This window comes from Mya arenaria, chromosome 5, assembly GCF_026914265.1.
Source record: "Mya arenaria isolate MELC-2E11 chromosome 5, ASM2691426v1".
In the NCBI taxonomy this organism is placed as follows: Eukaryota; Metazoa; Mollusca; class Bivalvia; order Myida; family Myidae; genus Mya; species Mya arenaria.
The window spans coordinates 50,302,265-50,374,353 of NC_069126.1; the positions used below are offsets into that span (position 1 = coordinate 50,302,265).

A 72,089-nucleotide genomic window follows, 5' to 3' on the forward strand; every position below is an offset into this window, starting at 1 on the left:
TTTTATCATTAAGTTATGATTTACAGATATTGTTGGTCAATGTGGTGCTCTCATGCTTCTAAGCCCGGTCGTTCGCTGTGCAGACGGTATTTGGGGATATTTTCCGTCTGATGACTGTATACAGCGACAATCATTCACCAGACGAACGTGGAAGAAAAACGTCCAAGAGATACAGCTACGAGAAGGCTTTTACGAAGAGAAAACAGAATCAGTATATTTGTATACATTAACAATATTCAACTTTGACGAAAGAGATGAGGGATCATATTGTTTAGAGTGTAATTCAGTTGAGACAACATAATCTGTGCAGCTTCATTTTTTAGGTTTCTTTATTTGACTTATTTATACTATGTCAACTTATTATTCACATTATCTTATGTTCAAATTCATATGCGATTCGTTACATCTGTTTCGAATAAAACACAAGTCAAATAGGTGTTTGAAGAATTTAGTACAATCTTGATTAAAACTACACCAGCTGCAATGTAAAATACTTTTCCATCGGTATATGAAAGCATTATGTTAAGATGTGATTTAAATGAGGTTTTTTTCAAAGAGACCGAGTTACCCAGTACTCGGTCCAAAGTCCAATGACTTTAATACAACAGAATGTATTTATGTTTACACAGGCTCCGACATGTATTGCATAACTGATAGTGGAACAAAACTCGTACAGGTCGTCCTTTCACTTGGCCAGGATTCAATTGTTCTTTCTGAAAGCGAAGGGAACGAAGGGTTGTACAGATTCCATAACGTTCATCAACGAATGACTGGACTTTCAAGACGGAATGTGACTTGTCAGGTTTCTAATGCAACCCTTGAAACACCTTGCACGGAAACGAAACGAAATGCACGGAATTCTTTGTAACGTGGGTAAGCAAATAGGGGATATATCTTAGTGACAAAATTTAATTCGTTTTTTTATAGTGGTTGTAATTTTTATATCCTGTATAAAGTGTACATCACTGTATTTAAATTCTAGATAAAGGTAGCTCGCCAATGCTTACAGGTCCTGAATTCCATGATGGAGAAGGTTCGACAATAATATGTACAATACGCAATGCTATCCTAGCTCCGGCAATATAAATACAAATTGGCACAATCTTGCTAACAGACGTTCAGCAAAATGATTCCTTTAATGGATCTTTATGTACGTTTACAAGTTCAGCAAAAGTGACAAAGGCTAACATAACATGGAATGGAAAAGAAATGTGCTGCACCGGGAAGAGCAAATACGAGTTTGGTCTTACAAATGTCTCAGTATGCAAAAACATCAGTATTAAATGTAAGTTTAATATATGTTAATTCGAGTTTGAGTTTATGGAACTTAATAATGCGAGCATCTTTATGGTCTTTAATATCAAAAGTTCAATTCGGAACGATGGAATAATTTATATAACGTTCTTACAAATGCACCTAACTTTAAATGCATTAACATTAATCATTATAATATACACCAACTTTCAAATTGAAAAGAATAATGCAACAGGTAAACAATGTGCATACGTTCAAATGGAGTATAACCACACGTTAACTCTAATAAATTAACGATGTGCTCTAAAGCAATTTACTTCCAATGATATATTTAACATCCTTAAAGGTTTAAAAACTGATCATATCATAAGTATCTGATCTCGAATTCTTATGACGATCAATCTGTTTAAAATCAGATAATCCTCTTTTAAAATATGTTAATGTTATACGTAATCTATTATGCACTAGAACTATTATTTTAACACATTGTGCTGCCATTGTCCGTGTTTATGGCTAATATTAATAAGAAATGGGTTTCAAAAATTTATAAACTGTATATTATAGCATAAAATACATTCATCAACTGCAAATCATGTTAAAGAAAATGCCTCACATTTCATTATTTCAGTTCCCCCTCTAACATTTGGATGTCCATCAACAAAATACATGAATACAACAACACTCATTCTATCAGTGTCTTAAACGTTTCATGTGAAACGAATGAATTAAATTCGCCTTGCACAATTGAATGGTCTAGCGACAAAGATGCTATGATAAACGTTCATAGCAACACCTGGACGAATGGTGACAGTGGGAGATACCGTTCAGTTTCAAAGTTTAAATAATGCTTAATTTCGCTGAAAAGCGTCGGTAACACTTTATACTTTTATAGGCGCCTCATTTAAAGCATGGATCTTCAAAGTTGCATTCAAGAAATGATTTTGCTTTTGCTCTATAGTATTCTAAAGCTGCACTCTTACAGAGTGAATGTCTGGTAAATAGTGATATAGGTCTTCTAACAAAAGACTCGAATGTAGTTCTTCATGTTTTGTCAGAAAATTAATGTTTTATGGTAATATTTGAATGTAGTTTTTCATTTTAGAATTTTAATGTTTTATAGTAAAAAGCGTAATTAACGCTTAAAAAATTGGCGTTCTTTCTTACAATTGAGATTTGTTCTTTTGTAAGTTACCTTTATAGAAGTTACTGAATTGAAGGAAAACATGCAAACATGAGCGTATTCTGAGGCAAAAACCCAAACATGTTATATCTGTGTAAAACTGTGAGAGTGCAGCTCTAAAGCCAAACTGATATTACGAATAGCAGCAATTATCCCGGAAAAACAATAGCGTTATGTTCACTATCCCTATATTGAGCTGATGTGAAATACATACAAACCCATATATAGCATTATACCTATAACATTTCATGCATTTCTAATGATACTAAATAGTATTTCAGCTACTGTAAGTATCATTTACTGAGCAAATATACACAGCTGGAACAAAATCTCAACTCTTGCAAAGATAAAGACGGCAGGTTGTCATTATTTAGGCCATTGTTTCTAGGTTGTAGCGATATCATGTTTAAACTGTTAACAGCGCAATGTAACATCTGCACTGAGCCCAGATCTAGGCGGTGGGATAGGAGATAGTGCGGGTGTGTCTCACTCTGTCGATACAAGTCAACGCTTCAATGTATGACCGTCACGGATACTGGTGTTGCCATCCAACACCTCCCTGCAAATATATAAAAACTGATTATATAGGTTTATTTTAACCTAGCTACAACTGCACATCCATTTTAAATCTATTAATTAATGCACAATGCGCACATGGACTTATAGCATCTGCATTTTAATAAATGTTTTGAAAATATTTATTGATATTCAACCTTTCAGCAAAAGCTAGGGTATGTGGTCTGTCCATTTTTCAAATAATTTACTTGTTTCCACTAGTAGACTCGAATCAAACTTGCGATCGATCTCTTTTGTTACTTATTCCCTATTTTTTCTGCAATTATGATATCAAACATTGAAATATATATGTGAATGTGATACAGGTAAATGGAAGAATAATAATATTAATACAAATGAGTGGTATTAAATATAGATATTAATATCTTACGTGAACAAAACTAGCTTCATCATTATGTCTAATGTTTCTTTAACATAAACTAATAGCATTTTATTAAAAACAGTCGATGCTATCAATTACCTAATAAATCAAAAATACAACAGGTGCAAATTTGGATAAGTGACATAAAATGCACCATATTGTAATGGATAGATGATATAACTGTTACATAATGTACTTCATAAGGACATAAAACACTACGCATTTTAAATGTAGGTCAAAATCATTTGAATATGAAAATGCAAATATGATCAATATCGACAGCGCTGTTTTGATAAAATCTTCGTTATATCATAAGTCATATCATTAATAAAATTACAAAACACCTCATACGTATATTGCATCTCTTTTCCCATATCAAAAGTCAAGTCAACCATACACTGTTCCCACATAAGCGCATCTAGTGCAAAACAAGCTACATATGAAATGAGTCTTATGTAAGACAATTAAGCCTATTAAGCCCATCTTGCGTTTTTCGAACCTTATGTGTTAATAATCTACTACCAAACAATCCGCTAAACGTTTGTTTCCAGGTCAATACAGTATTTAGAAAGAAAAAAAAAACGTGTTTCTATAAGTCCACTGAATTCCTCAAACTCCATTAGTACACAATTTCAAAGTGTGTCTTGTAGACAAAATATGTATCCAGCAGGACTCTGCATTGCATTTACAGACAAGCCATCTCATTGTGAAACAAGCCCCGGACGGGCTCTTAAAAAGTCAAGCCAGAGTTCATTTGACCTCATTATGGCTACCATCAACCCATATCTGCCATACAGTTACCACAGACAGGTTGTTCTGAAGTCCACTATGAGTCCAATATACTTTTATGCCAAACTAACAATAAACGGGCTCTATCAAGCTCTATATATGAAGTGCCCAATTGACAATCGTTTTGTAATACTAGTACTTGACACCATTTAGTGTAATGAAATCAAGTAAATTAAGTGCCTTGAAAATCTATTTTTTTGCTGCAGTGATGTTGATCTAGTGTCAAGCATACCACAGTCAGGTTGTTATTTACCCAACTCAGTTAAAATAATCACAAATGCAGCTACAAGTCCATCATGTGTCAAGCAAACACTAAAGTAGCATAACAATCAGTATTCCTAACCACAAAAGACTTCTACACGAACCCTTCACGGATCTGACGATTCATTTTGTGGATACATTCCGGTATATTTATGGATAAAAACGTCTAAGCGTAATCCAGTCCAGGGGCCGTATTCAATATGTATCTTAGATTGGTTTCATCCTTAGATTGGTCGTTTTGTTCTTAGATTGGTCCTCAATTCTACCAGATTCTAAGATTTGGACTTAGTAAGTTCAAGAATCTGAGATTTCAACTAAGATCGTTTGAAGAAGTTAAGGAAGTGTTTACCTTCCTAACTATTTCATAACATAATAAGATCACGGCATTTTACGGGGATTTTGGTTGAATTTAAAAAAAGTCTGCTCCTGTCGCTCAGCAGTAAGTACCTTTTTTCGTTTTTATGGTTTTCTGTAGCCTACAGTATCTCACCTAAAAACACATGCTAGAGTTGTAAAAACGTGGAATTATTACAGTATTATTCGTCTGATTTGTCATTCTTTGGTGTTGATTGATTCGCTACCAACAGCAAAAATAATGCATATTTATTAGCGAACGCCTTAACTACATCATATAATTTCGCGATATTCCGGAAATGTTTTCATTTCAACCGTTTCACATTTCTTCAATGGGTATTTTTATGTCATGTCGATAACTATTTTTTATGTGGCACTGGATGATTAATAACATGAAAGATATTCGTTTACCACCTTAGACACATGTCAATAAACAATTATGTCAATTTATTTGTTTGACTGTGTGTTATGTTCAAATGACAACTGTCAGTGATAAAATAGTTAAAGCAGTCAGACATGTTTAGAATTCAAAAGGAGAATGTTACCTCGAATTAAAATCATAACATGCCAAAACAAAATCATTATCTGGATGTAATAGAGATTGGATTCCATTTTGAAGGGGGTGATTTAAAGAGGGTTTTGTTTTGTGTTGTTTATATCACAATCCAATTATTGTCATATGTTACCCCCTTCAGTATCTTCTGGTTCTCCAAAGTTTAATCTCAGAACAAAAAGAAACAATGTTCAAAATATTACTGAAATAAAGTCAACTGTAAGTAATGATAGTGAAAATATCAATGATTGGATTCATAAGAATACATCTCTTATAAATTAAAAGGTAACCATTCATGTGAACTGAGATAGCATATATATTTACTATAAAAATAGAATCATAATTCCATGAATTGTCATGTTGCCCCATCAAATTTCATATAAACTTCGTAAAGAAATCTTTAAAATTGTGTAAAGAAAAGATTTCTACGGTAAGTTCATGAATGTTAATACTCGTAAAAAATGTGCAGCTGCAACTAGGTAATATGAGTACTTCTTTACTAAAAAGCTACATTAAGTTTAATGCAAACTATCGGCCAAAATTGATAAATATTCAAAGTATTTGTCATGATGTTATTTTTTAATTTAAATTATGATTAAATAACATGTCAGGCTATTATTTCAGATCATGGATCGTGCCCCGAATCTTGATACTCTACTGGAAATGGATATTATAAACAGATACAGATTTGACAGAGCTGAAATCAATTATTTAACACAGCTGATCGGGGCTAACATTTCACCTAAAGCAGCCAGAAATAACGCCTTAAATGCTGAACAAAAAATCTTGATTACATTACGATATTTAGCAACTGGCTTAATACAGTTAAATGATGTGGACATACATGGCGTCAGTCAGCCAACAGTGTCACGTGTGTTGACTGAAGTTATTAATGCTCTGTCATCACCTGCGTTGATTAGGCAATTTATTAGGTTTCCAGTTACTGTTGAAGAATTCAGACGGAATGCCGTGCAAATGCAGGGGATTGCACGGTTTCCGAAAGTCATTGGGGCCATCGACGGAACCCATATTAACATTGCCTCACCCAATCAACATGAAGAATTTTTTGTCAACAGAAAAGGAAAACATAGTATAAATGTTCAATTTGTTTTTGACGGATGGTACAATATAATTGATGTTGTTGCACGCTGGCCTGGATCCGTGCACGACAGTAGAGTTTTACGAGAAAGCTCGTTAAACAACCTTTTTGAGAATGGCCACATGCCACACGGTTTCCATCTGCTTGGGGACAGCGGCTATCCAGCCAAAAGGTGGCTGCTTACCCCTTTCCTAGCTCCGCAAACCCAGGCCGAACAAGCCTATAACAGGTATGTTTCAAAATTAATTTAACTCTGCATAATCTGAAATGCATAGCCCTACATGTATTGATCTTGCAACATTGTGGTTGATTAAATTTTGAATAAATTAAATTGAGAGCCCAAATTATTTTATTCTGTTGTCTGATCTGCTAGATGTATATAAACATTACATTAGCAGCTTAATTTTTGTTTCATACACACAAAGGCTGTTTCATCAATAATATTTATTGCAAGTGCCACAAAGTCACTCGAGCTTTGGTTGAGAGAGGGATAGGTCAGTTAAAGAGGAGATTTGGCATTCTTCATAGGGAAATAATCCTCCAGCCAGTTGAAGTGTGCAATTTAAGTGTAACCTAATTTATTTGAAATTTAACTTCAAATAAAACTATCACAATAATAATATGTTACAGAATATAGAATACAATTACATTAAATAATTAATTGTAACACTTAGTACTTTACTCATGTACAGCAATACATTATAACAACAACAAGTTTTTTATGAATGTTAATTCAATACGGAATTCAATATTGTTGGTTAAGTTGTGTAGATTTTCAGTATACATTCATAATAAATTTTGTATTAAGATTTAAACGGTCACACAAGTGATACTATACACATTTAAGGAGGAAAGGAATTGAACTTAAAAATCATGAAGCTAATTTCAAAAATCATTAAGCTAATTTCTTAAAATTATTATGTTAGTTATAAATCATCAAATACATATATATATAATATATATATATATATAACTTCTATTTAAAAGGCTAGTCATTGCTAAATATTTTTTTCAGTATATGGTCGCGTGTGTCTTTTTGTTAATTTGGACCCCAAATGAATAGGGTAAATTTGATTCTGTAGGGGAGTGGTATTACATGTAGTTTAAAGTGCTTTCCCCCCCATATAAGTTAAAAATGGATATCCCTTGAGTAAAATGTACATAGACTTATCAAATTTGGAGCCTTACTCTTGAAACATAACTTTAGGTATGGGTAAAACACTGTTGTGCAGAACACAAGTTGCATAATTTCTGAAATGCCATCAATGAACAACAAGGTGGATTACCAAATACTCGGTACCTGCAAGTTAACAGTAGTTTTAATCAAAGACTTTAAAGAGTACCAAAATACATAACTATGTTCTATAATAAAAGTGTACTTAAATGTGCTGATAAATGGCAACAGACATTTATTAAGAATGTAGTTAGAGGTCCTTTACTGTAATCTCTTTCCAAATTTAACCTGTCAATGCCACAAAACTTAACTTAAATATTTTATGTAATTTTAATAAAATTTGGCATCAGCACTCAATGTGCATATTGATCTTTATTTTTATTTTTTTAATTGCTTTGCTAAAATAGCCACTTCTAATTCTAATATTCTTTTTTGCAGCTGCCTGATTGCTTTACACTCCTGACAGCAACATCGATTGCATGATGTAGAGGTTGTGAACACTTTGGAAGTCGTGCTAGCCTCAGGTCTTGAAAGATGAAACGTGGCAGGAACCTCATCTGCCTCCAACACTGGCTGATATGTCCTGGAATTACAAACTCTAATTTTAAAATGTGCTATCATATTTTTGCAAATCTTGTAAAAAGGTCACTATGCTGACTTGTTTAGAATGTGAGAGTCATTTTGAAATATTTTTCCCAACTTGATCATACCCGAGAATGTCTGTGATATATTTTGGAATTGAACATGGTACCAAATTGGGACTTTCCAATTTTTGGGAAAAATAAAAAGTTTGAATGGAAAGTATAATATAAAATAGACCTATTTCTACCTTTTTATGCATTTAATCTAAAATGGCTACCGGGTAGTCTTATCAAGATGTTGTTATCTTTTTTAAGCAATTCATTGCTGTATTCACTGAAATCTTATTAATTATTTTGGAAAATATCATTTTATGGGGATTTTTTGGCAAGAGGAAACATCTCTTAAGGCAGTAAATTGCACCAAAAAATCAATGAATGTGTGCTATGTTTTATTTAAGTCCTTAGATATTTACATGTACATGTCGGTATACATCTGAAACCATTTCTGTGTTCATGTTATTTTATATCAATGTGCATTGTAGTGTTATCTCATCCTGTTATATATAAATGTCTTAGTGATATGAATGACTTAGTGGTATTATCAATGTCTTTGTGATATGTTTGTCTTACTGATATGATTGTCTGAGTGATGTAAGTCATATAATTGTCTTAGTGATATGATATAATTGTCTTAGTGATAAGAATGTGGTAGTGATATGGATGTGTTAGTGATGTGAATCTGACAGTGATATGAATGTCTTATTCATATAAATGTCTTAGTGATATGATTGTCTCAGTCATGTGAATGTGTCAGTTAATGGAGATGTTTGAATATTTTAATGTTTAAATGTATTGGTTACATTCAGATGTTATTGTTATGAATGTTTAAAAGATATGAATAGGTTAGTAATAGCTAAGAATACTTTTTATAACAAAGATGACATCAACAGCATGACGAAAATGTTATACAACAAGTGATTGTGAGAGATACTTACGTGTAATCATTTACAAACTGATATACAGGCTGTAAATTGAGACCAACATCTGATCTGCTTTGGCTGAAAAATAAAGATTAAAATAATTATTATTTATTTGAGAAAATTCACACATCAACTCATTTCTGTATATGGTAGGATGTGGAACTTAAGCCTTATAAAATATCATTTTCCACCATCTAATCAATACACATATGTTCACATATTGACCCATTTGGTTATTTATTTCAATGGTAATATAGCAAGATGAAGTTCATTGGCATTATGCATTATTGTTGAAGATCTCAAATTTGGTTTGTAAGATATTCCATCTATTGATACCTTTCCTGAATACATGTTGAATTAAATTCTTCTGATCCACCGATTCCATCCATGGCAGAGCCATCCCTGCCAATAACATCAATGACAGCATTTGTAAATTCTGACAAGGAGGCTGTATTTTGGCCATTTCCTGAAGAAAATAATGTTTTGCTTCCATTAACTTTTGATAAATTATTTGTGACTTTTGTACAGTATTGTCATTTTCATTTTAAACAAAATATTTATGTACATAATAAGTATGTGAAAGTGTCAAAACTCACTTTTTAAATTTATTAATATGTCTAAAAAAGGGAATCAGTATGTAGTTATAATATTACAATTACTATTGAATCTGCAAGTACAGTTGTGATCCTAATTGATTACCTCATTTAATAAATAACATGAATTTATTTAACTTTTTATTTAATTTCAGAAATATATGTAAAATGAGAAAAATATGATCCTGTCAGATGAAGCTGCCTTTTGTAGTCCATGAATTTAGGGCGGTGGACTTGGGTCAAGTTGTCCCACTTCTTAGTTAGAAGGTGTACAGTTCTATGTATTCCTGTAGATTGGACATTGAAGCTTCTCTCAACAGTCTCCTACATTTTTTTCTTTTCGTCTCTGAGATGATTCCTTAAGGACAATTTGTTTCATAAAAAAATGAATATACGGTAAATGCATGATTTTTCATTATTAATTATCAATAAATCAAAATGTCATGACCAGGAATCCTTTTCAAAATCCGATCATCAAAATATGAACTTGACAAAACTGGGACAGTCTGACGGATACATATAAGTTAAGGAGGTTACTGTGACCTTGACCTTGAAATTAGGGACTCGGATCTCGAGCGCGACACATCATCATGCGATGGTTTTAATGAATACACTGTTTTATGTGACCATAACGTAATCAAATCAGGTACATTGATTTGTAATAAAAGTGCAAACAAAAATAAGCATAACAAAAATGTAGCAAAGTAATGCATATCCAACCCGTTATCAAACACAAGAACCTAAAAGAAAACATTGTGAGGTCATGTTTTAACTTTAAATTGTCCTACTTATGTAGATGAATGAGGTGGTTAAATGCTATAGAACGGTTGTGTATATAGTTTTTGTATGCAAGCATGTACCTCCTTTTCAAGAACGTTTTTAGGCTTGAGCTTTAGCTTAAGACTTTTGTAATAGACCACAACAATTCAATTGAGTCCATGTGGAGTTGAAAATCATTCTCGAAATGTCTTTGTAACATAGCTAAAACATGTTTGATTTACAAAATAAGTTCATGTACGAGTATGTTATAGTTTGCGTAAAGAACTGTAAAACACATATATACACACGGATATGAAAGGGAAACCTCCCATAAACTGAAAAACTACTTAAAGGTCTATTCTTGAGCCAATTGTAACAGTATTGCAGAATGATTCTATAAATAAGATACTACAGGGGCAATAGTTTCAGATGTACAATCCATAATAAGAAATCAAGCGAGCGAGTACCATGTTATCATTCATATGATCTCTTTTTATTATCAGAAAGAAGGAATCATCGCTCAAGCCGTTCAGCACATTCAGTGCGTTGATTATGCAATTCATTCATGACAAACTTAATGCTTGCACACTAAAATTTGTCAGTACAAGAAACATCTGGGAACACACACAGTAAATAGTCCAGCAGGCTGACATGCTAAGTGGTTTTTATTGGTTTTATCTCTAAACCGTTTATCCTTTAGGGTCAGATTTTATTTTATTTTTTTGGGGGAAGGGAGGAGGGATCTAAGGTTTTGAGCAACCTAGTGGGACTGAATGGTGGTCATTTTAATATGTAAATCTAAAGTATATGAGAGATATAATATCCATACATTATTCATTATTTATATTCATTCAAAGAATATTCATTATCAATGTTTACTGAAATTGAATTAAATGGCAGCCATTTTGGACACCATCTTGAATTTATCGATTAAACTACGCTACTGAATGGCCTTGCAAAAGGGAACAAATTTAAAATGCAAAATTTATATAATGTTTTTAAAGCCATCTCTACCGTATGCAAACTGTATCTGCTCGTCAAAATATATGCGGTGCAAATTTCAAGTTTTTGTTCTTAAAAGCAAGACATCTTTCAGTGAAAATTAGAAGATATCAATGTAATAATGATAATAAATGAGATTTAGCAATACAAAGACAATTGTAATACTTTCCGCTGCGGTAAAACTGATAATGAGGGCTAAGTTGTTATTTACAATAATCCGAGAAAGCCCTATAAATAAATAGTTTGATACTGCATTATCAATTTAGTATACGTTTAAGTATACACACCGCTCATCTCATTTAGTCATTCAGCTAGCGTGCTCAGGCAATTCTTGAATTGAGTTTATGCATTCATTGTTCAACTTATTATCACAAATGCATTCAATGACATGCATTCTTATATGAGATAATCTGGTCACATGAATGACATGCAAGCTTTCAGAATGTTGATGAGTGTTGTGTGCTGTTTTATATAAATGTTGTATTTTTTTTAATAAATATACACTTTACTGGTGCCTTGAAACTGGATATAAACTTTTAATTATTTATACTATTTTAGTGAGTGTATAAATTAAAAAAAAAACACTAACAGTTTTAAAAATGAACAAGCTACCATTATTTGTCGTACTAACCTACAGATAGCAGACCATTTTCATAAACTTAAAACGAATATATTGAACTGGTTGTCTCATTTAACAGCAGAATCGGTTTTTGGAAAACATTAAGTAATTTAATTCATTATCCGTTTGTAGACTCAATCTTTTCTGAAACTTATAACTGGCTTTTCTCAAATATATATATACATATACGTGTCAAACGTTTAATATCCATTTAAGGATGGTCCAGATATAATTACATAATTTGGATTCAATACAAAACAGAACAAAGCCTTTAGTCGTATTTCACTGTCATGATTGTACAATACTTTTGAACTCCTATACTAACCAATGCTTCCATTGATGTTTTATCACTTGATATGCAAAATCAACGTATGATCAGTTGACAAATATGCGATGTATAGTATTACACTATTTATTGAAAACATTTGTATAAAAGAGTGGAAAATTTAACTTGAGGTAAATAGTAAATATTTGGCTGCGGTCGGGGAAGAACACGGCAATATATTTGATGGCAAGGTCTCGGGGATTGCTGCTGGTATATTGAGAAGTAAGTGATATTTTTTCATTATAATAAAATGTACACCATGAATAATGCAAATGATGATTCCGTTCATTAAATAACTAGCAAAGTATGTATGTTAACTAATAACATGTTGTTCGTATTATTTCCATATCTTTAAAAGCGTTCATATTTGTGTTTGTGACGAAGTTTAAATAAAACAAAATGTGTTTCAAACCTTTGAGTGGTGGCATTCAATTTGCGTCTTATATTTGCATCATTTACATGATGGATATTTCAATGATATTGTTTGAATATTTCATACCTTGTTTTTTAAAAACCCCAAGGTATCGGTTCATTGCAGCAATTTCATTTTTGATTGTTGTATTAGTATGTATTAAACATTGTCGATTATGCCGCTATGTAAAATGCCTTGTCCATAAAACGAAGTATTGCGCAAGTAGAAAGCACCGTTCTCAGCCCCCTAATTCCATATCGCATCTATATCCGACAACCCTTTGAACGATGTTTAAAAATGCGGCCCAGCAGATGAAACATATTATTGACAAGATGCCTTAAAAATGTTTGATTTTAAATCGATGATGCTAAATTGCTAAATTTAAAGGATGCAAATAAAGTGGGAAACACCATGCTATCCGTTGTAAACCCTATTGAATTAGACGGCACTACCTGTAAGCAATTGTATCAATATATCAGGGATTTGTTTTTAAATATATTTAAAGAACAAGATTTTCTGTTGGGAATTTAAAGAGAACACAATAACACAATGTGCGTTTTCGCAGACTTACTTATGGAAAAGCACCCTGTGGATATGTACATAAGCGTTTACAAATTTGAATTAACTGATACATGGGAGTTAAAGATGTTAGCGAAGAGCGATCGCTGTGTGCCAATATTACTATGGGCAACACATTTATTACTTTGCAAACAAGCTACATACCCATAATTTACAGCATACCTCGGGACAATGTCATATGTTGACTTACAAACTAGCATTCATCACTGTTTATACTTCACGCTCATCACTAGCGTCAACTCCCATTAAATCGTTTGAATACTTTTTTTTAATGTTAATACAAGAGAAAGAAAGTACTAATATTCGATCCAAATGCACCAGTTTGGAGTAGAAGTTAAAGTTTCTTTAAGAGAGTACTCCCAAACCCTCCTGCCATCATCGCTCGAACAGAGATTAATTGTAAAAATGTCAATGATATATGTAGTAATGTTACTGTAAAAAAAGTCATTATGGGTACTACCGAATAAGAAGAGAAAACAAGGCAAAATCAGTACGTTCTTTGATATTCTATTCGTTTTTTTGATATAATATATAATATAATCATACTTAAAGAATTTGAAAGAGTGTCGTTATACTTACTTAATCAATGGTGAAACCAATAAAACGCTTTCTTGTTTTATTAGTATTATTTTATATGACAGTTACCACGCTGAACCGGGGAACAATTTTGTGTGAACCTTTTCATGCGGTGAAACGGAAATCTGTTTTTTATAAATAGTAAACATTTCGGATGAAGTGTTGTTTTGTGTAATATTTGAACAAGATTATAATTGTAAACTTTAACTACAAATGCACTAGACGTGCCAAAACTAAAATCACAGGGATATAAGTGGCTCGATTATATTTACTCTACACATTGCTTCCCTATCTCTGATCATTACTTCATGCCTGAATTGTACAGCATGTTTGTACAATCCGGCCACATTCTCATAATATTCTATTGGCGCTTTCTACGCTAAAGCCATTACGACTGTCAATCAAAATTGGTTCTCCAGGAGAACCAATGTCGTTTCCCTTCTGGTTGACCTGCGACATAATACTTTGAATAATAATAATAATAATAATAATAATAAAATTGAAATGCCAGTTAAACAATTATAGCCGACACCGCTCCCTCGAAGGATTATGGTGCATATAGCTATCAAACCGTCATCTGTTTGTTCGGCTTTTCTGGAGGAAATCAAATGAAACTTCATAGTATTGAAAAAGAAATGGTACACATGCAAATCAATGTTCTAGAAACTGATATTCCGATGATTTACTTTATTAATGTAAACATGATGAACTGAATCATTCACAGTCACACAATCACAAAAACTGTAATCATATGCAAAAACAGAAATAGTTTACTGAATAAAATTGATTGCAAATTGGTTAAACTCATTAGTTAGCACCAGCATAATTAAGAAAACTGTATACTCTTCAAGCTACTGGGATACTAATTGGTAAATAATCTATTAAAGATTCATTTTATCATTCATTATCAGTTGGCTAGTTAGCATTCAGGACATATCTGATAATTAACTTCCCAGCCCCAGAGTGCTAGGTCAGAAAGTCCTAATATTGAAATTACACTGACCACAAGTACCAGTAATACATCATCAAATCAAACTTTTATCACGTTGTTGTGTGGCTGGCGAGAATGTCTCTTATTTGTATGCTCTCCGTCCTCTCTAATTCTAAATTGATTCAGTTAGCGAATACATTTGAATGAATTTTCAAGCATATGGAGTAATAAAAGTGATATGTTTCATATTGAGGAGCATAAATACCATGGACGAAGCACCAAACACGATAAGTGTGGTAGCATTGGTTTGTAAACTGTTCATTTATTTTCTTTTGTTAGATAGTTTGAAAAAAAAAATGCGGTAGTTGATTTCGTTTTGGAATTTTCCGCCTGTCAAAATGTCAAACATCTGATACTGGGGTTAATTTTCTTAACATTTAAAACAGAAAGAGATATGTATATGCCATATATTACATTATATTTTTAAATAACTATTTCAAATAACCACCTTTTGACACAAACATAAAAATTAACAAACTAAAACAGAAAAATAGGATATGGGAACAACTGAGGGGTATTTTTCGTACTCTAACCTTGAAATTAGCTTAATATTGTATTGGTCAATAATGTACGTAAATTTAACGTACAATATGAGAAATATAATATGCATGTGATTATGTACCCTTATTAAAGTCAAGAAATTTGCCCTTTTTAAGCATTATATTTTTACTGAGTTGGAATAGCATGACAATCATTATGACGCCGCCTTGGAATAATCAATCGACACCACGCGTTGGAAAAGTATGCTTTCACTTCCATATTTTATTAATAAATGGTCAATTGCGATTGTTCTGCAGTTCTGGATTTTTTACTACTGAATGACCTTGCAAAAAGGAAGAACTAAACAATCTAAATACAGAATTTACAATGTTTCGCAGACTGCAAAATGTTTTATGCGTATTTTAAGTCTTAAAAATCATCATTTTCCGTACTGAAATCTTATCTACTCAAAATGCAAGGAATCACAAAATGTCAATTAGAATAACTCAATGCTTGACTGGTTATGTATGAGATGAAGCAATTTAAAGAAAATTTATTTACCTTCTGCTGCGGTCTAAATCATAGTATGGGCTTAGTTGGTATTTAAAATAATCCAATAGAAATGTATAACAGCTGTTTTTATTTTAACTGTATCATCAATGTATACGTTTAAGACACCGCTTATATCGTTCGAAGTGCATCTGACGTTTTCCTGCAAATTATTTACTGGTCTATTGTTTTCATTGTGGAGCTTTTTATCACAATTGCATTTAACGACATACATTCTGTCTGATAAGTGTGAAAGGTTGAAAAACGTCCATTATGTCAGAGAAAGAACAGTCCGAGACACTCACTGCCAAGACTGTTTTTTCGCTGACATTATGGACAGTCTGAGCCGTTTCAATTACTTAAAACATGTAAACAACGAAGTCCAAATCAGGACCTTATTTGCGCTATTGGCAACTTATTGCAAGCTGTCACACCCACATAAATCGACACTAATCAGTTGAGTCTCTTAGGCGAATCATAAATAATTTGCGCGTGAACATATAAGTTGAAAATATTTATTTAGGTTATTATTTTAAATAACCATCTTTAAAGATCACATTCTACGGATGCTTGACATTTACAAATGTGGTATCATTGTATTCGTTTAATACAGTAACTTTTAAGTTTTAAAAATTTTCTACTCGTTAAGGAGCATACAACAAATAAACTTAATGTTTGTCCATGATGGCTGCGCAAACCTTAGTCACATTTAAATTTGGCATTGCGTTGTACAACTTATAAGTCGGATTATATACAAATTATAAAATCCAACTCCACAGTTTTAACCGAATAACCCAATACATTATTCAGGTTTCCAAGTATTAACCACCGGCCAGGATTTTATGCGTACAACTTAGGGTCTAGTCAGCCAGTAGTCAACGTATTATGAAAATGCCTTCCATTATTTGTCGTTATCTACAATTTGCCAACCCTCTCTTTATAACTGTATGCAGATGAAAACTATTTTGTTGCCATTTTCATGAACTTAAAAACAATTATTTCGAAGTGGGCGTATTCTTCAACTGCATTTTTTTGTATGTTTTTGATATTTGTTATCAAACAATGTAGTTATTTAATTTAATATCCTTTCGTTTATTCGTTCTTTTCTGAAGCTAATGACTGATTTTATATCCAATGAAATTGTTAGTGTATATCCAACGTACGTAAAGTTTTAAGAATAGTTGTGATACAATTACATTAGAATACAGAACAAAGCCTATACTCGCATATTTAGATTCACTGACATGATTGAACATGACATGAATAATGCGAATGATTTTTCCGCTCATCAAATTATTAGCAAACTCTGTATGCAAACTAACTAGAACCATGAACACTTGTCTGTTTTTTGTTTTATTTTCACAACGTTCAACAGCTTATTACTGTGTTTTGGGCGTAGTTTATATTAATAAAACGTGTATCAAACCTTTGATTGACTTTCATATTTGTCTCATATTTGCATCATTTGCAGTATGAATATTTCATAAAAGCATTTATTTAAATCTCCAGCATTCATGTTATTGTTTATGCAATGACGGTCGTTCGTACATATTTAAATCTTATGAGTGACTGAACCAGTTACATTTTGAAACTAACTGATGTTATAATATAGGCACGCCAGTAAACTCACTGTAAACACATGCGTTTTATATGTTGGCGATTGTATGTGTCAATATTCTTGCTGCATTAGTCATGCATGTTTGACAGACTCCTGTCTCTTATCTTTTAACTGTTACGAGGTTGGTTTATTGGTGTTTCTCCTATTGCCGCGAAAGAAAACAAAAGGATACAAGTTATAATAAATTGATCGAAAAAGAACGGCAATTACTTTTCCCTTCTTGGCAATAAAAAAGGTTTTTGACTATCAGATATCAAATAAAAACTAAATAAAGACCGAGTATTTTTTCGCCGTTCTGTATGTTGCCTGTCCTCTTAAGAGTTAGACGTTTGTCGTCATAAAATGATTAAAACTTTACTAAGTTGATGGGAATTGACAAAACAAACACTAGTACTGTTGAATGATGTAATATGTCATATCTGAATTAGAAATGAAAAATGACAATTCAAAGCATAAGGAAGTTGTTGCATTCAATATTCATACCCCGTTACGTATATTATAAAAAAGTTATGATTTTACCTAGGCATCACAACAGGGTCTTTGGCCAATAGTTTGACAATTTGTTGATACGTAGCCTCATAGGTACAGGGCATTATTCGTATTGACTGCGTTACGTTCTTATTCTCTTTTCTGCCCATATGTCAATAAAGATGCTTATATTTTATTGGAGTTTGAGAAATCTACGAATTTAAACTAGCAGAGCACAAAGAGGGAATAAAAAGACATACGCGTTTACTTCATTAGATGTTTTTATGGAAGTACTTCCGCTTCGAGCGCGGTAGGTCCCGACTTTAATTCATGATCGGGTTATACCGTAATACCTTTAAATTGGTACTAGTAACTCCTTTTTCTAGAGTCTTGCACTAAAGAGTAGTTCCTTGAAATTTGGAGCACTTTTTAAATACTGCTTGTCTCCCTTTATAGCGGGCACGTTAAAGAACCAATAGGTCTGTCTAAAAAGATCAAGATCTCCTTGTTTTCAACGTCCCTGCTAACAATTGCAGTCACGTCAACCTCATATTACATTTTTAACAACAAGTTACAAGTTAAAGCATCTTAAGTCATTAATGCCTCACGGCGGATCAAGCAATAATGTATTCCATAAGCGTGGGCAGACCTTCAAAAATCCCACTGTTTGATTGGCTTACATTATTACAAAATATACGAAATGCACACAATATATAAATATTCCATTATTTATTTTTATTTTTTTAACGTGTGATTTCTTTTAATGGTTTCAATACAAAAGTTTGCATACATCTAATTCGTCTCATGAAATACGTATTTTGTTACAAATAAAATAAATATATTGTGATTTGGAGATGAATAGTTTTTTTTAATGCATATATCATAGCAAAACACATGTTATTCTTCATAAAAGTCTCCCAGAAAAAATCGAAATCGATGCAAACCAATATATAGTGACATCTTTTATAATAAAGTTACATACATTGGAACGTTAAACACTATGATGACGGCATTGTGTGCCAATGTCGAAGGAATCAGAGCAAGTTGAACAATAATCCGATATAAAATTGGACGTTGACATTATATAACAGCCATACATAATTGTCATTATTTTATAACTTTACCATAATAACGAAACAAATCCCTTAGGTACACATATACACAATACAGGTGGAATAGTATGTCACAGTTTACTTTTACCGCAGGTACAGGCCAAACAAACCTTGCTTCAACATACAATTTCACGTACATATTTTATTTTTCTTTCTTTATATTGGGTTATTTCTTAAGTAAAATACCTCCAGTTTTTTTGGGGGGATGTTCTTTCTAGAAATGTGTAAAAATTAGGACCCTCGAAGTTTGAATTTGCATGGACTTGCGTCAAGGAGTTTGACGCAACACTAATGTACAGTCGAATTTATTTCATTGACAAATGTTAAAAGCATTTTTCTTCAGTGGCACAGTTTTTATTTTAATATGTTTTATTAATATCGTCGTCCGCTTGTAATACGCTATCACTGTTTGTAAACTGTCATCTCCCAGGGCAATTATATTTTTCTAATACTTGATTAAATTCATTTTCCTATCTTTAAGCAATGGCACTCTTCCAAGTTCACCACATAATGAAGCTAAGTTTGTGTATTTTTTATTCTGACAATGAAGCGGAGATTTTGACATGAATCATTCCAATCAACGATTAATTCAATGGTCTTAACGTCTTTAGGATGGCCGAGATACAAATTATTTACTGTAGTACAAAATTCAGATGTGCAATTGATAGATCTCAAGATTTTGTTTATTTACTTAAGAGATGTAAATGAGCTTATATAAAGCATTGCATTCATACACGCTCTATGCACAAGTCCAGACGGAGGTTACTTTCACTAGCCTCTAAGAAATGCGATAGCTGTTTATTAACAGGCCGAGGATATTGGAACGTTTGTTCAGCGGTATAATAAAACACTAATTGGTTAATTGTCAGACGCTTAATTTAGCAAGAGTTTAGAATGTCTCAGTTATATGTATCAAATGCCTTTTATGTGATATCAAATTATAATTGTGTACATTGTTACCAGTTTACACTATCAATAGATGAGGCAAATAAAGACATATCATTGAGGCCGGATAAGTACCAGTAAATACTGTCTTGAAACCTATTGTCATTAAGTACAAATCTTTGTTTCCAGGGAATGATTGGATGGTGAAAGAATTGACACTCTTGCCGAAATGGTACATGCATTTTACAGTGTACCGTACACCACGAACAATGCAAATGATTTACCTTTGTATTCCTTCACTATTTTGTTTTCACTCTCCATGAAAGTGGAAAGTGTGCTTTTATTTCCTCATTATTTACCAGCTTTGATATGTTTGTATTGTAATTTGTTATTATAATAAGTATCTTTGGATAATGTGCTGTTTTTCTAATTTATAATCTTCTAACAAATAATGTTTTATTAAAGCACATATCTCCTTCACCGTCATCTATTGGGTTTTTTCTTGCAACGATGAGCCTTCGTACATGTTACTTTAAGCACTCTATCAGTCAGTCAGTCAGTCAGTCAGTCAGTCAGTCAGTCAGTCAGTCAGTCAGTCAGTCAGTCAGTCAGTCAGTCAGTCAGTCAGTCAGTCAGTCACTCACTCACTCACTCACTCACTCACTCACTCACTCACTCACTCACTCACTCACTCACTCACTCACTCACTCACTCACTCACTCACTCACTCACTCACTCACTCACTCACTCACTCACTCACTCACTCACTCACTCACTCACTCACTCACTCACTCACTCACTCACTCACTCACTCACTCACTCACTCACTCACTCACTCACTCACTCACTCACTCACTCACTCACTCACTCACTCACTCACTCACTCACTCACTCACTCACTCACTCACTCACTCACTCACTCACTCACTCACTCACTCACTCACTCTCTCACTCACTCACTCACTCACTCACTCACTCACTCACTCACTCACTCACTCACTCACTCACTCACTCACTCACTCACTCACTCACTCACTCACTCACTCACTCACTCACTCACTCACTCACTCACTCACTCACTCACTCACTCACTCACTCACTCACTCACTCACTCACTCACTCACTCACTCACTCACTCACTCACTCACCCACCCACCCACCCAAGACTCATACTATGAATTTATTTAGTAATTTCAATTACTATTATACAGATTACATAATCTAACAGTCCTGGTACCATCAATGATTTTATCTAACCTCAGGAAGTTTAAAATGGCAAAACATTCTTGTTATGTCATACTTATGTGCCATTTAAGCATATATACCGAGACATTTCTGTTGCTCTAACCTGTTGCTACCAGGTCCGCATTTTACTTAAGATGATTTACGTACATTGCAGTGGTAAGAACGTATTCATGTAAAGAGTTTGAAGTTTGTAAATGTTCGTATCTTTTATTATATCTTAAAACGACCGATTTGCAAACAATGGTTAAAATCTGAAACTTAGATGGAAAAAAATATATCAAGGTTATGTCAGATCAATTTCAAAACAGCGACGATGAAAATGCCTTAAATCCTAGAAAGAAATAAGAGTAATTATTTACCAATATGTCATTTAGTTTTTATGTTGTTAAAAATCGTTAAAAGGAAATGAAATTTGATCAGTGATAATATTTAAACACTTATAATATGTTTTAAAACTGGAAACAAAGGGTTTCTGAATCAAACAATATACCAATAATCAAAGTTGTCGTAAATAAGTGTTGTCTATTAATTGATCATGGCGCTAATAAGTGACATGGATAAAGTTCTCACTCTATAAACAGCTTGAGTACAAGATGTTAAGGGAAACTTCGCTATCGGTTCTATTCAAGTACATTAAAGCTTTAGAATCAAATATCTTAGTATTGAAACGTAAGCGATTAGCTAAACATATTACTATTAGACATAAAACGTTTAAAATTATGTCGATGCGTTCGAACGATAAACTAACAATTTGTATATGTTTTAGATTTATTTTTCAATTTAATGCTGACTCCTTTAAGAAACGTTTAGTACTTCTTCAATATACTTTTGAATTTCCAACCTAGTTTAGAACATTATAACATACTTAGCAGTATTGTTCCACTTTATCAGTTTGTCTTAGTGCATTGATAGGTTTGCGGGCAACGGCGTGCTTGTCACGTTTTGCGGGGTACCTTGCTATCAAGTTTACGCAAGTCATCTTTATATCAAACAAGCAGTAATATTTGATAATCCAATCAAGCGATGGTTTCAGTTAAAATCTCAAATATGCTTTTTAAATTATACAATTTTCTAACATCATTGAATGAGCAGCGTGTATCGTTAACATGTTCACAGTCTTGAGGAGAGGTTCACCGAAAACAAAACAAAGTTACATGAATTATAAGGCACACGTAGAGTGGTATAGGAGCCTAACTCGCACCATCCCTTTGACACCGGCTTAAGATAGTTTATTTTCTAAGAATTCAGCATTTACAGCCGCGAGATAGTAATTAACAAAACTTGCTTTAAGTTCACAATATTAAATACAATATATGTCTGTCTATTTCAGGGAATGGTCATAAAATTACATTAGTGAAATATCGCAACAATCTGAGTAAAAACATGAGCATTTCGTACACTTTGTGCCTGTTGGCCATCGGGTTTACAGGACTAATAGAAGCGCAGACTGCTAATGAAACCAAGGCCTTGATTGCCAAGCTGTTAGACGGGTACAACAAAGATGTGAGGCCAGTTGACAATCAGACTAATCCCGTGAATGTGGAGTGTTCCTTTACTTTATTTTGTGAGTTTTTTATTTGTATACTTTTGGTAACTGGTTTTTGAATATAAAATGGGTCTTGTTTTTTTTGGAATGTTTTTCCCTAATGTGTGTGCTACAAAGATTATAAGCTGCTGATATTTAAGTGGGTTTTAATCAAATTAATAAATGACCTTACTGATGAGATGATGATGATTGGTTAAACACTATCTAAACTCGGCTGAATTTTGGATAGTCTCTTTAAAACTTGTTTCTATCGAAACATACCACGAAACATAACATTAAGGTTTTTTAAAGTATCGTTTCAAATTAGAAGGGTATTTGCTTATTGACTTAATATTAAGTTTTGAGCTCTGATTCGGAATGAAGTTAAAGCTTATTATTATTAAAAGGACACTGAATTAAGTTGAATATACTATTGTTTTTTTTATATATGCATATACAAGCAGGTACATCGGAGTGTATCTTAACTAACATGAACTCTGTTTAACGTTTTCCGGTTCATTATTAGGATCATACTTTCCTTCCAAAATATATCAACAATGATGATGCTCCCTAATCCACGCAGAGACAAAGGAAACAAGTCTATCAAATCGTAATTTTCAATATCTCAAAAAACTCACCTTATTAACTTTCTGTTTTTCCCCTTTTTGACGGTAAAATATATCGTATAAATATATGAACAATCCCCATTCCATATAGTATTTAACATGTCTTATATATAAAGTATCTTTCCTATCAAAATGTTATATTTATATAGTCTAGAAGCAAAATAATGATCCTGCAAATTAAACAGAACATTAGTTTAATTTTCCTCCGAAGCCTTTTTGTGGTGCTGCTATCATACACATCAAACCTTCTGCAAAGCGAGAAATCTTTAGTACTCACTTGACATAGAACCTAGTTGTTTCAATAAAAAAAAATCATAATATAATACAACGTGTCAGTTGTAAACTATTTGAATCGCATATTGAGAACAGTCGAAATATAACAGTCAATATCAGTAAACAGCCTCGACACTCGATCAGTACTGAGTTAAACAGTTTCGCATGCTAGTATCTTAATTATTTATTTTCTATCACGTTTGTGAACCACCAGCAATCATCGACTTCAACGATCAAGAAGAGAGTATTAAGCTGTCTGGTGAATTGTTTCTAACTTGGAATGACGTTTTCCTCAAATGGAATCCGGATGATAACGGAGGGATAGAAACAATTTTTCTGGTATGTTATAAAGTGCATCTATGCACGAATTACCATTCAATAACAATTAAGCGTGAACATTATATTGAAATGTTTGAATTTGATTTAAACAGAAACAAAAACTATTCCAATATATTACAAACAATAAACAGGAAATCTGATTTGTATGAGAAATAAATACACTAGCGAGTTCCGTTGTAGATGTTTCAAAGGGGTGAAAATAAGTATGTGCTAGTGATGCTAGGAAATTAGTATTGCCTGCCCATCTCTATGATTTGTCTTGGTCATTTGAAGTTCTAAATATCCAAAGACACACTATTTCGGAAATTGATTGTATCTGGCCCCTTGATTTTATAACAAAAATGTGTTTTATCATATCAAAACTAAAGTCAATATGGGCCGGCATAGTTTTTTAAAGTATATGGAAATAAAATAGTATTGACCTTTTTAATGATTTAAATATACCGAGGAAGTCGAACAAGAGCATTAACGCGGGGTGAAGCTTTTTATTCTATATACATACTAAATAAGTACGGCATGAAAGATGACGCTCGTTGATACAACCTTTTCTATATACATAAACAAACCGATAAAGTACAACATGCGCGGTGACGCTCGGTGATACAATCTAGTCCATATACATTAACAAACCGATAAAGTACAACATGCACGATGACGCTCGGTGATACAATCTATTCCATATACATTAACAAACCGATGAAGTACAACAGGCGCGATGACGCTCGGTGATACAATCTAGTCCATATAAATTAACAAACCGATAACGTACAACATGCGCGGTGACGCTCGGTGATACAATCTATTCCATATACATTAACAAACCGATGAAGTTCAACCTACGCGGTGACGCTCGGTGATACAATCTAATCCATATACATATACAAACCGATGAAGTACAACATACGCTGTGACGCTCGGTGATACAATCTATTCCATATACATATACAAACCGATGAAGTACAACATGCGCAGTGACGCTCGGTGATACAATCTAATCCATATACATATACAAACCGATGAAGTACAACATACGCAGTGACGCTCGGTGATACAATCTATTCCATATACATTAACAAACCGATGAAGTTCAACCTACGCGGTGACGCTCGGTGATACAATCTATTCCATATACATAAACAAGCCGATGAAGTACAACATACGCGGTGACGCTCGGTAATACAATCTTTTCCAAATACATATACAAACCGATGAAGTACAACATACGCTGTGACGCTCGGTGATACAATCTAGTCCATATACATTAACAAACCGATGAAGTACAACATGCGCAGTGACGCTCGGTGATACAATCTAGTCCATATACATATACAAACCGATGAAGTACAACATACGCTGTGACGCTCGGTGATACAATCTATTCCATATACATATACAAACCGATGAAGTACAACATGCGCTGTGACGCTCGGTGATACAATCTAGTCCATATATATTAACAAACCGATGTAGTATAGCATGTGCGGTGACGCTCGGTGATACAATCTATTAAATATACATTAACAAACCGATGAAGTACAACATGCGCGATGACGCTCGGTGATACAATTTATTCCATAGACATTAACAAACCGATGAAGTACAACATGCGCGATGACGCTCGGTGATACAATCTAGTCCATATACATTAACAAACCGATGAAGTACAACATGCGCGACGACGCACCGTGATACAATCTAGTCCATATACATTAACAGACCGATGAAGTACAACATACGCAGTGACGCTCGGTGATACAATCTATTCCATATAAATTAACAAACCGATGAAGTACAACATGCGCGATGACGCTCGGTGATACAATCTAGTCCATACACATTTACAAACCGATGAAGTACAACATACGCAGTGACGCTCGGTGATACAATCTATTCCATATACATTAACAAACCGATGAAGTACAACATACGCGGTGACGCTCGGTGATACAATCTATTCCATATGCATATACAAACCGATGAAGTACAACATACGCAGTGACGCTCGGTGATACAACCTTTCCATATACATAAACAAACCAATGAAGTACAACATGCGCGGTGACGCTCGGTGATACTATCTATTCCATATACATTAACAAACCGATGAAGTACAACATACGCAGTGACGCTCGGTGATACAATCTTTTTCATATACATATACAAACCGATGAAGTACAACATGCGCGATGACGCTCGGTGATACAATCTAGTCCATATACATAAACAAACCGATGAAGTACAACATGCGCGGTGACGCTCGGTGATACAATCTATTCCATATACATTAACAAACCGATGAAGTACAACATGCGCGGAGACGCTCGGTGATACAATCTAGTCCATATACATTAACAAAACGATGCAGTACAACATGCATGATGACGCTCAGTGATACAATCTAGTCCATATACATTAACCAACCGATGAAGTACAACATGCGCTGTGACGCTCGGTGATACAATCTAGTCCATATACATTAACAAAACGATGAAGTACAACATGCGTGATGACGCTCGGTGATACAATCTAGTCCATATACATTAACAAACCAATGAAGTACAACATGCGCGATGACGCTCGGTGATACAATCTAGTCCATATACATTAACAAAACGATGAAGTACAACATGCGCGATGACGCTCGGTGATACAATCTAGTCCATATACATTAACAAACCGATGAAGTACAACATGCGCGATGACGCTCGGTGATACAATCTAGTCCATATACATTAACAAACCGATGAAGTACAACATGCGCGATGACGCTCGGTGATACAATCTATTTCATATACATTAACAAACCGATGAAGTTCAACATGCGCGGTGACGCTCGGTGATACAATCTAGTCCATATACATATACAAACCGATGAAGTACAACATACGCTGTGACGCTCGGTGATACAATCTAGTCTATATACATATACAAACCGATGAAGTACAACATACGCTGTAACGCTCGGTGATACAATCTAGTCCATATACATATACAAACCGATGAAGTACAACAGGCGCGATGACACTCGGTGATACAATCTAGTCCATATACATTTACAAATCGATAAAGTACAACATGCGCGGTGACGCTCGGTGATACAATCTATTCCATATACATTAACAAACCGATGAAGTTCAACATGCGCGGTGACGCTCGGTGATACAATCTAATCCATATACATAAACAAAACGATGAAGTACAACATACGCTGTAACGCTCGGTGATACAATCTAGTCCATATACATATACAAACCGATGAAGTACAACATACGCTGTGACGCTCGGTGATACAATCTATTCCATATACATTAACAAACCGATGAAGTTCAACATGCGCGGTGACGCTCGGTGATACAATCTAATCCATACACATATACAAACCGATGAAGTACAACATGCGCGGTGACGCTCGGTGATACAATCTATTCCATATACATTAACAAACCGATGAAGTACAACATGCGCGGTGACGCTCGGTGATACAATCTATTCCATATACATTAACAAACCGATGAAGTTCAACATGCGCGGTGACGCTCGGTGATACAATCTAATCCATATACATATACAAACCGATGAAGTACAACATACGCTGTAACGCTCGGTGATACAATCTAGTCCATATACATATACAAACCGATGAAGTACAACATACGCTGTGACGCTCTGTGATACAATCTATTCCATATACATATACAAACCGATGAAGTACAACATACGCGGTGACGCTCGGTGATACAATCTATTCCATATACATAAACAAACCGATGAAGTACAACATACGCTGTGACGCTCGGTGATACAATCTATTCCATATACATATACAAACCGATGAAGTACAACATACGCGGTGACGCTCAGTGATACAATCTATTCCATATACATAAACAAACCGATGAAGTACAAGATACGATGTGATGCTCGGTAATACAATCTAGTCCATATACATATACAAACCGATGAAGTACAACATACGCTGTGACGCTCGGTGATACAATCTATTCCATATACATTAACAAACCGATGAAGTACAACATACGCTGTGACGCTCGGTGATACAATCTAGTCCATATACATTAACAAACCGATGAAGTACAACATGCGCTGTGACGCTCGGTGATACAATCTAGTCCATATACATATACAAACCGATGGAGTACAACATACGCTGTGACGCTCGGTGATACAATCTATTTAATATACATATACAAACCGATAAAGTACAACATACGCTGTGACGCTCGGTGATACAATCTAGTCTATATATATTAACAAACCGATGAAGTACAACATGCGCGGTGACGCTCGGTGATACAATCTTGTCTATATACATTAACAAACCGATGAAGTACAACATGCGCGGTGACGCTCGGTGATACAATCTAGTCCATATACATTAACAAACCGATGAAGTACAACATGCGCGATGACGCTCGGTGATACAATCTAGTCCATATACATTAACAAACCGATGAAGTACAACATACGCAGTGACGCTCGGTGATACAGTCTATTCCATATAAATTAACAAACCGATGAAGTAGAACATGCGCGATGACGCTCGGTGATACAATCTTGTCCATTTACATTTAAAAACCGATGAAGTACAACATTCGCGGTGACGCTCGGTGATACAATCTTTTCCATATACATTAACAAACCGATGAAGTACAACATACGCGGTGACGCTCGGTGATACAATCTATTCCATATACATATACAAACCAATGAAGTACAACATGCACGATGACGCTCGGTGATACAATCTAGTCCATATACATTAACAAACCGATGAAGTACAACATGCGCGATGACGCTCGGTGATACAATCTAGTCCATATACATTAACAAACCGATGAAGTACAACATGCGCGATGACGCTCGGTGATACAATCTATTCCATATACATATACAAACCGATAAAGTACAACATGTGCGATGACGCTCGGTGATACAATCTATTTCATGTACATATACAAACCAATGAAGTACAACATGCGCGGTGACGCTTGGTGATACAATCTATTTCATATACATATACAAACCAATGAAGTACAACATGCGCGATGACGCTCGGTGATACAATTAAGTCCATATGCATTAACAAACCGATGAAGTACAACATGCGCGGTGACGCTCGGTGATACAATCTTTTCCATATACATATACAAACCGATGAAGTACAACATGCGCGATGACGCTCGGTGATACAATCTAGTCCATATGCATTAACAAACCGATGAAGTACAACATGCGCGGTGACGCTCGGTGATACAATCTTTTTCATATACATATACAAACCGATGAAGTACAACATGCGCGATGACGCTCGGTGATACAATCTATTCCATATACATTAACAAACCGATGAAGTACAACATACGCGATGACGCTCGGTGATACAATCTAGTCCATATACATATACAAACCGATGAAGTACAACATACGCAGTGACGCTAGGTGATACAATATTTTCCATATACATATACAAACCAATGAAGTACAACATACGCGGTGACGCTCGGTGAATCAATCTAGTCCATATACATTAACAAACCGAAGAAGTACAACATACGCAGTGACGCACGGTGATACAATCTAGTCCATATACATTGACAAACCGATGAAGTACAACATACGCTGTGACGCTCGGTGATACAATCTAGTCCATATACATTAACAAAACGATGAAATACAACATGCGCAGTGACGCTCGGTGATACAATCTATTCAATATACATTAACAAACCGATGAAGTACAACAAGCGCGATGACGCTCGGTGATACAATCTATTCCATAGACATAAACAAACCGATGAAGTACAACATGCGCGATGACGCTCGGTGATACAATCTAGTCCATATACATTAACAAACCGATGAAGTACAACATGCGCGATGACGCTCGGTGATACAATCTAGTCCATATACATTAACAGACCGATGAAGAACAACATACGCAGTGACGCTCGGTGATACAATCTATTCCATATAAATTAACAAACCGATGAAGTACAACATGCGCGATGACGCTCGGTGATACAATCTAGTCCATACACATTTACAAACCGATAAAGTACAACATACGCTGTGACGCTCGGTGAAACAATCTATTCCATATATATTAACAAACCGATGAAGTACAACATACGCTGTGACGCTCAGTGATACAATCTAGTCCATATACATATACAAACCGATGAAGTTCAACATGCGCGGTGACACTCGGTGATACAATCTTTTCCATATACATATACAAACCAATGAAGTACAACATACGCGGTGACGCTCGTTGATACAATCTATTCCATATACATTAACAAACCGATGAAGTACAACAAACGCAGTGACGCTCGGTGATACAATCTTTTTCATATACATATAAAAAACGATGAAGTACAACATGCGCGATGACGCTCGGTGATACAATCTAGTCAATATGCATATACAAACCGATGAAGTACAACATGCGCGGTGACGCTCGGTGATACAATATATTACATATACATTAACAAACCGATGAAGTACAACATGCGCGATGACGCTCGGTGATACAATCTAGTCCATATACATTAACAACCGATGAAGTACAACATGCGCGTTGACGCTCGGTGATACAATCTATTCCATATACATATACAAACCAATGAAGTACAACATGCGCGATGACTCTCGGTGATACAATCTATTCCATATACACTAACAAACCGATGAAGTACAACATGCGCGATGACGCTCGGTGATACAATCTAGTCCATATACATTAACAAACCGATGAAGTACAACATGCGCGATGACGCTCGGTGATACAATCTAGTCCATATACATATACAAACCGATGAAGTACAACATGCGGGATGACGCTCGGTGATACAATCTAGTCCATATACATTAACAAACCGATGAAGTACAACATGCGCGGTGACGCTCGGTGATACAATCTAGTCCATATGCATTAACAAACCGATGAAGTACAACATTCGCGGTGACGCTCGGTGATACAACCTTTATATATACATAAAAAACCGATAAAGTACAACATGCGCGGTGACGCTCGGTGATACAATCTAGTCCATATACATTAACAAACCGATGAAGTACAACATGCGCGATGACACTCGGTGATACAATCTAGTCCATATACATTAACAAACCGATGAAGTACAACAGGCGCTTATGACGCTCGCTGATACAATCTAGTCCATATACATTAACAAATAGATAAAGTACAACATGCGCGTTGACGCTCGGTGATACAATCTATTCCATATACATTAACAAACCGATGAATTTCAACCTACGCGGTGACGCTCGGTGATACAATCTAATCCATATATATATACAAACCGATGAAGTACAACATACGCTGTGACGCTCGGTGATACAATCTATTCCATATACATAAACAAACCGATGAAGTACAACCTACGCGGTGACGCTCGGTGATACATCCTATTCCATATACATAAACAAACCGATGAAGTACAAGATACGATGTGACGCTCGGTGATACAATCTATTCCATATACATAAACAAACCGATGAAGTACAAGATACGATGTGACGCTCGGTGATACAATCTAGTCCATATACATATACAAACCGATGAAGTACAACATACGCTGTGACGCTCGGTGATACAATCTATTCCATATACATATACAAACCGATGAAGTACAACATACGCTGTGACGCTCGGTGATACAATCTAGTCTATATACATTAACAAACCGATGAAGTACAACATGCGCGGTGACGCTCGGTGATACAATTTTGTCTATATACATTAACAAACCGATGAAGTACAACATGCGTGATGACGCTCAATTATACAATCTAGTCCATATACATTAACCAACCGAAGAAGTACAACATACGCGGTGACGCTCGGTGATACAATCTATTCCATATACATATACAAACTGATGAAGTACAACATACGCAGTGACGCTCGATGATACAATCTTTTCCATATACATTAACAAACCGATGAAGTACAACATGCGCGGTGACGCTCGGTGATACAATCTATTCCATATACATTAAAAAACCGATGAAGTACAACATACGCAGGGACGCTCGGTGATATAATCTATTCCATATACATATACAAACCGATGAAGTACAACATGCGCGGTGACGCTCGGTGATACAATCTAGTCCATATACATTAACAAACCGATGAAGTACAACATGCGCGATGACGCTCGGTGATACAATCTAGTCCATATACATTAACAAACCGATGAAGTACAACATACGCAGTGACGCTCGGTGATACAATCTTTTCCATATACATATACAAACCAATGAAGTACAACATACGCTGTGACGCTCGGTGATACAATCTATTCCATATACATTAACAAACCGATGAAGTACAACATACGAAGTGACGCTCGGTGATACAATCTTTTTCAAATACATATACAAAACGATGAAGTACAACATGCGCGATGACGCTCGGTGATACAATCTAGTCCATATACATATACAAACCGATGAAGTACAACATGCGCGGTGACGCTCGGTGATACAATCTATTCCATATACATGAACAAACCGATGAATTACAACATGCGCGGTGACGCTCGGTGATACAATCTAGTCCATATACATTAACAACCGATGAAGTACAACATGCGCGTTGACGCTCGGTGATACAATCTATTCCATATACATATACAAACCAATGAAGTACAACATGCGCGGTGACGCTCGGTGATACAATCTAGTCCATATACATTAACAAACCGATGAAGTACAACATGCGCGATGACGCTCGGTGATACAATCTAGTCCATATGCATTAACAAACCGATGAAGTACAACATGCGCGATGACGCTCGGTGATACAATCTAGTCCATATACATATACAAACCGATGAAGTACAACATGCGCGATGACGCTCGGTGATACAATCTATTTCATGTACATATACAAACCAATGAAGTACAACATGCGCGGTGACGCTCGGTGATACAATCTATTTCATGTACATATACAAAGCAATGAAGTACAACATGCGCGGTGACACTCGGTGAAACAATCTAGTCTATATGCATTAACAAACCGATGAAGTACAACATGCGCGGTGACGCTCGGTGATAAAATCTATTCCATATACATAAACAAACCGATGAAGTACAACATACGCTGTGACGCTCGGTGATACAATCTATTTCATATACATAAACAAACCGATGAAGTACAACATACGCGGTGACGCTCGGTGATACAATCTATTCCATAAAAATTAACAAACCGATAAAGCACAACAAGCGCGATGTCGCTCGGTGATACAATCTAGTCCATATACATTAACAAATCGATAAAGTACAACATACGCAGTGACGCTCGGTGATACAATCTATTCCATATACATAAACAAACCGATGAAGTACAACATACGCGGTGACGCTCGGTGATACAATCTATTCCATATACATATACAAACTGATGAAGTACAACATACGCAGTGACGCTCGATGATACAATCTATTCCATATACATATACAAACCGATGAAGTACAACATGCGCGGTGACGCTCGGTGATACAATCTATTCCATATACATTAACAAACCGATGAAGTACAACATGCGCGGTGACGCTCGGTGATACAATCTATTCCATATACATATACAAACCAATGAAGTACAACATGCGCGATGACGCTCGGTGATACAATCTAGTCCATATACATTAACAAACCGATGAAGTACAACATGCGCGATGACGCCCTGTGATACAATCTAGTCCATATGCATTAACAAACCGATGAAGTACAACATGCGCGATGACGCTCGGTGATACAATCTAGTCCATATACATAAACAAACCGATGAAGTACAACATGCGCGATGACGCTCGGTGATACAATCTATTTCATGTACATATACAAACCAATGAAGTACAACATGCGCGGTGACGCTCGGTGATACAATCTATTTCATGTACATATACAAACCAATGAAGTACAACATGCGCGGTGACGCTCGGTGATACCATCTAGTCCATATGCATTAACAAACCGATGAAGTACAACATGCGCGGTGACGCTCGGTAATAAAATCTATTCCATATACATAAACAAACCGATGAAGTACAACATACGCTGTGACGCTCGGTGATACAATCTATTTCATATACATACACAAACCGATGAAGTACAACATACGCGGTGACGCTCGGTGATACAATCTAGTCCATAAACATTAACAAACCGATAAAGTACAACATGCGCGATGTCGCTCGGTGATACAATCTAGTCCATATACATTAACAAACCGATGAAGTTCAACCTACGCGGTGACGCTCGGTGATACAATCTAATCCATATACATATACAAACCGATGAAGTACAACATACGCTGTGACGCTCGGTGATACAATCTATTCCATATACATATACAAACCGATGAAGTACAACATACGCGGTGACGCTCGGTGATACAATCTATTCCATATACATAAACAAACCGATGAAGTACAAGATACGCTGTGACGCTCGGTAATACAATCTAGTCCATATACATATACAAACCGATGAAGTACAACATACGCTGTGACGCTCGGTGATACAATCTAGTCCATATACATTAACAAACCGATGAAGTACAACATGCGCTGTGACGCTCGGTAATACAATCTAGTCCATATACATATACAAACCGATGAAGTACAACATACGCTGTGACGCTCGGTGATACAATCTATTCCATATACATATACAAACCGATGAAGTACAACATACGCTGTGACGCTCGGTGATACAATCTAGTCTATATACATTAACAAACCGATGAAGTACAAAATGCGCGGTGAAGCTCAGTGATAAAATCTAGTCCATATACATTAACAAACCGATGAAGTACAACATGCGCGATGACGCACGGTGATACAATCTATTCCATATACATTAACAAACCGATGAAGTACAACATACGCAGTGACGCGCGGTGATAAAATCTATTCCATAAAAATTAACAAACCGATAAAGTACAAAATGCGCGATGACGCTCGGTGATACAATCTAGTCCATTTACATTTAAAATCCGATGAAGTACAACATACGCTGTGACGCTCGGTGATACAATCTATTCCACATACATATACAAACAGGTAAAGTACAACATGCGCAATGACGCTCGGTGATACAATCTATTCCATATACATATACAAACCGATGAAGTACAACATGCGCGATGACGCTCGGTGATACAATCTTTTCCATATACATATACAAACCAATGAAGTACAACATACGCTGTGACGCTCGGTGATACAATCTATTCCATATACATTAACAAACCGATGAAGTACAACATACGCAGTGACGCTCGGTGATACAATCTATTCCATATACATATACAAACCGATGAAGTACAACATATGCAGTGACGCTCGGTGATACAATCTTTTCCATATACATATACAAACCAATGAAGTACAACATGCGCGGTGACGCTCGGTGATACAATCTAGTCCATATACATTAACAACCGATGAAGTACAACATGCGCGATGACGCTCGGTGATTCAATCTATTCCATATACATATACAAACCAATGAAGTACAACATGCGCGATGACGCTCGGTGATACAATCTAGTCCATATACATTAACAAACCGATGAAGTACAACATGCGCGATGACGCTCGGTAATACAATCTAGTCTTTATTCATTAACAAACCGATGAAGTACAACATGCGCGATGACGCTCGGTGATACAATCTAGTCCATATACATATACAAACCGATGAAGTACAACATGCGCGATGACGCTCGGTGATACAATATATTTCATGTACATATACAAACCAATGAAGTACAACATGCGCGGTGACGCTCGGTGATACAATCTATTTCATATACATATACAAACCAATGAAGTACAACATACGCGGTGACGCTCGGTGATACAATCTAGTCCATATGCATTAACAAACCGATGAAGTACAACATGCGCGGTGACGCTCGGTGATACAATCTAGTCCATATGCATTAACAAACCGATGAAGTACAACATGCGCGGTGACGCTCGGTGATACAATCTATTCCATATACATAAACAAACCGATGAAGTACAACATACGCTGTGACGCTCGGTGATACAATCTATTCCATATACATAAACAAACCGATGAAGTACAACATACGCTGTGACGCTCGGTGATACAATCTATTTCATATACATATACAAACCGATGAAGTACAACATACGCGGTGACGCTCGGTGATACAATCTAGTCCATAAAAATTAACAAACCGATAAAGTACAACATGCGCGATGACGCTCGGTGATACAATCTAGTCCATATACATTAACAAATCGATAAAATACAACATACGCAGTGACGCTCGGTGATAAAATATATTCCATATACATTAACAAACCGATAAAGTACAACATACGCGGTGACGCTCGGTGATAAAATCTATTCCATATACATTAACAAACCGATGAAGTACAACATACGCGGTGACGTTCGGTGATACAATCTATTCCATATACATATACAAACTGATGAAGTACAACATACGCAGTGACGCTCGATGATACAATCTATTCCATATACATTAACAAACCGATGAAGTACAACATGCGCGATGACGCTCGGTGATACAATCTATTCCATATACATATACAAACCATGAAGTACAACATGCGCGGTGACGCTCGGTGATACAATCTATTCCATATACATATACAAATCGATGAAGTACAACATACGCAGTGACGCTCGGTGATACAATCTTTTTCATATACATATACAAACCGATGAAGTACAACATGCGTGGTGACGCTCGGTGATACAATCTATTCCATATACATATACAAACCAATGAAGTACAACATGCGCGATGACGCTCGGTGATAGAATCAAGTCCATAAACATTAACAAACCGATAAAGTACAACATACGCTGTGACGCACGGTGATACAATCTAGTCCATATACATTAACAAACCGATGAAGTACAACATGCGCGGTGACGCTCGGTGATACAATCTATTCCATATACATTAACAACCGATGAAGTACAACATGCGCGGTGACGCTCGGTGATACAATCTATTCCATATACATATACAAACCAATGAAGTACAACATGCGCGATGACGCTCGGTGATACAATCTAGTCCATATACATTAACAAACCGATGAAGTACAACATGCGCGATGACGCTCGGTGATACAATCTAGTCCATATGCATTAACAAACCGATGAAGTACAACATGCGCGATGACGCTCGGTGATACAATCTAGTCCATATACATATACAAACCGATGAAGTACAACATGCGCGATGACGCTCGGTGATACAATCTATTTCATGTACATATACAAACCAATGAAGTACAACATGCACGGTGACGCTCGGTGATACAATCTATTTCATGTACATATACAAACCAATGAAGTACAACATGCGCGGTGACGCTCGGTGATACAATCTAGTCCATATGCATTAACAAACCGATGAAGTACAACATGCGCGGTGACGCTCGGTGATAAAATCTATTCCATATACATAAACAAACCGATGAAGTACAACATACGCTGTGACGCTCGGTGATACAATCTATTTCATATACATACACAAACCGATGAAGTACAACATACTCGGTGACGCTCGGTGATACAATCTAGTCCATAAAAATTAACAAACCGATAAAGTACAACAAGCGCGATGTCGCTCGGTGATACAATCTAGTCCATATACATTAACAAACCGATGAAGTACAACATACGCGGTGACGCTCGGTGATACAATCTATTCCATATACATTAACAAACCGATGAAGTACAACATACGCGGTGACGCTCGGTGATACAATCTATTCCATATACATATACAAACTGATGAAGTACAACATACGCAGTGACGCATGATACAATCTATTCCATATACATATACAAACCGATGAAGTACAACATGCGCGGTGACGCTCGGTGATAAAATATATTCCATATACATTAACAAACCGATGAAGTACAACATACGCGGTGACGCTCGGTGATACAATCTATTCCATATACATATACAAACCGATGAAGTACAACATGCGCGGTGACGCTCGGTGATACAATCTAGTCCATATACATTAACAAACCGATGAAGTACAACATACGCAGTGACGCTCGGTGATACAATCTTTTTCATATACATATACAAACCAATGAAGTACAACATACGTGGTGACTCTCTGTGATACAATCTATTCCATATACATATACAAACCAATGAAGTACAACATGCGCGGTGACGCTCGGTGATACAATCTATTCCATATACATTAACAAACCGATGAATTACAACATGCGCGGTGACGCTCGGTGATACAATTTAGTCCATATACATTAACAACCGATGAAGTACAACATGCGCGTTGACGCTCGGTGATACAATCTATTCCATATACATATACAAACCAATGAAGTACAACATGCGCGATGACGCTCGGTGATACAATCTAGTCCATATACATTAACAAACCGATGAAGTACAACATGCGCGATGACGCCCGGTGATACAATCTAGTCCATATGCATTAACAAACCGATGAAGTACAACATGCGCGATGACGCTCGGTGATACAATCTAGTCCATATACATATACAAACCGATGAAGTACAACATGCGCGATGACGCTCGGTGATACAATCTATTTCATGTACATATACAAACCAATGAAGTACAACATGCGCGGTGACGCTCGGTGATACAATCTATTTCATGTACATATACAAACCAATGAAGTACAACATGCGCGGTGACGCTCGGTGATACAATCTAGTCCATATGCATTAACAAACCGATGAAGTACAACATGCGCGGTGACGCTCGGTGATACAATCTATTCCATATACATAAACAAACCGATGAAGTACAACATACGCTGTGACGCTCGGTGATACAATCTATTTCATATACATACACAAACCGATGAAGTACAACATACGCGGTGACGCTCGGTGATACAATCTAGTCCATAAAAATTAACAAACCGATAAAGTACAACAAGCGCGATGTCGCTCGGTGATACAATCTAGTCCATATACATTAACACATCGATAAAGTACAACATACGCAGTGACGCTCGGTGATAAAATCTATTCCATATACATTAACAAACCGATGAAGTACAACATACGCGGTGACGCTCGGTGATACAATCTATTCCATATACATATACAAACCGATGAAGTACAACATACGCTGTGACGCTCGGTGATACAATCTATTCCATATACATATACAAACCGATGAAGTACAACATGCGCGGTGACGCTCGGTGATACAATCTATTCCATATACATTAACAAACCGATGAAGTACAACATACGCAGTGACGCTCGGTGATACAATCTATTCCATATACATATACAAACCGATGAAGTACAACATGCGCGATGACGCTCGGTGATACAATCTAGTCCATATACATTAACAAACCGATGAAGTACAACATACGCGGTGACGCTCGGTGATACAATCTTTTTCATATACATATACAAACCAATGAAGTACAACATACGTGGTGACTCTCGGTGATACAATCTATTCCATATACATATACAAACCAATGAAGTACAACATGCGCGGTGACGCTCGGTGATACAATCTATTTCATATACATATACAATCCGATGAAGTACAACATGCGCGATGACGCTCGGTGATAGAATCAAGTCCATAAACATTAACAAACCGATAAAGTACAACATACGCTGTGACGCTCAGTGATACAATCTATTCCATATACATATACAAACCGATGAAGTACAACATACGCGGTGACGCTCGGTGATACAATCTAGTCCATATACATAAACAAACCTATGAAGTACAACATACGCTGTGACGCTCGGTGATACAATCTAGTCCATATACATATACAAACCGTTGAAGTACAACATGCGCGGTGACGCTCGGTGATACAATCTATTCCATATACATAAACAAACCGATGAAGTACAACATGCGCGGTGACGCACGTTGAATCTTTGTGTTTCATTTATTTTATTGATATACCAAACAAGATTTACAACATGCTAGAAAACGCTCCTCTTTTAGATTCATACAAACAACAGCAAGTGTCATGATCCATTCGATTAGATATTATCACCGTGCATTATATTAACAACAACTCACCAACTAAGTGTACTTCAATAAGCATGTTATTTAAAATTTGTTTCTGACTTGTAGCTGACGTTTAATGTGTTACACCTGATTTTTGGTATCGCCCTTATTTGTCTACTATTATAAAGCATCTTTCACGATTTCAAAAATAACGAAATAGAAGCACGTACTATACAAAAAAGGTGGTGGTGGTGATGGTGTCAAAGGTGAAAGTAGTGGTTGTATTGGAGTAGATAGTGGTAATGGCGTTTGTAGTAGTGGTATTAAAGGCAGAAGACAGCGTATAAAAAGTTTTGGTAGTCATAAAAGACTAGTTGTTAAAAGAAAAAAATCAATCACATATTCGACTCATCACAGATGATACAACCTTATATATAATTGTCGAAAATCCCGGCACAGCAACAATTAATGACGTAGACAAAATTCATATGTAACCTGAGAAATGGTTTGTTACATTCAATCCTGCAAATAAAATCGCTACTATTCACTCTTAAATCTAATAGGCATGTGCATCCCCCAATATTCATGAATGATACTGAAATATCTGAAGTAACAACTCATTAACACTTGGGCGTTACACTTTCTAGCACTTGCTCCTGGCACGATCCTATTTAATCCGTCAAACAAAAGGCTTGGGAGCGATTTCACTTTATGCGATCATTCAAATACGTTCTCGATCGTAAATCGCTTGAGGTTCTGTATTTTTTACATTTATAAGGCCTTTGTTGGAATATGCCGATGTTGTCTGGAAAAATCTGACGCAAGCTGATGAGGATGATTAATAAAAAGTTCAACATGAGACGGCAAGAATTATATCCGGTGCAACTCGTTTAGTATCTTTGTCAAATCTTTATGTTAAAACCGAAATCGAACCACTTAAAGAAAGGCGACGTAAACATAATCTTATCCTATTTTACAAGATGTTTCTCTCTCTTGCACCAGCATATATAACTACTCTGATTCCAACAAGAGTTGGCGACAATACTTCGTATAACCTTTGAAATGCAGCTAACCTTTGAAACATTTCATGCAAATCACAGTTGTTGACGAGTTCATTTCTGCCAACAACTATATCCGCATGGAATGCACTCCCGGAAGATATTCATCCATCGCCATCCTGACTTCTACTACGAAGGTGACCGCAAATCTTGTCATGCGAGGTTGCGTATGCACTGTAGCAACCTTAATGAGCATCTTTTCTCAAAAACAATTGTCAACAGACCTAATTGTCAATGCGATGAAATTGAGGACACCTTCCACTATTTATTCAACTGTCCATTATATAACGTGCAAAGAAATAACCTCATTGATCGGTTATCCACCGTTGGTCATTTGTCTCTTCAACTATCACTCTTTGGATCAACGGAAGCTTTGTATCAAACGAACAAAATCATATTGACCATGTCCAGAACTATATACGCCAATCTTAATGTTTTTGAGTACAAATTCCAACAAACCTTATCCCGATCACGATCTAACCAGTCCCTGTACCACCTTCCTAATTATAATTTCCTTTTCTTCAACCTTTATCCTCTCTTCCTTTATATCTAATTGATTACAAACTAAAATAACTTGTTTTTACTTAACATAGTTTACATCATACGACTGCAACTTGCGCACCAGCCTAGTAGCCTGAATGACTTACAGTATAGTAAAAGCCCAAGGCTTTCTTCTCAATTTTGTGTACACTATTGTTTTGTGAATAATTTACATGTTTTTTTGTTTCAATGCATTATATATACGGTCTTTGTTAATTTTGATGCTCAAATTTGTAGAACTTACTTAATTGTAAATATTATATCGAAATACATATTGTTTAAACCAAAAGAAAGAAAAAAGTAATTCAATTACCAGTATCATTCACAATGGATTAATCTATACATACTAAATACATATGTCTTCATGAAATAATTGGAATCAGGGCAAACACAGCACAGTCATTTTAAAATATGTACAGACCTTTAATCGCGACAGAGATCATTCTAAAACATATTATCACTTGACTCGGAAACGTCTCAGGGTATAAGGGGCCGAGATTTAGATATATGTCTAGCCTACATTTTAAACACATTTACCTTCCAGCCTCAAGATAAAATTTGGCGACCTGGTGCGGCGTTGGAGAATGCATTCAAAGAGTATACAGCACTTGGATCTACAGACCTAAAAGTTGAACTACATTACGTTGGCCTGCTTTTTTGGTATTCTAATCAGGTGAGGATTTACAGTGTCGATGTAACTACTTAGTATTCTTTCATACTTTTCGATTAAAGTTTTTTCAGTGAAATAACAACAATAAAAATATAATTTTTTCAATGCAAAATTAGGTTTGAAATTATTAACTTTAACTACTTTAAAAATTCTTTCGAGTTACTTCCCCTTGATCAAAAACTATATTTTGAAGAAGAAAATTTTGCAAAAATGAAATAAAATTTAAAAAAAAAGGTTACATCAGTTTAAATAAAGTTATATTTCGAAGTAAAACACTTACCGTTTTCAGAAAAGATGGTAATTTTGTTTTTCAAACGTTTTCATGAACTTGGTACCTGAATGTTCGAACAGTTGCTTTAATACCAAACAGATGACAGGGGGAAACAAGTGCTCGAACATAAATAGAATGTTATATAATTGTTCAAATTTGGTTTAAACTGTTTGTCATTGTAATACGTAATACGAAATTCCCGAACAAATAAACCACAACCCAACTCAACTCAACGCAATTTATTTGTAAATAAAGACCTCCGATCCAGAATACATTATCAACAACCGTTTACAATAATAGTAGCAGTACCACCCTGAACTAATGACTTCTTTAAATTTATGTTTTATCTGTTTTCTTCTGCAGTCATAAGTTGATAGATAAAATATGCCTCATGTTAAACGACAAAGCTATCGTTACTGCCCATTAAACAATTAAATGAAATTTAATTTCGCTGACCACTATACGAGTTATAAAGATGGTATATTCGTAGTTCGCATATTGTTGGCACTTAATTCATTTTCAATTATCTGGATGTTCAAACACCTGAGACGGTGTATTACAGTAAACAAATTCGACTTTCACATTCAATATGTTGTGTCTACCTATATCAAAGATAAACTTGTGGCTTGAGCATCTAAAGCGCGCGAGTGGTCGTCTGATTTTAAAAGGTCTGTCCATTGCGAGAAGTTAACAGTGATTTAAAACACTGATAATTGTCGCATCGCGAGCGAATAGTAGCATCATTGTGCCAAGTTTTGGACATGAACTCGTTTAAACGCTGCTTGAATGTATATAGAAACATCATCGACGTCCTGCGAGATCAAAACATAACCAAAGCCAAACCTAAAACTCAAACTTTAAACACCAGACGCCCACGTACACCTACCCACCTCGTCCATCGATTTCATTATGTGATAGCAATTAATGGATATCTATGATTTGGCAATTGCACCAAAATTGGATATTGTTTTAATAAAATACAATGCAAAATGGAAGTCGACCACTTTCCCCGAGTACCATGTTTGTATTTCCTGTCGAATTCATCCAAAGAAAATATCTACAAAATTTTGCTTGTGCCATTTCTATTACATCACTATGGTCAAAGCCCCATATTTCAAACCCGAAAGTGAGAATTGGAGTTATCATTCTTTTAAAAAGTTTAAATAAATCAGAATGTGAAAAATAGCCGAACGGATTTTGATTCATGAAAAGGCTGCTTTGCGTGCCTGTGACACCAGGTTAGTTTTAGCTGTTGTTCAAGAAGGTTTCGGGGTAAACAATTATCACATACATTTTTATACGTATACGGTGTTAATTGGCTGACGATTTAGAAACCATTTAATATCAAAATTACGTAATGGATCTTCGTTCCGAAATACTATTATTTCTGTCTTATAGATATGCCATTAAGGCCACACCAAATTGAAAACTTGTTCATCGGATTTTTTTCCAAATAATAATGGGGCGAGCGAGCGAAATATTAAAAAAAATATTTGGATTTGCATTTAGCAAAAAAGAGGAGCGAGCGAAGAGCGAAAAAATATATATAGTCATTTAACTCACTTTTGCTCACATTATATTCACTTATTGACTAAACAATGATATTGTAAACAGTACAAGGATTACATCCAGTGAAAAAATGATAACACTAAAAGATAATTCTATACAAAAATTAGTTTTGATATCAAACAAATGCTATTTAAGATCAAGCACATGTATTTCTTTAATCTATTTTATAAATGAGAGAACTCAAAACCATAATAAAAATATTTGTTTTGCATTTAGCAAAAAAGAGGAGCGAGCGAAGAGCGAACAAAATATATAGTCATTTAACTCACTTTTGCTCACATTTTATTCACTTATTGACTAAACAATGATAATGTAAACAGTACACGGATAACATCCAGTGAAAAAAATGATAACACTAAAAGATAATTCTATACAAATATTAGTTTTGAGATCAAACAAATGCTATTTGAGATCAAGCAAATGTATTTCTTTAAACTGTTTCATAAATGCGAGAACTAAAAACAACAGTTTTCCAGTTTTTAAAAAGTGTTTTTTCAAAATACCGTATGCATGGCCAAGTTAAAGCCTGGACACCAGCGCCAATGATCACAGCCACCTGTCTGCCCAATGGCATATCCAAATCTCTTAACTAGGTTTTCCATTTTTCCTTAGGAAAACTTGGTTAAAAATAATTCTCTATTAAAATACATTGTCATATCTCATGCCATGGAAATGACTAGACAAGGTGACTTGAAAAATAAATCACAAAATAAATATAGGAATTTGCAATCAAATATAAACTACAGCTAGTACTCTAGCTTTGACTACACGATTGGCCTTGGTAGCCATCTAAGTTCTGAAAGAGAATTTACAAAAAACCTACACCGTATTGTAAACCATTTCAGCCAGAAATATATCACAGAAAAGTCCAGCCAGCGCCAGATTGATTTTAGGCTTTTCTAGAATTTAACGCCTATCTTTTTTAAAGTTGCAGATTTTCCGTACTTTTTTTTAGATATCTTGTTCAATTTAGACAACTATTAAAAAACATAAACATATATACAAAAGACAATTTTACTTCTGTTGTTCTGCAAATACTGATTGTGTCAATTTTCATATATATCAACAAATATTTCAAGAAAATACAAGAATATGCAATATTTTTCCATAGACAAAAACCAATCTGCATAAATATTTAACACTTGAAGGATTTCCATATATAGTTTAAATATACACATGAACATCTAAAAATCTACAAACATTTATTCGCAACACAAAGTGTGATTAATAACTTTTTCAAATCACACAGTCTGACACCATTTTTTTATCCTTTTTGACTAATATTTACAAAATATACACAATCCGGCTTGTTTGATGTTTTTGTGTGAATGGTAAAACTCATGGGATTGCATGAAGCACATATGAATGTCAGTCAGGTTAATTTTTAGCGTCATCCTACTGTATACGAACATTGACTCATCGGCGACCAAGGCCTCCACCACAAGCACGCCCGCCTTGCCTTATGGGGACAGGAATTTCATGATCCGCTGAGTCGGAGGAATCTGAAATTTCAATAAGCAATATTATACATAAATTTTCATTGTAGTATAATGTAGTATGCATTACTGAAACAGTTTGATGATAACACAAGAAAGGTGGTGCTCGTTTCTTGGCCAAACCTTATTTTTCTATTTCTGTACATGCATTGCATATGATATTAAATAAACACTAAACTCCGATCTGTATAAAACAAACATGCATACATAATAATAAAATGTATATTTTTAAGGGAAACAAATAATACAAAAAATACATCATATTTGCTATATTAACAGCAAAAAAACATAGAAGTTAAAATATACACCTAAAGTTTTTACCTGGACAGGTGTAGTAGGTATAGATGGCCGATTGGAAACTGTCTTTTCACTTTAACGGTCATCCGAATTCCCGTCAAACATGTCCGAACCAAATTCAAACTTTGGATAATCACTGTCATTCACGATAAAATTCAGCATTTCTTGCCCAGTATATATTCGTTTACTTTTAGCGGTAGCCAAATTAAAACAAACACATTTGTCACAAATTTAATTAAACTTTAAATGGTGGTAGAATTTTAATTTGTTGAACTAATGCTTTCATGTTGCCAATTTAGTCTCGATCATCTAGACGCTTGTATCCGGGTCTATATCGTTCGTTGACTCTAATTAGAGCGGCTGCATGATTGAGCCGGTGCTTTGATAATTGTTACGATCGAAAAACGTGATTATAAGGGAAAAGTCTACATTCTACTAAACAAATTAGCGCTCGTAAAAAAATAACTATATAATGATAAAAATAAATTTTATTTTTTTGCTTTTCTGAAGAAAGAGGTGCGGGAAATATGATGAACAAGTTATTAATTTGGTGTGGCCTTATGCAAGTTTCTCTAAAATGTGGTACTAGGTCATTGATGTTCAGACAAAATATTTTGGGGAAATTTAATGCTATATCCCTCAACCTTTACATGGACGCTTAATTTGAATGCATTGACTTAAGAACTGCTAAGATATTTCCATTCATGCCCATTTCTGAAAGGCTTGTGAACATTTTAAAGTGTATAAGTGAATCAAACTCTTTCTCAAAGTCTACGTAAAGAACATAGAAGCGGTCACCCGGTTTTGAAATATTTTTCTGAACCAAATTTTGTAGGCAAAATAAGTTTTCAAATACAGAGTAGCCTGAACAAAAACCTCCTTGTGACTCTGCAATAATTTCGTGTTCCTCAGTCCAAAACTTATATTCTGTAATTCATTATTCTAGAGAATATCTTATACATTATATTTATTAGAGAAATGCCCCTAATATAACTTTGATTTTGTAAACAACCTGATTTGAATAAAGGAACTACGAGAGGTGATAGATATATTTGAAGGTGGATATATTTTCTCCACGATGTATAAATATTAGCTGAATACATTAAAAAAATAAAACAAAGTTACAGCAAATAACAATAACACAGTAAGGCGTACCCGGAGCACGCCAGAGAACAACACGCGACGTCATCATAACGTCAGAGATTCAGTCGCACTTTCTCAACGTAATCACCGCGCATTTGAATGCATTGTCTGTGTCTCTATAACCATTTAGTGTAGATATCACTTAAACCGCACGCCTCGTAGCGCTGCCTTGGTTTCCGGATTTTTTTTCTGAAATTCATTGGGGTAAGATCGGAACTCTAGGATGGATGTTGAATAATTTAAAAACCAAGCAAGTTGATGGAAAATTGGGTAAGCTCTGTGTCCTGGAACGTTATCTTGGTGGTATATTATGCGCTCGCGGTCGATATTTGGGCGTTTCTTCTTCACGCCTAAGAATTTGAAGTTATTAAAGTAGGACAATCTTGGAATCTTTACTGTAACGCCAAAACAGTGCATTTCAATATTTTTTGTTAAGATTAAATTTTAGGTTTTTTAAGTAAATTTTAACTTCTTCGTATTTTTTAATAGTTAATATAATGTTTACATTTTTACTCTGCTTACCTTCGAAGAGTAACTAGCTGTCACTGACTGGCAACGGGAACCTTGTGCATGAACATGTGTTACCGACCGCTTTTCTCTGTACTCTTGCCTTCTTTGGGGAAAGGGTCTCCGTTGTTTTCATATACAGGACTGGGCTTTCGTCTCCGGGTCGAAGTGCAATAACCAAGTTTCGTCAGTTGTAACTATGCGGTCGATGAATTCTTCGCCATCACGCTCATACAGGCGGACGAACTCGTGTTGCTCGCTCGTGATCCTTTGTTCTGTTTTCAAAATGTCATGCGCTGTAGAAGTGGAAACATCTAGTTCAAAAGCTAAACTTCACAAAATGTGTCGCCTGTCACTGCACACCATATATTTCACTTTATCTGAAATCGAACATTTCATCTTAGACGGCCGCCCACATTGTTGATCGTCTTCTATAGAAATCATTCTCCCCGAAACCGTCGGTGCCACTTAGAGACAAGGGCCCTACTGCATTTCTTGGTCGTATTGGAACCCTGTAACAACTTCAACGCTTCACTTGGTGTCTTGTCTAATCCCATGCCAAATTAATAGCTGCCCTAACACGACGTCGCCCGTTGACGTCAAGGTTTTGAAATTTTGGTTAGTGACAACGCCTTTAAAAATGCTTATAATTTTCAACCGGAAACAACGACAAACGTCACAATTTTAGGAAATGACGTCATAAACGTCGTTTGACGCTAGACGATTTCGCGCAGTCGTACGCAAAAGAATACACATTCAAATGCAGTAGTAATCAAATTAATAAATGTCGAAAAGTACAAAATATCTACGTGCTCCCGGTATGCCGATGCACGTTGCTATGGATACTGATACTTCAGCGAATAATACAAAATGTATTAAACTACACGCTTTTAAGAATATGTTAATCATAGTTTATTTTAATTTTTATAGTAATTACCCAAAAATGGAACAGTCTACGAACTACCCGATCATCCCTCGTATAATACTCTCACTCCAGGAGCATCACAGAAACAGAAAATTAGTTGAATTTATTGTAAGATGTATTTTATTTTACTTGTCATAGAAAATCTTTATTCGTGGCTTCCCTACTCGTCGAAATATGCTTTTCTATGACACACGTAAAGCTTCAAGCATACATTACAGAGAATATCGTTCCAAAAAATAGACAGGTTTTTATTGTACGTTGAGATATCTGCTTACGGTATGTACATCAACGAATACACTTATTCAAGGATAAATGGACATTACGGATCCAACCGTAAAACAAATTAGGACATACCAGCACACATTGCGTATATAATTATTTGTTTGACAAAGTAACGCTAGAGTGAGCACGAGCTGTATTCTTAATAATTCGCGAAGAGTACTACGAGTAGCGAATCATTGTGAAAAAGAAGGGCTTCCTAAACGAAAAAAGGCTGCTTGAACGGAAATGCCGGAGTATTGTGAAAGGAAACATTATCATTAACAGAAAGGGCGTCGTGATCGGAAATTGTATCCTGAACAAATAAAAGGTCCATGGACGGAATGTGCACCTGAATGGAAAGTGCATCGTTAACGGAAAGGGTATCATGAATGGAAAGTGCATCCTGAATTGATAGTGCTTCTTAAACGGATAATGCATCGTAAATGGAAAGTGCATCCTGAATGGAGTGTGCATCGTAAACGGAAAGGACATCGTGAGTTGAAAGTGGATCCCGAATGGAGAGTGCATAGTAAATGGAAAGGATGTCGTGAATGGAGAGTGCATCCTGAATGGAGAGTGCATCGCGAGTTGAAAGTGGATCCCAAATGGAGAGTGCATAGTGAATGGAAAGTGCGTCGTAAATGGAGAGTGCATCCTGAATGGAGAGTGCATCGCGAGTTGAAAGTACATCCTGAATGGAAAGGGCAGTGTTAATGGAGTGTGCATTGTAAACGTAAAGGACATCGTGAGTTGAAAAAAGTGCATCCATCCTGAATGCAGAGTGCATAGTGAACGGAAAGGGCATCGTTAATGGAAAGTGCATCCTGAATGGAGAGTGCATCTTAAACGGAAAGGTTGTCGTGAATGGAGTGTGCATCGGGAATGGAGAGTGCATAGTGAATGGAAAAGGCATCGTGAATGGAAAGTGCATCCTGAATAGAGGGTGCATCGGGAATGAAGAGTGCATAATGAACTGAGAGGGTATCGTGAATGGAAAGTGAATCGTGAACGTAAAGAACATCCTGAATTGAGAGTTTATCGAGAATGGAGAATGCATCGAGAACGGAAAAGGCATCGTTATTTGTGAGTGCATCATAAACGGAGAAAGCATCGTTAACAGAAAAGGGCATCGTAAATGGAAAAGGCATCCTGAATGGAGATTGCATCGTGAACGTAAAGGGCATCGTGAACGGAAAGTGCATCCTGAATGGAAATGGCATCGTGTATTGAGAGTGCATCCTAAATGGAGAGTGCATCGTGAACGGAAATGGCATCGCAAATGGAAAGTGCATCCTGAATGGAGAGTACATCGTGAACGGAAAGGGCATCGTGAATGGAAAGTGGATCGTGAATTGAGAGTGCATCCTGAACGGAAATAGCATTGTTAACGGAGAGTGCATCCTGAATAGAGATTGCATCGTGAACGGAAAGGGCATCGTGAATGGAAGGTGCATCATGAATGGAGAGTGCATCGTGAACCTAAAAGGCGTTGTGAATATTTAGTGCATCGAGAATGGAATGACATCGTGAATGAGAAGTGCATCTTGAGCGGAGAGTGCATCGTGAATGGAGAGTGCATCGTGAATGGAGATTGCATCGTGAACTGAAAAGGTATCCTTAACGGAGATTGCATCGTGAACGGAAAGGACATCGTGAATGGAAAGTGTATCGTGAATTGAGGGTGCATCCTTAACGAAAAGGTTATCGTGAATGGAAAGTGCATCGTGAACGGAAAGAGCATCGATAATGGAAAAGGCATCGTGAATAGAGAGTGCATCGTGAACGGAGAGTGCATCGTGAATAGAAAGTGCATCGTGAACGGAGAGCGCATCGTGAACGGATAGTGCATGGTGAATTGAAAGGGCATCGACAATGGAAAGTTCATCGTAAACGGAGAGGACTTCATAAACGGAAAGGGCACCGAGAATGAAAAGTGCATCGTGAATGGATTGTTCAGCGTGAAGAAAAAGGACATGGAGAGTGAAGATTGGATCGTGAACGGAAAGGGCATCGATAATGGAGACTGCATCGTCAACAGAGAGTGCATGGTGATCGGATAGTGCATCGAGAATGAAAAGTGCATCCTGATTGGAGAGTTCATCGTGAATAGAAAGTTCATCGAGAATGGAGAGTGCATCGTGAATGGAGAGTGCTTCGTGAATGGAGAGTGCATCGTGAACTGAGAGTGCATCGTGAATGGAAAGTGCATTGTGAACGGAGAGTGCATCGTAAACTGAGAGTGCATCGTGAATGGAGAATGCATCGTGAATGGAGAGTTTATCGTGAAATGCTTTATCAATCAATTATGGTACGACGTCATCTTAGCACAATTTTATCATTGCATTTAGGACATCAGGCCATCATCTTTAGTTTTATTAAGCTCAAATATGAGAATAGAAATACCTTAGCCGTGCTCAGAAACTTCCCGTGCGCACGGAAACAATTTTGTTCAGTAATCATCGTACAAATCATAATGAAATGGTAAGTGTTTTTTCAGTTTACAAGTCCAATTTCTGTTACAGTTGTTATATTACCCAATTATATAATACCAAATCAAAGTTCTTGATTTATTTTCATTGTTGCAATTTTCAACACAATGCCATAGTCAACCATGTATTATCAAGCATAATACATATGTTTTGTCATTTGTCATTGATCTTAAATAATCTTAAGAATTATGTCATGAAATAAAATCATAGGATTTGATTAGCATGAAGTCTAGAACCTCAAAAAATAAGACATAACAATTTGGTTTTGAATGGCATTTGCTATAAGAAAAAAACAAGTCACCTGAACTTAAAATAGCATATTCTTCTCACAGATTTTCGGAAATAGATAACACTATTTCTTCAAATTTTTTCTGTTCTTACATCGCCTGATGTTGACGTTCATTCAATTTGTCAATACAGCTTTGGTTGATCAAGTCTAATAGCAAATTCAAAAGAATCTGAGTTTGAATGACAAATGCCGTTTCGCTGGCATAATTTATGTTAAGATATACATTCGTCTCGCATGACAAACATTCGCCGACCTCAACAATTACCTCAGTCGAAAACTGTGTTGAAATAAATAAATAAATATCAGACATTACGACATAAAACCAAACATAATAAGAGAACCATTTAAGAAACTCCACCGCTCACCTCAGTTATGAATGCTTGCCTATTAATGTTTTAGAAAGTTGAAGTAAACATGTTGTGTTTGCTCTTAGTGACACTTTCATTTACAAATAGCGTTATAAACTAGGTTGATACCAGTATTTGAAAGGTCATCGAGCCGTAGAATAATTAAATTGTAAGGGGCATTTTAATATACGTAGCTTTTTTTGAAAATATTACCATAGCAATCGGAATGATTAATACAATTAACGGTATTGGATTTAAGACTCTAATTGTATCTGGAGAGTAGTTCATAATGTTTTATAAAAAAAACGTCAAAAAATAAAGTTAACCACTTCCGACCAAACTCAATCAATTCAAAAATAATGCACATTTGAACATTACCAGGACGTATAGTCAACACTTTTGAAATTTAGATCATCCCGCTTGTCATAAAATATGATGGACAGTTTAACATCTGAATCTCTAAGAAGGTTCGACTGCATTTGATAGTGTTTAGAACTTATTCTCCTAAACGACGTTATTTCTTTATAGCGTGATGAAGACGTGACGTCAGCAAAGTAAAATACTGATGTATTGTCTTAGGCGCATTTAAGCATGAACACTTTGTGTTCCCAATATATTTTGATCTGAGTATTTCGTCCATTTCTCCTAATATATTCACTTTGCCACTAAGTATGTTGCCTCTATGGTAGTTTCGACCTTCTGTTTCGCGATGTGTGTTGTATATCGATTCAAGGCAAACCATTTGAATATGTTCTTTTTCAGATTTTTCAGTCCACTTGTGACGTAAACATAAGGTATTTCCCTTTTGACCAACAGGAATGCAAGTTACAGTTTACAGTTTGGAGTTACTACGAAGAGTTCGTGAATTTCACCAAGTTCGGTGATGAGATCTATACATGCGACTACAAGGAAAACTCAATGTGGACTCTGGTTGGTTCCAGAAACATCATTTTTTGTCTTAATAATACAAGTCATAGCTATAAAATTCGGCCGCGAAATGTAATGATGATGATGATGATGCTGCTGCTGCTGCTGATTATGATGATACTACTTCTACTCCTACTACTACTACTACTACTACTACTACTACTACTACTACTACTACTACTACTACTACTACTACTACTACTACTACTACTACTACTACTACTAACACTACTACTACTACTACTACTACTACTACTACTACTACTACTACTACTACTACTACTACTACTACTACTACTACTACTACTACTACTGCTGCTGCTGCTACTGCTACTGCTACTACTGCTGTTTCTGCTGCTGCTGCTGGTGATGAGGATGATGATGATGATGAGGATGATGATGATGATGATGATGCTACTACTACTACTACTTCTACTACTACCACTACCACTACCACTACCACTACTACTGCTAACTACTACTACTACTACTACTACTACTACTACTACTACTACTACTACTACTACTACTACTACTACTACTACTACTACTACTACTACTACTACTATTACTACTACTTATAATAATAATAATAATAATAATAATAATAATAATAATAATAATAATAATAATAATAATAATAATAATAATAATAATAATGGTAATTTTAATAATAATAATAATAGTTCTTATGATTCCAGATTGGCACTTCCGTTGAACAAGAACCATCGTATAATCCTAAAGTTATCTTCAGAATCAAAATGAAGAGAAAGCCCAGCCACTTCGTCATCAACATAATTATTCCTCTTTTGCTTCTTTCGTTATTGGCTGTTCTCACGTTCGTGCTGCCAGTAACGTCAGGAGAACGTGCCTCGTACGCCGTCACCATTTTTCTGTCTACGGCAGTTTTTCTGACTATTGTTTCCTCCGAACTACCGAGCAGTTCTGATAATGTTCCAATACTTTTGATATACCTGACAACAATGGGTTTTGATACTACTGCTATCGTTGTTGTATCATTGTTTCAACTGAGACTTCTCACAAGAGATGAAAGCGACCAGCCTGTCAACGGATGTTTCAAGATCATATACAACATTACCATGGCAATACGATGCAAAATAAGGGGACGAAAAAGAAAGCACATTGAAAACAACGGAGTTGACTTAAAGGCCAAGAGCATATCATGGAAAGATGTTGTTAATGCTCTTGATTATCTGTTCTTCTGGTTTTTTCTCCTCTGTACTGTGGCCGTCACTACATACTATTTTGTAATCTGTACTACGAACCAACCAGATGAAAATATCCCACACCAAAAATGCACATTTGAATTCAGTTAAATGGTTCATGATGTTTGAATATAGCAGTATAAATCTTTTCCAGCTGTACTTTGATTACATTGATTATATAAGTGACTAGTCTAGTGTTTTCACAGTAATCATGTCATAATAACCAATATGAATGCATAGTTTTTAACCTATTATTAGATATGTGACTAGTCTAGGTCTTGTAGAGTGATCATATCATTACCCATACGATTTCATACTTTTAAACCAGCTCTTAGATATATGATTTGTCAAGTTTTTCAACAGTGATCACACCATGACTATCCATTTGAGTGCATAATTTTTAAATCTGTTCTAACATAAATTAATTCCTTATAGCTACTTTATCTTTTTTACAGTAATACATCAATTATTCAACATACGAGTTCATGGTTATAAACCTTGTTCTTGGACGATTTGTATTAGATGAGTATAGTTGTATCATACCTTTGGGGACTGTTGCTTCATTTTCATCAAATGCCATTGTATTTATCTTGTCGTTGTCGTATCAAGGTATATAATGATTCAATTCTGTGTTTTTGTTCCTGTAATGTTTTCAAGTTATTGCGGTCTCTGAATAGTGCTATACTTTTAATTGGGCAAAGTTTGCTAGTTAGATACATGGATCTTGAATACTAGTTTACCCCAATTTTCAAGGTAACATACATTTTCATTGTCTGTTTTGATGGAGTATCCAAAACATCTTTTCATCAACACATATTGATATATGAAATTCTATGGCAACTATTAAATTGTGTTTTTCTTGTGCATATAGTGTTTAAAAAATTAAAACATATACCAAAGTGCAATACATTGCCTACATTTAGCTGTTGTGATTGTACTTATATGTTTATGATTATATTTTAAACTGTAATAACCTGTTATCAAGATTCGGAACTAAACCACCAGCTCACAGTTCTGTATAATCATCAACTTCAAATTAATACTAGTGGCCGGTTCTTTATAAAATCAATTAAGTGTAATAGCATGTAATTGTGTTTACGGACGAATGTTTAACATATAAACTTAAAGATGCACTCTTACTCCTAAATAGAATTACCACATTTAATATAATTGTTTGAATATACCAAAAAGGATGAATAAATGTCAAAAACAATGGTTCTTATTAGGGATACCGAGTTTAATTTGAAAGAAAGTTGCAGAAAGCAAGGTTTTTCAAGCATATGGAATGATAGATCAGGATAAATCTTTTAGCATTCACCAATTATGTAATATTTTTTTGCGTTTTCAGCTAGTATTGACATGGTGATAATCTTGTTATTAGTAATTAATAATTAATTAATTAATAAGTGCATTATGTGGTAAGTAGTTTAAGGTTTATCACTCAAAATATGTGTTTTTGTTGTATATGTGTATATGTGTTGTATTGATTTTGAATAAGAGCGTCAATTTAATATTAAACACGTTATGAGTGTAATAGCATAGTAGTTACAAATGTTTCATCCTTTGTAGTGAATGTTGTTAAATGTAAATTAGTCACCAAAATATTAAAAAAAGCTGCTTTGTCTTATCTTATGTCAAGCTTTTAATTTTCGCACACATATAAACGAATAAAATATTACTCAAGCGTATGCACTTTGTCGTTTGTTATACATGGATATAGTTGCTATTGCGAGATAATCGTTGTGCCTACAGCCAACTGGAAGTAGTTAATTCCATCATACGTCAATCACCCGAACTCCATGAAAACATGGACCTGAGTTGAATCCATTGGATTACTTGTTACTTTTGGACAACTATTTTAAAGAACTTTATTCACACACGTTATCTCAACGATGGTTTGCATCTAAATGCAGCAACAACTAGGTCCTCTTTCGAAACAAATATGTATTTCAGTACTGAAACGACGTTAGACCTTAATTCTAGTCTTCTGTTCAACGTAAATTGGCATAATAAACTTAAATAAAGCGAGCGGGCAAACTAAGCATTAATATTAATACACTACTCATTGTTTTAAAGCATAGGCGGGCAAAGTCATTTTTCTACACAATCGATCATAATAGCTATCATCAACAAAATCAGCATCATCAACAACTATAACAACAACAACACGTCATCAACAACAAACAATTACAGCAACAACATCATCAACAATTTCAACAACAATAACACAAAACAACAATATTGAGGCTCTTCAGGAATATCCTAATTGTTAAACCTCTGAGTGTTCTCCGAAATGTATGTGTTTTGGGTTATGCACAAAAATATAAATGGAAACGTAGGTACATATTGGGCTTCAAAATCTCGTTTTAGTTTCATAAGCCGGTAAGTTAAATTGATTAACTTTTGCCATTGTTGTAGAAGACTTACCTGCCAAGAGTCTTTTACCAGACTGAACAAGTTGTTAAGATTGTTTGAAGCATTGTAAAATAAATATATAAATATTTAAATAGATCATCATTATTTAATACTATGTTGTGCATTTTTGCATAAGTACTGAAAAAACATAGTTCATCTAAACAACTCCCTGTTAAAACGTTCAGCATAGACAAAAATATATGAAGCTCAGTTTTCATTACGAGAATAAATGGTCATTGTAATAGGTCTTAAGCCGACTCCATACTTTACCTAGTGTCACCATATGTCACTTTCTGGTTTCTAAAAACACATTTATCTCAATATATTGGGACTTTCTTAAAGACATATTTAAACGAGAACATAGAAAATCGAATTTGAATTTGGCTTAGCAAAATATAAAAATTAATGTATTAATTGTTACTAATACTTTTTAACAAATTCAGCGTACTCTTTTGCCCCTGCTAAAGGACGTGCACCAGGGTCGTCCCAAGTTTGTCGTGGTTAATCATAAACATCGTTTTGCTTACAACTTAACCATGAACTATTTCGGTATTGGAGTCTCGTGTTTCTTCAATACACAAAACTATCCAAACATCAATGCCAGCATTACCAATAAAACACATAAGACACAATGTTAAACTTCCAATGTGCATGTACATGGGTAAACTCTTAAAGCTGAGAACAAACAGGAATTGGCAAGGACAAGGACTTTTTGAGGGCAAAGTAATCTTGAAAAGTGTTTGCAATAGTTTATGGAATGTCGAAAAACAATGTTGTTCGACGCTAAGATATTTGCTCTATTACGTGCTCATGAATCACCGCAATTGAAATCTAAATTTAACTCTAAGATTAATTCATGAAATGCTGTCTGCTAGTCAATCCGCAATTAGCAATATAATACTGCATAAAGAGTCATATTATTATGACTTAGCTTAGTCCTCTGTTCCATACTTGAGATCAATTTGTTTGATCGCTTTGCGTCAAAAGGCTCCATATTAATATTTACCTAGCACGAATAATTGCCAAGGTTTTATTCTCAAGTATACATATGTTTTTGCTTCAAAACGCCACGGTACTTGTGAAGTCAAAATTGATCTGATTTACCATTGTTCTTTGTTTAATGCATTTGATCAATGATTTCGATTGCGTTGTATTGACAATATCAAAATTGACCTGTACTTATGAATAATTGGAAAATTTAAATCCACTTTCTAATATGAACTTACTATAAATCATTTCAATTTCTTTCATTATAAGAGTTGATATATAGATATGCCATACATGTCTAGTATAAAATAACTGTTGTATATATTCAACCCAGGTACTGGTTGCCCAAACAAATATAGAAAGCTTGAACACGTGTAAACTAAATTCTACATATTGTTAAAAGTTTTATTTAGTTATCCAAACGCATGGTACATTTTGATTTTTATGTTAATGTGAAATTCTCCACACAAAACGTTTTAGCAGACGACGTCACAAAAAAACTTTATCAGTATTTTTGTAATGTATTTCAATGTGCTGATTAAGACTTATATATGTATTCCCAAGTCGGTCATGAGACTTAACCATCTGTGCTATACGTGCAGGATCATCGGCAACATGTTACTGTGTAAGAAAGCCGTAGTTCGTTGCATTGACACCATAGTCAATACAATACCGAAATTGTGAATGACCACTCCAATAGTAACCGTTGGATTGACATACACGTTTCTTGGTGGTGTCATGAAAAGGTAATAATTATGCAATGGGGTTAATGAATGAAACGCGATATGTCGTTATGAGTGATTGAATAATGGTTCCACTATTACTAGCAGAAGTAATTTGTTTTAAATTTGATACAATGTTGTGATAGTTCTGCGTAGCAAATATCAAACGCACACGGTATATACTTAATACATTAGCGACTTATTAAATGATCTTTGGAGGGTCTAAATCAGAACAATGATATTTGACACACCCAATCATAACAAAAAATAAAGCTTTAAATCTGCAAGATACAAAATACCACAAGCTTCAGGTATTACAAACTATGTATAGATCTGACCATGCGTGTAATTTTCAGTCTGCTGGTTTGCACTATTAATTCATTTGCAATACACAATAAACTCTTCAGTCGCAACAACCCTATTGCTACTCGGTGTGAACTATACATTATCAGATGCCTTAGATTATAAAACTTTGAATGCTGAGATTTATTTAACCTTTATGTTAACAGAACAACAATGACCAAAGGGGGTTGTCACGGTACCAGGACCCTTTATTAGGGTCAGTTGTGACCAAAACTAGGTCCAGACCCAAAAACATTATGACCATCCTTATATATAGACAAGAGTTCCAACTCCAAAAATGCCTGTTTTCCACATGACTTTAATTAGGGCTACTTTTTAAAGAACACATTACGATAAATTAATGAAACTAATAATTATAACATAGCCAACAAATGTCTCTACCAAACAACATTTACCTTAAAAACATTTGTTCTTGCATATTTCCACAATCGTCACACAACTTTGGAAATATAGTCCAGTTTTGGTTAGTCCATCGAGAAGTCGCAACACCATTTTTCGTCACTAAATCAGTACTTTGCGCTAGTATCCGGGTAAATTATCGATGCGATTCGTTAAAACTATACATATATTGTTAATCGCGTGTATGATTACCCGGAATTGATTCGACAGACAATCATGAATCTCTTTTTTTCTTTCACTTTCTATCTTTTCTCCGAGAACGGCCATTTGCTTGTCACGTGACTGAGGATAGAAGCATTATACTACGAGAGATCTGATTGGCCGATGCATCTTATGCTGGTGGACCCGGTTTATCGTCATCGGTAAGTAATAAAGCTGGGTAAAAGTAGAATGTAAACACTGTGTTTTGCGCGGAAATTTAAAAATCTATTCATATTTTAATTCCTTCGCAATTTCTTCGTTGTTTTCTCAAAGGAAAATGAGCGTCAATTGGTAATAGTTATATCTATAAAATACGTACATGCATCTTGTTTTATCAATTAATGCGCCTTAAGCGTATTTTCTTTAATCCAAAGGTGGTTGTGTTGTAGTTACGGCAGTAAAATAAAAGCAAGGAATGTGTGGCACATGTTGATCCTATTTTGTCTTTTACAGTTATTAGTTATATAACCTTGCTTTATTTCATAAAATATCAGGTTTTGCTGAGATATTATATATAAAAAAAACATACTCATTTGCAGAGTTTGCAGAACCATGACACTCCCCTTTTTATGTTTTTAATTTCCAAATTTTTGCACTTTTTAACCCTGCACACTTTCTGTGATACAAGTTGTTACAAGAATCACATTGTATCCATTCATCTTCTTTATCAATAAAACACAAGTGACATAGGTCAGTGGTATCTTCAGTGTCTGATGAGGATCCAGGTTGAATTCCTTCAATATTGAATACTTGTGAAGAGGGCCCAGGCTGAGGTTCTTGAGACATGCTGGCCTGAGGCTCCACGGATGGGCCTGGTTCAGCCGCAATGGTATCTGATGAATCAGTCTCTTTGGAAACTTTATGCATTAGGGAATTTTGGTGGCATTTTTACGTTTATTTGATGACGATTCACCAGCAGTTTGCTTTTGCTTCGTCATCTTAATCTGCTTACGATGAGCCATAGTTTTTTCCACCCTATATGCAGACTTAATGTCTTTCCGAAACTGAGACAGAAGCACCATAAGGTATTTTTCAACAATTTCATTATAGATACTGCAAACTTTCGAAGACATCCACACCATTTTTTCCATCACACTACTAAGACCTGAATTTTCATCAAACTCTTCAATGGGCTGTTCAGAACAACTGGTGACAACAATATTAGCAAACTGTTCATACAAAGGTTGTTCATTTATAATACATTCTAAACACTTCTTATATATTTCCTTTCCATATTTCATAAGATTTTCATGAACCAGGAGTACCAGACTCTTTTCAGTGAGACAAACCAAGAATTTAAATAGTCTGTCAGTAACATTTGTTAAGCCCCTTGATACATACTGCTTCCTTTCAATATCTAGTAATGAATCTGGCCCTTCAGTGTGAGATTTCAAGTAATATTCATCTTCCCTGAGGATGTTAAGAATGTAATTTACACATTTGGCTTCAATATACATGTCCTGACCTAGCTTACTGGTAGAACATAAATTACTTTTTTGAATGTTTACATATTTTTTTCTGAGAGATGCCAAACAATAGCCTGCAACATTCCGTACACGAGCTCTGGATGCGTGTGTCATATGTCTTTTTGTAATGAAACTGCTCCTAATTTTCAACAAATCAACCTTTTGTTTTAAAAAAACAACCTTACAGCTTCTATTAAGTTATAGCAAACTATCGTGTGATTATCTGTGAAATCCTCTCCATAAAATAACATAAAAGTACCAAACGATAGAAACTGACAATATTCTTTTCCGGAATTCCAGTGGACATAGACTTGTTGCCTGTTAACTTTGTGATGTAACTAGCTAATTTCAGAAACATTTTTTTGGCAAATGTAATAAGTCTATGACGATCAACTTCATTAATAATTATATTTATACAAACATGTGCTTCAGTTACTTCTTTTTTGTAAATCATAGTTTGCATAACACCGTCAATATCAAACCCTTCTGAAATATCAAATTCAACAGATTCAGCTTCATCAGATTTTATTGTGGCTATAACTGTGTTAAAATCTTCATCAAAATCGTCATCACTATTCTCACAGTCAATTTTTGTGCAGATCTGTCATGAACTTGTACAACACTGAGTGGTGCAGTATCTTCAGATTGACAACCAGGTGATAATCTGTAAGAAGAGCAAAATAATAATTTGCCTTCATCTATGCAGTGTTGCAAATGTTTCAATACTCCGTGCATAATACTGAATATTGTCTGTTAAAAGCCCCAACAACATAGGATTTGATCAATGTTGACCAAAAAAAATACATGTTTTATCTGAAAATGACAAAACAGTTTAATTTAGAGCGTTTTGAGCTGATGAGGATGCAAAACCATACAAAAATCAGTTTAAGTAGCTATAAAAAGTTTTAAATGTTTCATTACTAAAACAGGGTGCAAATCTTAAGAGATTTTGTTTGCAACAAGAGGCATGAAACAGAGGCTATACAGTACATTTCAAATAAATTGAGCCGCGCCATTTATATAAAGGGTTCAGTTTCTTATTCACTGTACATGTACCTTATAATCTCATTAATATACCTACAAATTAATCAAATGACCTTTTACAATCTGTGTCCAAAGCTCAACAGCCTGTGCACTTAATTTGTGAATGATTTTGTTTAATACCGAAGTAAATAAATAAAAACATTCATATATCAGAGTTTATAAACGTTTGAAAGCAAACAGGTCAAGCCTTCTATTTTGATCTTGAGGCATCTTAGAGTGTCTTATTGATTAGATTATGAGGTACAATTTTGTATTTCATATTGGTGCATTAAAGCTGCACTCTCACAGATTTACCATTTTAACAACTTTTTGTATTGGAAAGAGCAATTATTTGCGTAAATATCTGGAACCCAATGATATAAGTTTGCTGACGAAATAATCAGATCTTAGATTTTTATATTTCAGTTCAAAAATTTATGTGTAATGGCTTAAACCGTTACTAACGGTTTAAGAAAAATGCATAAAACATAATTTTTTGAACTTAAATATAAAATTCTGCGATCTGATTTTTTTTGTCTGCAGTCTTATATAACTGGTATCCATGCAAAAATGGCTCGTTCAAAGACAAAAAATAAAAAAAAGTTGTCAAAACGTTCAATCTGAGATAGTGCAGCTTTAAAACCACTTAAAACAACCATGTTAAAGTCTGGCTTTCTTTATTTACAGGTTAATTTCACGTTTTCTCTATGAAAAGATCAGTGAAGTTGAAGTCAAGTTTTTGTATGAAAACTTCAAATTTGAGCTGACAGAGTCTGGCGGCACCCAGCGTCTCCCTGGAATGAGAGTGTTTTTGGACAATCTGAACACAGTATATCCAAAAACAAAACGTGTTAGAAAACGTGGAAATGGAAAGTGGCTTACATTGTACAGGGGTATAGCTTTAGAACTCTTACAGCCTATACACAACACTTCACAGTTTAAGGATATACCAAGCTATCTGCCCCAGACATTTACCGTTAACCGTGTAACTGATGCAATAGAATGCTCTACAGAAAGTGGTTGTTTATCTAATGGAAATGCTGTAACAAAAAGGGTAAAATTTTATGACAATGAATCTTGGGACCTGGCTGTTTTTGTAAATAATGTTAACTTAAGTACTGTGCAAGTTAAAAACACATTCACGTTTGATGAATTCAGTGAACGTAACATCTGCTCTATTGTGCAAAAATTACATATTTGTGGTGGCCTCGTATTCAGTAAACCAGTCATTATGAGTAGATTTCACACTCTTGAACAATTCCAGAAAAACAACGCAGCAGCCCCTGTAAAGACACTACGCTCTATTTCCTGCAATGGAGTTGCACCTTTTGCAGCACATAGTAATACATGTTAAATATGCAGAACTATGACATTCTCATCTCCTGATAAGGAAAATAGAAATCCATCTGCTGATGACAAAGATGATGACAACATAGTCCGCATCAAACCTGAAACATGCCAACCCTGAACTGGTCAGTTTGTTCGTAGAACAAACCAAAAATGTTTCTTGTGACCCTCGATGGAGAAGATGATCAATATCATTTATTGGTACATGCCTCCAACTTTATAACTGAAGCCCTCATAGTTATGAAATAGTAGTTTCTTCAAAAATTTTAGTACTTCCATCAGCTTCAACTTTGATAATGTATAAAAATAGACTTAAACAGGAACCTGGTTTTGATCAGTCAATGTTTGAGTGGATGTTACAGGAGGCTGAAAGAAGTAATTTACCAGATGAAGGGATGACTGGAGGGCTGATTTTTGATGAGATGTCAATCCAAAATGACCTACAGATCAGTAAATATGGTGATGTAGTCGAGTTAGTAGGCTTCACGGATCTCGGTGAAGAATGGGACATGTGCAACACACTTCAAAAAGGGACTGGTGGCAGAAAATTGGGCACACATGTTCTACAGCTGCTGTTCTTAGGTATCACAGGCTTCAGATTCCCATTCGCACACTTTATTACAGACAATATACAAGCATCAGAATTGTATGGACTATTTTGGAAATCTGTTTAATATTTAAAGACATTTGGTTTTAAAGTGTTATACACATGTATGGACGGTGCAGTGTGCAATCGTTCATTTATGAATCTCTGTGTTGGTGAAAATTCATATTTGAATTATAAGTTTTTTTCACCTAATCCAACTTCATCACAGGATGTAATTTTAACAATGGATGTTTCTCATGTTTTAAAAAAATCCGTAATAATATTATGAAAAGTGGTCTAACAGCAAAATCTACCAGACATTTAACTTTACCAGATGGTTATAATATTCAGTGGCAGATGTTCATGGAAATTACAATTACATAGAAAACTGACAAATGAACATATATTTCCAGAACCACAGCTAAAAATGAGAAACCACCTAGCAGAAGAAGTTTTAAATAATGAAATGTTGAATTTAATAAAACAATATAAGAATTCTCTAGGTGAAAAAGGTTAAACAAACACTTAACGGTGCTGTGCAGCTCCTTGAAAATACATCAAAAATTGTTTCAATTTTCCGTGACATGAGACAAATAGTAACTTTAGATGATCCTAGGCTGAATACACTGCATGCAGTTAGTGAATGGTTTTTAGAATGGGAAAAATTTGCGCATGAACAGAAGTCCAACACTAAGAAACCAAATCTGAAAATGCTTATGTCACTAGAATGCCATGAAGACATTCAAGCTTGCATTCAGGGATTCATTTTATTGTGCAAGTTTGTTTTAAAAATGTCATCCACAATTCATGTCACACTAGGATTAATCAATTCGGATGTAATAGAAAATGTGTTCTACCAGCAAAGGTTCACTTATAATGGAGCAAACACAAATCCCAATGCACTTCAATACAGGAAACTACTATAAAAACTACATATTTATAAATCAGTTTACTTATCGTTCTCATACTTATATTGTTATGAAAATAAAACAATTTTAAAATTGAAAACAAATCAAAATGTGCAGTAATATACAGAAATACATTAAGGCGAGGTGGAGGGGATATCGAAAACCAAAAAAAACCTGTAGTAACAACATTTAATTACAATGAAAGCTAAAAATGAATAAACTGCGTTGTTTAGTTTGGGTATTTTATACCGATAAAATCATAATGTATTCATATCAAATGTTCACCAGCTTTAATCTTAAAAGATAGAGTATTAAGAATAATTGTATTCAAACATTTTGCATTTTAATCAATATGTTATGCAAAAGAATAAGACATCGCTGCGGATGTTTACTGGATGTTTGAAAGCGATTTTCAATTAATTGTTTTTAAGTACATGTGCAAACTCCATAACACAGTATAAAATAATGATGATCTATTTAGTTAACTCGATTAGTCTGGTAAAAGACTCTTGGCAGGTTAGTCTTTTACAACAACGGCAAAAGTTAATCAATTTATTTTACCGGCTTATGAAACTTAAACGAGTTTTTGAAGCCCAAAACACACCGACGTTTCTATTTATAATTTTGTGCATAAACCAAAGTACATACATTCCAAAACACTCACTTGAAGTCGAATATTTTTATGTTAATTGGTAATACATGTTTATTGTCGAAAATAACTTGACAAAATAAAAATGGTATAAGTAAACTGATATCCCGCGCCGACTCAAAGAAATTTAAAATGATTTTGACTTGTTTTTGTTTTCGAAAAGTTTACCATTACTACTTCAAATGGGGAAGTAATTGAGCTCAGAGTATTTAATATTTAGATATTGGAAATTCATAATTAAAGACATTTATTTTTTATTTCAGGTAAAAGCTCTTAGGCCACCGTTGCCGTTACGCTAATGACGATTACCCTGAAATATGATTTACGATGTAATAGATGACTGCTGTTGCGTTTTGCAATCGTCAATGATGTATAGTATGTTGCCACCGTTGCCGTTACGCTAATGACGATTACCCTGAAATATGATTTACGATTGTAATAGATGACTGCTGTTGCGTTTTGCAATCGTCACTGATGTATAGTATGTTGTTGTGGTTTTGCTGATACTTTTGTTTTTTTTGTCATTTTTTTTTTTTTTTTTTTTTTTATTGTTGTTGAAGTGGTTGATGTTGTTTTTGTTATTATTGTTGAAGTTGTTAATGTTGTTGTTGCTGTAATTGTTTGTTGTTGTTGTTGATGTCGTGTTGTTGTTGTTATAGTTGTTGATGATCCGGATGTTGCTGATGATAGCTATTAATATGATCAATTGTGTAGAAAAATGACTTAGGCCGCTTATGCTTTAAAACGATGAGTATTGTATCAATATTCATGATTAGTTCGCCCGCTCGCTCAAAGTTTATTATGCCAATTTCCGTTGAACAGAAGACTAGAAATAAGGTCTAACGTCGTTCCAGTAATGAAATGCATATTTGTTTCGAAAGAGGACCTAGTTGTTGCTGCATTTAGATGTATACCATCGTTGAGTTAACGTGTGTGAATAATGTTCTTTAAAATAGTTGTCCAAAAGTAACAAGTAATCCAATGGATTCAACTCAGGTCCATGTTTCCATGGAGTTCGGGTGATTGACGTATTATGGAATTAATTACTTCCAGTTGGCTATAGGCACAACGATTATCTCGCAATAGCAACTATATCCCTGTATAACAAACGACAAAGTACATACGCTTGAGTAATATTTATTTCGTTTACATATTTGCTAAATTTAAAAGTTTGACATAAGATCAGGCAAAGCTTAACTTTAATATTTTGGTAACAAACTTACATTTAGCAACATTTACTACAAAGAATAAAACATTTGTAACTACTATGCTATTACAATCATAACATGTCTATTATTAAAGTATATGCTATATTATTCGTCCGTAAACACAATAATATGTTATTACACTTAAATGTTATTAGTAAGAACCTGTCACTAGTATTAAAATTTGAATATTTATGCAAAAGGCAACAGAAACAAGCTCAGTAGCAAAAGGTTTAAACATAAACCCTGTTTAATGGCGCTGGGTAAACGCCAAAGACATGTAACATAACATCACAAACAAGAAACATGGAAGAATAGCACAAAACTCCACAAGCAGTGCAGCACAGTGCATACATACTATATATATATATAAAAATAGGTATGTTTATCAAGTATTGTTAGGTACCGCCTTGGAACGGTCAGTAAATTGTAAATTTACTGGGGGTTTAAACCAGTTTAAGTGTACAAACATCACTCTTATCCCAACAATCCTAAATAAAGATAAAACGCAAAAGCTAAATCTTTTCAAAGTATGCATTAACTTAAGGAAACTTTACAATAAAACAAATAATAATAAACTTATAGGTAAACCCCAAGTGCTTCTATGAGCGATCCCATCTCTATCTGCAGACGGAGGAATACAATTCAGAGCACCTAATGCAAACACTAACGCATCATTGAAAAACTGCGAACAAATAAAGAAAACATTAAAATCAAAGGGACAGGCATCAGCTAATCTTTCCTTCCAAATGATTTTATATGCATAAAGAAGTTTATGATTGTACAGGAAAAATCTTATGAACTGTGAGCTGGTGGTTTAGATTTCGGATCTGGAAATCCGGCTATTTACAGGATGAACTATAATCAAAAACATACATGTACAAGACCAACAGCTAAATGTAGGCAATGTTTTGCACTGTGGTACATGTTTTATTTTTTTAAACACTGGATGCACATGAAAAACACAACTTAATAGTTTACATTTAATTTCAAATATCAATATTTGTTGATGAATATATTTTTGGTTACTCCATCAAAACAGACAATGAAACGTTAAGTTACCTTGGGAATAGGGGTAAACTAGTATTCAAGATCCATTTATCTAACTAGCTCAATTAAAAGTAAAGCACTATTCAGAGACCGCAATAACTTGGAAACATTACAGGAACAAAAACACCGTATTAAATCATTATATACATTAATACGACAACGACAAGATACGTACAATAGCATTTGATGATAATGAAACAACAGTGTTAGTCCACAAACGTATGATACAACTATACATAGACACTCATCTAATACAAATCGTCAAAGAACAAGGTGTATAACCATGCACTCATAATTATGTTGAATAATTGATGTATCACTGTACAAGAAATATAGAAGCAGGAACTAATTTATGTTAGAACAGGTTTGAAAATTATGCATAAAATGTATAATCATGGTGTGATCACTGTTGGGAAAACTTGACAAATCATATATCTAAGAGCTGGTTTAAAACTATGAAATCGTATGGGTAATTATGGTATGATCACTGTAAAAACACAAGACTTGTCACTTATGTAATCATAGTACTCAAAATACTGCTGAAAGAAGAATTATACTGCTTTATTCAAACATCATGAACCATTCAATCGAACATAGGTGAATGACTTGCAACAGGCTTAATGTGTGTCATTAACGTATGCTCAATTGAATGGTTCGTAACTAATCGGAACAAAAATGAAAGTGGAAATTTGACGCTTCGTACCATGTAATTTTATTACCCAGAGATTTTGTTCAAGTTTCGTTCCAATACATTAAGGTAATTTCGCACATCGTAAACATTAAAATAAATGAAGTGACTTCAGAAGTGGACATTCAATTTCAATCCCTCGTGTCCTCTTATGATCCTTGTGAAATACAGTAAGTCTGGACCCTTGCCTGATCATTATCCAACCTTTGATTGTATTTTTAACAGAATTCTAGTTGAAATGACAAGTGAAAGTAATGCTATCAATTCATTTCAGAAGTCAGATCCTTCGGATGCAAGAACAAAATTCTATAAGACTGAAAATGAAAAACTGAAAATAGCAGTTTAGGTGTAAGTGAAAATGTTATTTGACAGTAAAAGAGAGTGTAGAACATTGAATTTCCCCTAGCAACGTTTACAGTGGCTTTATATTTTCAAGAAATAATTATGACATACATTTATATTTAATTTGATCCGTGTTACAAACTCACATTAGTTCACCTATCTCACTGTAGCATACAATGTGTACACGACAACGGTAAAATTACTCACATTGGTACACAAACAAAGGCATAACATACTGTTATTGTACGTTCAATTCTCTCTAACACACATCTCGTAAGTATAAAACATCATATCTCTTGGGCCATTTTACATACAATCACAAATATTAAAAGTTGCTGGTTTTCTTCATCTGGTTAATTCGTAGTACATATTACAAAATAGTATGTAGTGACGGTCACAGTACAGAGGAGAAAAAAACAGAGGAACAGATAATCAAGAGCATTAACAACTTCTAGCCATGATAGGGGTTTGATTTCGTCATCTCCGTTGTTTCCATTGTTTTTTTTCCCCACGTTTTGCATCGTATTGCCATTATAATGCTGTATATGATCTTGATACATCCGTTGACAGGCTGGTCGTTTGCATATCTCAGTTGAAACAATGATACAACAACGATTGCAGTAGATTCAAAACACAATATTGTCAGGTATATCGAAATTATTGGAACATTATCAGAACTACTTGGTAGTTCGGACGAAATAATAGTCAGAAAAACTGCCACAGACAGAAAACTTGTAATTGCGTACGAGGCACGTTCTCCTGACGTTACTGGCAGCAAGAACGTGAGATCGGCCAAGAACGAAAGAAGCAAAAGAGGGATAATTATATTGATGACGATGTGGCTCGGCTTTCTCTTCATTTTTATTTTGAAGATAATTGTAGTATCACCTGTTTTTTCTTGTTCAACGGAAGAGCCAATCTGGAATCATGCATGCAATTGAAGTTACACTTGGCAAAAATGTTGTTCTTAAAGTTTGCAAATAAACTGTTGTTACTGACTTTTTTTTATTATTATTATTATTATTATTATTATTATTATTATTATTATTATTATTATTATTATTATCCAATTAATTTCTTATTTAATAAGCAGCCAGTTGTTTTAAATCAGTATTCTTTGTGGTATCTCATTTGGGAAAACTCATATCGAGGGCGAAATTTATAGACATGACCTGTATCATGAATATATTATTTTTTTTAGAAATATTTATGCAAAAAGCTACAGAAACAAGCTCAGTAGCAAACATGTTTATAACATAAACCTACCACAGTCCACATAGCGTTTTCCGTGTACTCGCTTTGATCTATTTGATCTTTACTCTTGATTATTTTCACGATCTTTTCGGTGTAGCTCCATGCTGTTATCTTGAAGGGGCATTCCTGTACGTCAAATGGGAAATAAGTAATGTCAACATCACAAGCCGACTCAAGGATCTGAAAAAATATCATTCAAAGGGAATGCCTTTAATCAATTCATTAAACTTATCTCGATCTAGGTTTGCAACATCGGGAAACCCAACCCGAGAGCACGTGTGCAAGCTTCCGAGGATCGGAAATACATGTTGATGTTTTTTTCTTGCATGGAATTGTCTACACTTCGGGCGTCTGGTTCCTACGCATACTATACTGAGGGTGTCACCCATTAACCTCCCACCTTTAGAAGTACAGAATATTTCCGATAAAGTTTTGACTCTTACAAAACGCTTGTATTGCATAAATCGTGCCAATCTAACTTTATTGTCGTATATTGCAATAATATTTCGGACATGCTTTGGCGATTAAGTAAACAATCTACGTAAAATTGTATTGCCTCTTCCAATTAAAATTGCATACGGCTTAATGACCTTTTAAACACGTATATCAACCGATATTATAACGGTATTTGATAATAATATATGTCAGGAACTATGTGAAAGAGTAAATTATAGCAAAAGCAACACCATGTTTATTTCAACTCTAAAATACATTCATTGACCACAATTCACTCCTGTTTACGACAGAGGTGAGCGTAAGAGTTCTCAAAACGGTTTTCTTATTACAATTCACTAAATGCAAAGATGAACCTTTTCTTAAATGTCTTTGTCAGGAATAGCGCAGAGCGGGGGCAGTCCAATTAATTGTGAAGGAACACATACAACCCAAACAACAATGTTTTTATACAATGTAATATCATACAATAATGTACATAATTATGAAATAAAAATACAAAATAAATGAAATGCTACAGTCAATCAAAACAATAATTATGCTTCTTTTTGTAATAAACTGTTCTTCAGTGTAGAGATGTGATTTTGGTCAGTTCTTTAGTACTAAATATGAAAAATCCTCGAATAGTTAACAAGAAACATATCATATATCAAATATACCAACGCAGTCCTGAATATTCACAAGGACTACTAAGAATCCGACGTCAATAAACAAACCAACGACGATCACACAACGTCCCCTATTCCCAAACTTCGATGGAACACGAATGTCGACGATCACGGAAGCCCAACCGACCACACAGACGATCTCGCAGCGTCACGGGCTCAGCAGTACACGTCAATCGATGTGACTGTCCATAGAAACTGGCGTAACCGACACCCACACAGCGTCACCTGTCACTATTCCAACCGTGACAAAACAAACCCTCCAATATCAACGTTATGTTCTACGATGACGTCCCGCCCACACATACCTAAAGTACGAACTCCCACGAGTGTTTGTTACGTCCCTGCTCGCCGTATACCCACATCACAAAAGAACCGCTTATTAACCTGGTAATTTATAGGAAGCTATAAGAAGGTTATTCCTAAATATATTATTGGCAAGAACATATATGAAAATACGGTGTTGAGTCACTTGAGGTACTGAAGTAATAACTTTGCCACTTAATACCTGCATGCAAGTATCCTTGTTATGAACAGTATTATTCCCTATACCTTGTCACCTTAACACTACAGTTGGTCAAGCGTGAATAAGGTGGATCTATGCAATTGTATGCTTGAAACTTGATGATTTTAAGTATTAAAATATAGATTGTACATTTATATTGCAGGTACGTTTATCATTATCATTTTACCACTCCCATTGTTTTGTCATTTGTTTCAAATCGTTATGTTCGTTGTATTTATGCATTTTGCCGTCGACAGAACATTACTCTTTAATTATATTGGCCATTCTATGCTTCATAATTGATAATTACCAATTGAATTAAAATATGTTTTATACATATATATTGCAGTGGCTTTGTACATGCAACCCGTCGTCAATAATAAGAACCTGAGCTAGACCTCCGGTAACATGTTTTTCACCGCAATATGTGCAAGCAGGGTTTTAAAGAGACTCACTCACATGTTGTTATAATATTTAGGCATCGACTACTTTTAAAATTATGATTTCTTTCTTACTTTTATGGAAATAAACAACAAAAATAACAAAAGTCAAGGGACAGATTTATTTAAACAGAACTTTGTATTTCTAAGTCCATAAAGATTCAATTCTTTATT

At 35.1% G+C, this 72,089-nt stretch overlaps 2 protein-coding genes across 2 annotated transcripts in view; one reads left to right on the forward strand and one right to left on the reverse strand.

Moving 5' to 3' along the window:
* The first annotated feature begins 12,611 nt into the window (after positions 1-12,611).
* Positions 12,612-55,915, forward strand: LOC128236203 (neuronal acetylcholine receptor subunit alpha-6-like). The gene is made up of 6 exons (XM_052951090.1): positions 12,612-12,682; positions 22,706-22,939; positions 24,014-24,138; positions 42,375-42,503; positions 52,911-53,024; positions 53,723-55,915. The coding sequence occupies exons 2-6, from the start codon at positions 22,759-22,761 to the stop codon at positions 54,356-54,358; spliced, it is 1,185 nt and encodes a 394-aa protein (XP_052807050.1). The 5' UTR covers positions 12,612-12,682; positions 22,706-22,758; the 3' UTR covers positions 54,359-55,915.
* A 13,134-nt stretch (positions 55,916-69,049) lies between these two features.
* The window catches only part of LOC128235771 (neuronal acetylcholine receptor subunit non-alpha-2-like), a 4,814-nt gene continuing 1,774 nt past the window's right edge, over positions 69,050-72,089 (reverse strand). The window contains exons 2-3 of the mRNA XM_052950569.1: positions 69,865-70,032; positions 69,050-69,517 (exon numbers count right to left, since the gene is read on the reverse strand). Of these exons, the coding sequence (XP_052806529.1) occupies positions 69,050-69,517; positions 69,865-70,032 (636 nt within the window). The remainder of the gene's footprint in view (positions 69,518-69,864; positions 70,033-72,089) is intronic.

What these genes read in the sequence shown, in the direction of transcription:
- LOC128236203 (XM_052951090.1), top strand. Translation starts at nt 22,759, where the DNA reads ATGAGCATTTCGTACACTTTGTGCCTGTTGGCCATCGGGTTTACAGGA. An exon ending in GTGTTCCTTTACTTTATTTT is followed by an intron (nt 22,940 to 24,013) that starts GTGAGTTTTTTA and finishes GTGAACCACCAG; the next exon opens with CAATCATCGACTTCAACGAT. An exon ending in TTTTTTGGTATTCTAATCAG is followed by an intron (nt 42,504 to 52,910) that starts GTGAGGATTTAC and finishes TTTGACCAACAG; the next exon opens with GAATGCAAGTTACAGTTTAC.